The following is a 61574-nucleotide window of genomic DNA, read 5'->3' as shown; positions in this document are numbered from 1 at the left end:
AATAAAGTTCTGATTGGTCGATTCAGAACATGTGACACGTTGTAAATCCAGTAGAACTGACCGCTGTCAAGGACTGTAATGACCGTTGCTAAGGAGGATCAAGAAAGAGAAAGGAAAGGAGGTTTAAATAAAAATAAAATCTTAATAATGAAAATGTTTCCACACAAATCATAATGTTTTGCAAATTATTTGGCGGCAAATATTGAATTTACATTTACACCCTTTAATATTTTATTTGGGCTTTTAGATGAAGACCGCACACAGTTAATAAATACAACTATTCTTCTGGCTAAAATACATATTTTTAAAAGCAAGAGTAATCTTAATTTAAGGTGTTTGAAGAGTAGATTAAAAATACAATTTATTTTGGAAAAAATGATTGCCACAAAAAATCAAAGGGTGGCTCAACACGCCATTGTTTGTGAAATGTTGAAGTGATCCTACTGACTGTATCTTTATCTCTCCTGTTTTTGTTTAGCTTTGGTCTGAGATGGGAATGTCATCTCCTATATGTTATTGTTATGTCCATGTTTGTGTCTTAAGCCTGTACAAAAAAAAATCATACCCATGGTCATATCTCATAAATGAGTTAATCGTGTTAGACAAATATGAAGAAGTTAAACTTTAAACATCAATGACTTAAACACTTAATCCAGGATAAAAGCCACATGCAGGAAGAACAGCTGGTTGTAGAAACCGTGTTTGAATGCGTAAATGAGCAGGTTTATGATATCACTGCCCCATCTAAGACACGAGTGGATCTGACTTTAATTACACTGTTATCCCGCTTATTATTACACGGACACGGCCTCTACTAAACACACTAACGACTTGACTCCCAATATTAATTCTACAATACATATATTCATAGAATAAATGGCAAATACTTTCTTCTTGTAAATCACAAAAAGTACAGGAATATTCAGACATATTCATGTCTAAATCTTTGCAGTACTTCTCTGAACGTTAATCATTTACTTTTAGCCAACCTTTTAAACTGTAAATCCAGAACCTTTAGTTAATAAGGAGCAAACAGTTACGACTGTATTACTTTTACCTAACTTTTAGCAAACTATTACCCAACTGTCTATTACTCTCAGCTTTCACCTGTTTATCCATACCGTTAGCTAATAATGAGCTAACTGTTTCAGGGTGATTCTCTGAATCGGGTGCCTTTTGGGTCTTTACATATTTGAAAAATGAAACTAAATTTTTTGCATTTTTGATCATAACATCTGGTAGTGGACTACTTAAAACTTTGAGAAGAAATTCCTTGAAAAAATGTGACGGGGTTGAAGTTTTTGGCAAAAAGTAGCCATGAGACGTTTAGCTAAGACAGCATCACATGGAATTTAAGGACATCATAAAATTGTAATATTTTGCAAAACTATTGTTTAATTTTTCCTAAATAATTGTTTACTATAAGTAATTCATACAACAGAGTTGAAATGTCGAGCTTGACAATCTCAATCTGACAATAAAAAATGAAATATAGGTAAGAAAAGATACTGACACTTGCCTTTCTTTGCCGCCTTTTCCTCAATAGACTTCTGTGATGTCACTTCCTCAATGCAGATGTCACATGGGGTTGAAACAAACTGGGGGACGTGTGTCAATAGTGCAATTTCATAGATAATTCATGTATTTTTTCAGATTTTTTTTTCTCAGTTAAAGTACACACGCATTATGATTATATTAGCATCAAAATGTTGGTATAATTGGCAATTGTTATTTGTTTAATATTCAATGAATATGTGATGATGCTCAGTGAGGACATGCAAACATGTGTGTTGTCTACTACAAAGACAACTAATTATTATAAAACAAAAACAAAATATATATATTTAGTTTTACATTGTAATGCAAAACACCCTGTTCTTTTAATTCAGTGCTTTAAAATACATTTTGTAGTTTCCTTTCATTTAAAATCTTTGAAGTAAGCTTGGGGGACACAAAGGGCACCCGATTCAGAGAATCACCCTTCAACTGTTTATGATTGATTGATTGAAAAGTTTATTAACAGCTTGTATATTGGGTACAGTACAGTACAGCTCAAAACATACAATTGTTAAGGGGATGCAGACCAGAGAAAGACTTTCGTCTTGTTTACATCAGGGTCCCCCATTTCCAATTCATCATATCATTTAAGACATATAAGACATATATGACATACAGATGGCTTATTTACAATTTACATACAGGTGGTTTTTTACATACAGATGGATTATTTACAATTTTCATTTTAGATTTCGTTCTAATACATCCTAACCGGACATTTAAGACATACCAAGTCTACAGATATACAGTTAGTAACAGAGTCTAAAATGCGAGTATATACATAGATGGGGGGGGGGAAGCTGTCCATTGTACGACAGGTTGAGATTTGTACCATTACCGGGGCCAGTTTTGCAATGCTTTCCCCCGAAGGTGCTCTTTAAGAGAGGTTTTGAAGGTAAGTATAGTTTTACTTTCCTTTACAGTTGTGGGAAGAGCGTTCCACCTTGATGTGGCATAATTGCGAAACGTGTATTCCCCTTTTTTTGTGCCAAATCTGGGTTTTACATGATTTGTGGAGCTCCCTCTGGTGTTATGATCATGGTATTCCTTGACCTTTGGGAAGAATTTGACATGTACATGGGTACCATAGAGGTGTAGTGGATCTTGTAGACCAGGCCCATTGCAAGTAGCTGTACTCTGTCGTCTACTCTAAGCCATCCTAGGTTGTCAAAGTGGGCAGAGGTGAGGTGGGTTCTAGATGAAAGGTCAAGCAGTAGTCTGACCAGTTTATTTTGCGATGTTTGAAGTTTTGTTTTTAGCGCCTTGGAGGTGCTATGGTACCATGACGTGCAAGCATAGTCATAGTACCCTTGAATGAGTGCTCCTGCCAGAGTTTTCAGGGTGTTTTTGTTTACCAGAGAGGAGATCCGGTATAGGAATCTAGTTCTTTGATTGACTTTTTTTATTACATTGGATGCCATTTTGTCACAGGAGAGGTTTGCCTCAAGAATAGATCCTAGGTATGTAATTTCCTTCTTACTTGTGACAATAATGTCACCCACTGCAACTGAGAAGTCGTCGGATTTGCTGAGATTATGTTTCGAACCGAAGAGAATGGACTCTGTTTTACCCAGGTGTAATGATAATTTATTATCGGCGAGCCAGGTGCAGATTCTGCCGAGCTCGGAGCTGAGGGTTTTTTCAACCTGCAATCTGCTCCTGTCAGAGACATTATTTTCTTAGCTAACTACTCTGACTGTGTATCCCTTACTTTAAGCTAACGTTTTGTTGTTTATTATATATGGCTATTATATGCAACCTGTTTGACCTGGCAGGACTGATGTTAAAGCATCTGAAACTGAAGGTAGTTCAATGATTTAGACTTTTGATAAAGAACCTTTTTTGTCCTTGTGGATTTTTTAATCACGTATTGCTTGTACTCGTTGGCTTTGAGTTCTATAAAGAGTACTAAATATTAAAAAAATACATCAGGGGTGATATCGACTCCAGGCCGGTAAATGGCGCTGATGCCCAAACCGCCGAAGGCCCCAAAACCCGAAGAAGAAAAGCCGCGTCCGAAGAGAGCATGACGGGATATGAAAGTCCTCCGGCGGCGCGCTGCCGCCATGTCACCGAGAGAGAAACATATAGCTATTATCTCTGTTTTAGGCGTAGTTAGTCTTGCTCTTTATTATATTCCCAATTTTCTTTGGGTGACTTTATTTCTTTCAGTGTGTTGTATTGTGTGTTACTATCAAAGCGGAGAACCGCTTCCCGCCAGGTTAGGCCTCAATCCTCGGGCTCGCCTGAGAGTTCCAGCCGTGCTCCGGCGCTGGTTTTGGGGCTGGGTATCAACCGGCGTGTCGGTGGCCGCTCGGGGGAAAACGAAGAGCGGCAGAAACAAAACTGAGCACCGGTCCTTTGAGGGACACTTCAGAGAAAGGCCCGTTGAAACTGGGATTTATAGGAGGGATACTTTGCACACTGAGTCGTTTCTTTTCAGTCCTCGGGATTTCCTCATGGGGAGTTACATCGGAAAACCCGAAAGTCCAACTGCCGACTCCGGGAGGCCAAGAGCCGGGAGAAACCCCCGAGAGCAGCTCCGTGAGAGACTGGCCAGACCCAACCATGCTGTCTACACGCCGAACAGGAGGCTCTCATTTGCCGGGTACGTTGATGGCCAAACAACGCTGCATCATACGCAGCTCTCATCCAGGAGACGGTTCAATTTCTTGGCGCGGTTTTAACGTTAATTATTAACTCTTGGATAAATTACCATTGACACATTAAAACAGGCAACAAAGAATAAGGTAGCCGCTTTTTGAGAGATATTTGACTCAGACAAACACACATTATCAAAGCACACGGTCAAGGACTCCTATAGTCAATCCAATATTACTCTTTTTAGTCACTAGAATATATTTTGTGTTACCCAGTGAAGCATTACCTTGTTCTCTTTAATCAGAAATTGCATATGCCATTATAAGTGTGCCTGTATATGGTATAATGATCCCTAAGCCTACTGTTGCTGGAGAAAAACACATTGAGTCACACAAACTGATCATTTAAACACAACCCCATCATTAAACTAAGCTGCAATGTACTCTGTGTTTCGGTCCAAAGCCTTCCCTCCTCAAACCTTAGAGAACAAATCTAATTGAACTTATTTTTTGTTAGAAGTTATCCAGCAACAGATTTTAGCTTTAAACTTTTTTCGGTGTAGTGATGAAATGTTTACTGAATGCACAAACAGGGCTTTCATCCAATATTTTCATAGACTAACATGACCTGACATAGGAAGCAATAGTGGAGGGGAAAGGCACATGTTAAAGTTATAATGTGAGGAGATGGTTCATTTAAATGTGGATTTCAGCACAGGCAAACGTTGTATCTTTCATAGCAGACAGCAGACCACAATAATATATTTGAAGATACTACCAGTGGCTGGATTATAAAAAACAAGTTTGGACTTTTCCCCATAGGCTTCACCAGAGATGGCAAAAGTACACACATCCTTTACTCAAGTAGAATTACAGATACTCGTGTTTAAAAATGTACTTAAGTACAGTAACAAAGTATTTGTACTCCACTACTTCCCACCTCTGAGCTTCACAACTGAATCACTTAGTAATAGACAGAGAGCTAAAGTCACAGTTGATGCTCTGTGAGATGTAGATATGTGTTGTAATTTAAACATTTGTTTCCCCTCAGGGAGCCGCCGGCCACAGCGGGCAGATTCACCATCACCCCCCAGCGTCATTACCCCCTGCAGCAGCCCGGGGTCTCACAAGTGGGAGTCCTACCTCCTGTGAAGTGGGACAGCTTCAGGAAGAAAAACATCCTCAGCCCTCGTAACTGTTCTGCTGTCCTCAGCCCCGTCACCATCAAGATCGCCAGGCCGGACCACCTCAGCTCCCCCAGGTCTCTACGTTCACGCCAATAATCAGTCTGTTTATCATACCAGGGTTATTATGTGTTTGTCCATTTTCTTACAAAAAACACCACTTTGTACTTCATATTACCGTGTATCATCTTCAAAGTGTGCTTTCAGAACATGTTGTACATTTACATATCTTGTAACTCGTGTAACTGCGTCATGATTTCTGGAAAAGGACATTGCTCAGAATTTTTTTTTAATGTATCTTTTGCAGCTTGAGCACCACAAGCAAAGGCCATCATCTAGTTGAACTATAATAGAGAAAGGGCAGACATCTCTAATGCTGATATCTCTAACACAGCAAGAGGACTAATATGTATTTTAGATTTTAAGATGAAATGTCTCATTTTAAGATAAAAACAGTTTGATGACAATTAAAGTATGAAGCAACTGGTGATTACTTGTGCCACAACAGTGATGGTGTATTATCGCACTCCATTATATGGATAGGTATCTCTAAGTCCATTGGTTTGTAAACTGACTGATAACACTGACCATAGTTTCAATTCTAACTTTCTTTTTGTTTTTAGTTTTGACCATCTGAGTTGTGCGGGGCTCCCCAGGGCGCCTGTGGACCCCTGCTCCAGAGAAAGTGTCCTCAAGGTTTTGAAGGAAAGCCGCAAGAGAGTAGTTGAGGAGGAGGACGGAAGCTTCACAGCCGAGCAGAAAAGCAAAAGAAGGTACGCAGAATTCACTGGCACTAATTACTTCCTTACAATATAAGAAATGTTAGTCTGGTGAGCAAGGCTACCAAAAAGTAGCCTGCCCAACGGCTCACCTTTTAGAAGTCGTAGTCGTCTAGAGAGAATCTCCCGCATTGCATGCATGGATAAATCAATGAATATCCAGCAAACTGTTTTACATAAAAAGCATTCTGGTTCTCTCAGTACATCTTTGTCATGTCTGAATTAGGCCTAAGGGAACAGGGCTTTAGCTATTTCTGTGTGAACATTTGTCGATATCTCAAGATTTTAGAAGAACACGTGCTTCTCAGGACCTGGTTTATACATATAGTCAGTTGAAGTGTGTTTGTTTGTAATCCATTTTATTTCCCCAAAGGCGTAATGACAGCAATGGAAGCGCACAATCTGCGTTTGAGCCTCTCCTGCCCAACGGGACACCATCACTGCTGGTCCCTAAGTAAGTTTGACTTTCTGAAGTGACACTTTACTGTCAAATCTTGTCATCTCTGAGGTCTATTGACTGCATATTTGATGCTGTGAAGTATATTGTGTCTGTCTAAACAAATGTGAAAATGCTTTCCGTTCCTTCCTTCCTTCAGGCCTGGAAGCCTGAAAAGAGGGATGACCTCCCTTGCAGAGGATGCCCTCATGAAGAGATCTCGCACCTCCTCCATCAGCTCCGGCAGCGGGGTCCACACCCCCAGAGGAACCCCCGGCAGCAGGAGAAACCCTATCCAGAGCTCCTACAGCTCTTCAAAGGGCCTCAGCCAGGTAGCGCCTATCAGCTAAATTAAAGTGCACATATCGCTGCAATGACATAAAGCTTATTTGTTAAGATGTATTCATGTTTTCCTTCGTAGTGGAAGAAGCGGTCAGCACCCAGCTCCCCTCTCTCCAGCCCCGGGTCATCTCGCTCTCAGACCCCAGAGGCAGCCTCCAAAAGAGCCAAGTACGTCTCAGTCTGTTTCCTCCTAGTCATTTAATGACAATATTTCAGTTTGTAACCTGTGGTTTCATTGCAGGGAGGACGACGGACAGTCTCCCAGCTCAGCATCCTCAGTGAGGTCAGAGAAGACGGCCTCTGAGAAGGTTCCTGTTACATGTAAGTCTCATTTATCTGCAGTGGCTGTACGGTGAAGTCAACTTAGAAGTGCAGCTCTGTGGCCAACAGCACGATACATAAATGGGCAGTTGGATGCAAACTGTGGTTTGTCTGCTTAGAGTTCAATATGGCAACAATAGGTAGGTATGCACTGTCCTGATAAAAAATAAATAATCAGATACATCAACTCGGGGTTTACAGGTTGTCTCCTTTTAACACATTGAGACCTTGTACAGTTTCTTATTTTTATTTAAACAAATGAACAGTCACTGGTTTGATGTAAAACCTGAGATTCATGGTCAGCCCCTCGACCTCCAGGACACCAGTGTGCCTCTGGAACTATGGTTATGTAAGATGACATGAGGACAGGGGTTTGCTGTGACACTAAAACTGTCTGGATTCATTTAGCTGACACTATGGTGACTAGTGAGAAGAAGCGAGAGACTGAGAAATTAACTACTTCACATCTGGGCGAAAAACCAACCCCTAACAGGGTCAGCACAAGAGCAGATAGCGATGCAGAATATCAGATCAGTGCATCCCTACAAAAACATGTTAGTTGGTTGAATCAGTCGGTTTATAATTGTGCATTGCATTCATAAACACACTAGAAGCAGGGTGTCCGCGGGGTCTTAAAAAGTATTAAAAGTTGATAAATAAATGTAGCGAAAATTAAGGGTATTAAAAAGTATTAAACGGAATTTTCCAAGGTATTACATTTTGTAGCTTGTTTTCAATAAGTATATAAATTGTCCAAAGAGGTTGTATTCTACAGTCTGCCTGAATGTAATCATTGCGTAGGTGTGTAGTGTGATTCTGTGTAGTTTATTTATGGCATCCCGTTGGATTTGACGTCATCTGAACAGGTCATCGCACGCTCACTGCTTGATAGCGCGCGACGGTCCGTTTACGACGGTAAACAACATCGTTATGGGGAAATGCAAGTTTGCGTCCAAATGGTTGGAAGATAAGGAGGAAGGACAATCAATACTGTATATAGTACATTTGAGATAAAGTGTGTCGCCAATGTAACCGGTTAAAACTCAAAGTGGCGATGAGGTCTTAAAATGTATGGAAAGGGTCTTAAAAAAGGTCTTAAAAGGTATTACATTTGACTTCAGGATTCCTGCATATACCCGGTCTTAGTGGTTCTTTTTGTTTAAGGGGAAAAACTAAACAAATTAGGAACAGTAAACTTGTAGATGGGGTAACAACAGAGCTACTAGATAGGCACTCTAAAAACTGCTTTGCTCCGTCTGAAAGTTGGGCACTTTTGTCAGATGTTCGACCCTTACATGAAAACACTTGTTGCACTTGTGGCAATGGGTGTTGTCCAAAACGATCTTTGAGAAGTGTAACCACACTTTTGAACTCTCTTTCTCTCCATCATGATCACGAGCAGATCACTCTTGTGTACTGCATGGTGCTGCAGCGTGAAAATGCCCTTTCGGATAAACAAATGCTTTAACCCTATTGCAAATTAGACACAGATTAAGTGAGAGAAAAAGGTGCAAGATAACGTTTGTGTAAAAAAGTATTATACAATCAAATAAAAAGACATATAAATGTAAAAAAACAATAACATTTTATTGTCCATTTTATTATGATGTTGCAGCTAAATGTACTCCAGCTCTCAAGCTGCCAGTCACCCCCTCAGCAGAGTCTACTGGGAGTGGTGGGAAGAGGAAGCGTAAGATCCAGCTGGTGTCGAGCCACCGGGACGATCAGATCTCTCTGGTAAGGAGTGCGTCCTTCTGAATATCGCCGTGTGTTACAGAGACATGGATTTCTCTCTAAACTCTGTGTTTTTATTTTTATTTTTTTAGCCTCCACCTCCAGAGCTGGGCTACACCATCACTGTGAAGGACCTGGATGAGGAGAAGAAGGCTGCGCTCAGCAAAATCCAGAAGGTGCTGGAGACCCCTGGTGAGTGGAAGCAGCAACACTTTCAAACTCTTTATATGCAACATTTTTTTGTGTGTGTGGGGTCATGTAATCGCAAAAAAAGACGGGGTGTCCAACTCAAATAAACAGTGGGCCAAAATTAAAAAATGGGTACTAGTCGAGGGCCGGACTGGTTCAATGTTTATTGCAAAACGTATTGAAATGAACTTATTGCACATATTAAACCTGGAACTAACAAAGCTTAAATTATTGACTATAAAAACAACATTAAACTTTAAATAATCAGTTGCATTCATTTCTTATGGCTCTATTTGCAGCTTTTCCAGAGTCATTTCTTATGATTACATTTTTCCACAGGCCAACAACAGCTTCAAAAAAACAATTCCCCTCAAAGAAAAAAACAAACATGCCCTGTTGTCGCAAGAGAAAAAGTGCAGAAGGAAACATCCATGTAAACTCAGTGTGCTGCTCTGTGATGCTAGTTCAAGCCAGATACTTGGCATCTCATCTTGGGTGCAAGTTCATCAATGTTTGGGCTCAGGCTCTGAGCTGAGGAAACCCTCAGGATTGAGTGAAGGTGTGCGTGCAATATACCGGAGGGCCAGATCTAATAGTAATTAGAAATTATCCTGCCGGCCGAAAGTAAATCCACCAAGGGCCTGATTTGGCCCCCGGGCCTTGAGTTTGACACATGTGGTCTAGACTTCAAGAACCTGGGATGGACATTTTTAAATCATGCTGCACTTTTATCTTCCATTCACACATACAGACTCTTACTATTGAATAATGCCAGGCTGCCATTCATTGTTAATAATATCCTTCTGCCACCCAACGACTCCAGACTCAAAAATACCTAGTATTGCACCAATTTTCAGACTCTCTCTCTTCGGGGACAGTGTCTGCCTTTCTCTTTGAATCCTGTTGAACTAAATACCTTTGGGTTTTTTGCTGAATAAATCAAGACTTCCAATCCCTCACCGTGGAAAAACAGAATTCAAATGTACATGGACTTATAAATAATCATTAGTTGCCCTCATTAGAGCCCTACTCCAAATAGTAAAGCAGCTTTTATTTCTACTTGTTTTGGAGACCATGGTGTGTCAGGACAGTCAGACTTGACCAGACGTTTGAGCCCCCCCCCCCCACCCACCTGACCTATGAGCTTTTGACTTCTCCTTCTTCAGCTCCAGAGCCAGAGAAGTCTGTCGCCCCCGCAGTCTCCACTTCCCTCCATCCTGCCTCCTCCAGCAGCATCACCACCCTGAGCAGCCTCCTGGCTTCTCCTCTGCCCACCGCCTCCTCAACACTCTCAAACACCCCCGTCATCAACCTGGACCCCAGCGTCAGTGTGAGCTCCGCCCCGGCAGCATCCAACCCGCTGCTGGAGGCTCTGAAGATGAAGATCATCATTCCTGCGAGCTCCACCTCTGCTGCCAACACAACTACAGGTAACACACACACACACACACACACACACACACACACACACACACACACACACACACACACACACACACACACACACACACACACGTCGTTTAAGTGTTCCCCAATGTGTCTGGATTTTGAGGGTGGTCCTGTGGCTCAACACAACTACAGGTACCGTCACTGAACTGAAGCTGTTCTTCAGAAAAGTTCTGAAGCCATGTTTGCAATTTGATCTATAACATAAAAATAATAAGTAATTTTCACTTTGCCATGTATCCCTAGACGTAAGTATGATACGATAATACTTTAATGGTCAGATCAAGCCTGAAATAACAGCACGATCACTGAGAGAAAACATGCTCAAAGACCCTTTAGTGTGCATTTGATCTGGGATCAGCTCTGTGAGGGTTGACTGGAGCACAAAGGATGCTTCAGTCTGACTTTATTGAATCGCGGGACCCTGTATCTCCCATTAGATGGTAGCAGTTCATATTCGCTGTTCAGAACATGGTTTGGGTCCCAGATGATGTAGTTGGACAGCTTCAATAGGTTATTATGGTATGCTGAGTCATAAAGTCTCTGACAGGGTTGACCAACAATCGTGGAGCAGTCTTTTTCACAGGTGATCATATACATCTTGTTTGATTCTGACATGTTCTTGTTGTTTTGTCTCCGTAGTGTCTGCATCCTCCACGCCGGTGCAGTCCAGTGGTTTCACCCTGAATGTTTCCACTGCAGGAGTCGCCCCTCCTGCCTCCACCTCTACATCCTCCTCTACAGGTGTGGATCAGCCCTCAGCCTTCACCCAGGTGCTGAGTCAGGTCTCCAAGCCCTCCATCAGTGTTGCTGCTGTAGCAGGACCAACCCTGTTTGGACTGAGCAGTCTGATCAGCATCGCTGCTGCTTCTTCCGCCTCCAACCCGGTCTCTGCTGCTGCCCCTTCCCCCGCCAGCAGCTTAGCTTCACTCAGTAACACCAACCCTCTGCTGGCTTCAGGGTTCAAACCCATTTTTTCCGTCACCACCACCACCACCCCCACAGCTGCATCAACCCCGGAGAGCAAACCTCCTGTCCAAAGTTTCAAGCCCATCTTTGGAGCTGCTACTTCAAGTGCTGGATTCGGACTGCCTCCACCCTACACCACCTCTAACTCAGCCGCCACCGCTTCTCCCAGTATCACATCATCAATGTTTGGTGGATCCACTAGCAGCACCACAGTTACCCCGTCTGTTTTCCCTGGTTTAACCATCACCAACACCCCCTCCTCCACCGGCTCCATCGCTGCCACGCAGCCCGCAGCCCCAGCAGCTGTGAAATCCCTCTTTGGAAACTGGTCAGCACCAACAACAACCTCCACCAGCTCAGCCTCAGCGCAGGCGCCTAACACCGGGAGCTCATTTCAGTTTGGAGCCGCGACCACTACTGCTGCTGCTGCTCCTGTCCTGACCGCTGCTGCCACCACCACCTCCAGCGGGGGCAACTTCGCCTTTGGTGCCACACAGGCAGACCCTCAGGCAGCCAACCAGAAGGCATTCTCCTTCGGTCAGGCCGCTCCCAGCCAGAACACAACCACATCTTCATTTGGAGGCTTTTCAATGGCCACCACGGCCTCCTCCACCACTGCTGCCACCACCACCCAGTCCACCTTCAGCTTTGGGAAGCCGTCCTTTCAAGCACCGGCAGCACAGGCCACATTTGGCTCCTCGGCGGCACCGGCAGCACAGAACACATTTGGCTCCTCTGCGGCACCGGCAGCACAGGCCACATTTGGCTCCTCGGCGGCACCGGCTGCACAGAACACATTTGGCTCCTCGGCAGCACCGGCAGCACAGAACACATTTGGCTCCTCGGCGGCACCGGCAGCACAGAACACATTTGGCTCCTCGGCGGCACCGGCAGCACAGAACACATTTGGTTCTTCAGCGGCACAAACGGCACCGACCACGTTTGGTTCTTCAACGGCAGCACAGGCCACATTTGGTTCTTCAGCGGCAGCACAGACCACCTTTGGCTCCTCGGTGGCAGCGCCTAACTCTTTCAACTTCGGTGGAGGAGCATCATCCACCCCAGCCCCTAACACCGCCCCACCCTCTTTCCCCTTTGGGTCGACTGCCGCCACAACAGCTGCCAGTTTTGGGACGCCTGCTAAACCAGCGTTTGGAAGCAGCTCCACTGGGTTTGCTTTCGGCGGCACCGCTGCTCCCTCTGCTGCCCCCTCGGCTGCTCCGAGCTTCGGTTCAGCCGCACAGACTCAGAGCTCCTCCTCCTCCAACTTCTCTTTTGGAAATGCGGCTCCTCAGCAGGCGGCGCCCGGTCCGGCTCAGCCTGCATCCGGTGGATTTAACTTCGGAGCTGCGATGCCATGCCCCCAGTTTGGAACACCAGCCCCCAGTAACCCTGCACCACAGATGGGAGGCTTCAATTTCGGGGCTGCTGCTACTGACAAACCAGCTTTTGGTAAGAAATAAAACACATTTTATGTTTTATATTTCAGTGAGAAACGCAACTCAAACTTGATAGGGTAAAACCTTGAACTGCTCTATGATATGCATGCAATGGCGCATTTCCACTGCAGGGCCTCGCACAGCTTAGTATGGTATAGTTAGGCCTTGGTAGGCCAGGCTCACTTTATGCTGCGTTTCCATTACAGTTTAGTAGCTGGGGTAGTATCTATAGTAACGCAGTGTAGGCGGAGCCGTGACGTCATCTTCAATGAGAACCACAGAAAACCAACATTAGCTGTTAGCCCTCAGAGCTCACAGCTCCTCATATCTGTTCAGAAACTAGATAAAAGTTAAACAAGTACAAACCACAGACTGCCTGTGTCATGGCGAATACAGTCGCTGGTTTATTTATGTCTGTAGGCCGTTGTTGTGAGTGTGGACGGTCGGAGCATATACTGCGTTAGCTTAGCCAATCTCCATTCAGAAAACACGCATTTTAAAAGGTTTTTCGCCTGCCGTCTGTCTGCAGACTTGTCAAAGCATTTTGTTGTAGTTGCCAGCGATTCTCTCACTAGTTTAGCATACTCAGCCCGGTTGTTGGCCCGGAAAGAACCTCGATTTTGGAGAGCCAGAAAACTGTGAAATAGTACCTGCTAGCCGGAACTACGCCTAGTGAAAACGCAACCAACAACGGGCCGGGCACGGCAAGCTTAAACCGCTCTCCGCGCTGTAGTGGAAATGCGCCATAAATGTATGTAATTGTTTATAGTAAGATAAAGTACAAGCTTTGTGAGAGAATGCAGCTTTAATATTTCAGATCGAAACTACAATATTTTGCAAACATGTCAGTCTTTTGAATGAGAATAATACAATATCTAATTTAAACCCTAAAACGTTCCTACGCAATAGAAAGAAAGAAATGGGAATTTTAGAAACCATTATGTACAATGCTGAATGGGAAAACTGCTATTTTGATGTTGCTCAAAGAGCTGTTTAATAAAGTTGTGCTTCTCTCTGCAGGAACGTCTAACCCATCCTTCGGTCAGAGTGCTCCCGCCGCTGCAGGTCCGATTCCCTTTGGAAGTCCTGCAACTCCAGTCCAAGGCTTCAACTCTGTTCCTTTCGGTATGTCATTTTTGTTTCTGGTGGTAAGGCACTTCCTGCAGAGATCCGCAATTCTGCTTCCCTTCACATCTCCAAGTCATCATTAAAAACTCACCTGTTCACCATGGCCTTTGGACCCCTAACCCACAGTCCCCCTGCTTCCACTCCTACTGCTAATAGCCGCGTTCACACAAAGTACTTTGCCGTACTCAGTGCCCCGGCACTTATTACCCCAGGGCACTTAGTACAGATCGCGTTCACACCGGAATAAATTCCCTGAGGGAAGATTACGCAAATGAGCCGCTGACGTCACTTCGTCTTCTTCTGCTTTGGGTTTACTAGCAGGCCCCAAACAACTTCACGGTGTATACTGCCACCCGGAGTCCCCGGCCGGAAGTCCCCGGAGTTGGGGACTGGCTTCAGTAGAAGCTGCTGGGACTCCCAGCAGCTTCTACTGAAGCCTTCCGAGTAAATCGCCAGAACGCCGACACCTCCTCATCTCCACCGCTCCCATGTTTTATTTTGTGTTGCCATAAGTTAGTCTCTCTGAGTTTGTGCGCTGGGCGAATGCTAATGCCAGGATAATAAAATGGCGGCTCTACAAAACATTTCAGAGTTGTACGGGGCGTGGTTTGCAATTTGCCCAGCCAATCAGAACTGGGGCACTTTTTTCCCCCAGGATAGTACCATCTCTCAGCAGGCACTAAAAATGGGGGTAAAAGTTCCCGGGATTAAGTACTCTTTTTGGTGTGAACGCGACATAAGGGGTACTAACGGAACTAAACGCGAAAAGTACGGTGAAAAGTACTCCGGTGTGAACGCGCCTATTTATTACATTTCTACTTCATTATTTGCCTCTTGTTTGTTTGTTCGTCATGTAAAGCGGCCTTGGGTCCCTTGAAAGGCGCTATACAAATGTAGTCTATTATTATTATTAGTAGAAGGTAGGGCTGCTCAATGAATCGTATTTTAATCGCAATTACGATTTTGGCTTGCAACGATTATGAAAACAACATAATCGAAATAAAACGATTTTTTTATTTTTTATTGTTTTTTTTATTGGTTTTTCAGTTGAATTATACTTAAAGTTCAGGGTAATCAACTGTTAAAAACATACTGTTCAAATATTTTTTTTTATAAATGGATGTTTTCAAAGTAAATGGATAATCGTTTTTAATAATCGTGATATCAATTATTGACCCAAATAATCGAGATTATAATTTTTGCCATAATCGAGCAGCCCTAGTAGAAGGACAAACCTACATTTGATCCTTAGAAATGACAGGTGCTTCTTGTCATTATCCTCAGGGTCCCCAGCCGCTCCCTCCTTCTCCATCGGAGCCGGATCAAAGCCAATTGGAGCTCGTCAGAGGCTTCAGGCGCGGAGGCAGCACAACAGGAAGAAGTAACGTGCTCCGTGTGTCCAGCACCGCCTAAAGAGGACTTCAGCTGCTGCTGCTGCTATCGTTGATCTGGCTTACGTTGCTCTGATCAAACCCCTCAAACCTGGCTGCCACCACGTCCTCTGCTCCCCCTCCTCAGGTGGTTGTGCTTGCCCGAAACATTGTGTTTGTAGAGGAATTGGAAAGAGCACACAGCCTGCTCGCTGCCTGGATGACTACATGTGAGGAGACAGGATCCATAACAACGTACTATACTTGAAGAGAGGGAGAAGACACGTTTGATTTTGAACAAAAGCATATCCAAAGTCCTTTTTTGTTTTCCTTTTACAGTGTGTGGACACTCCCATTGGTTGGTCTTAAGGAGAAGTTGAGACGCCTCGACTCAAACATTTATTTTTTATACGTGAAGAGCTCACTGGTTTGTATGTTACAGAGTATTTGAGTTCGTTATCTGAATGAATGAGTGTGATTAGGATGAAAGGCACAGTTGATTCAGATAAGGTACAAAAACACTGCAGTGTAAATGTAAAGTTATGAGAAGTTTGCATTTTTAAATTATTTTTTTAATTGGCTCTCTGACCCTGTAAATGAATGATGTGTTTCTGCAGTTAAAGGGCGACTTAGTTAATGTCTTAAAGTAGTTACTGCAGACTTTTGTGTTCTTGTTTCATACTTTTTGTCATTTCAAGCATTCCTAGAGCCTTTTTTTGACAGTGATTGCCAACACTGATGTAATTAGCAGGTCAGTATAGGACTAAGATGACTACTCTTATCTTATACTGACCAAACCAAAGCCAACTCATCAACTTCATGCCTGTGAAAAGAATCTGTGAACTCTGTCTCTCTTTATGCTGAGATGTTTGTTTGTGCCAGACTACCTCTCTTTGCTCCAGGCGCTGAATCTGTGTCACTGACAGGATTGAGAAGATCAATAATATTTTAACCACTGTTAACACCTTTTTAATTAATACAGTGAGTGTTTAAATTACATGCTGCAAAACAAACATTAGCCCCTCTGGTATTTCAATGTTTTAATAGATAAATAATATCAGCTTTACTTAGATACAATTTGTCATATTGAAAAGTATTAGTTATCTGCTTAGTAATTGCATAAACTCTCATGATGATGTCGAAGATTTGTCAAACACACGGGACGATAAACACATTTCTGTCTGCGGTCGAGGTTTTTTTTAATTAAAATGATTTCTGTTTTGTGTGATGCATTTTGTGGTTAATTTTGAATGAATAAAAACTGAATTTTGGACTTGAATGTTACAAAAAGAACACATTTCAACCCTTTGAGGTCCCATTCTTCTTTTCTCTTCATGTGATTGTTGACTTTTATATATCAGGGTGTCCGCGGGGTCTTAAAAAGTATTAAAAGGCAATCAATTTAGCGAAAATTAAGGCTATTAAAAAGTAGGCATTACATTTTGTAGCTTGTTTTTAATAAGTATATAAATTGTCCAAAGAGGTTGTATTCTACAGTTTGCCTGAATGTAATCATTGCGTAGGTGTGTAGTGTGATTCTGTGTAGTTTATTTATGGCATCCCGTTGGATTTGACGTCCTCTGAACAGGACATCACACGCTCACTGTTTGTTAGCAACAACGCCGGTTGTTAAACAACATCGTTATGGGGAAATGCAAGTTTGCGTCCAAATGGTTGGAAGATAAGGAGGAAGGACAATCAATACTGTATATAGTAAATTTGAGATAAAGTGTGTCGCCAATGTAACCGGTTAAAACCATAGACTATATATAAAGGTTAAAACTCGAAGTGGCGATGAGGTCTTAAAATGTATGGAAAGGGTCTTAAAAGGTCTTACATTTGACTTCAGGATTCCTGCATATACCCTGGTGTATATTCACTTGACTTTATCTGAGTCCCTACTCCATACTGCTTTCTAATAGGAGTCATTTTTTATGTAAGAATACAAGAGGTCTCCATCCTTTTACGCATTGCCTTATGCCAACCCTCCTGTCCAGTAGTTGGCGGTATTGGCGCTTTTCGTTGTTTGCCAACATTTACATCGACGAAGAACAAGACAAAAACGTACTTTGACGCATGCGCAGTAGCCTCAGGTAGCGAGGTAGTAGCCAAGTAGACGTTAGCAGTGTATTAAAGTACGTGGCACCAAACTTTTGACATGATGGAAGTAGCAGCATTAGTGGCCTTGACCTTATTATTGGGTGCACTAGTTATTCTCGTCGCAATAGCGGTAGGTAAAAGGAAAGAAGAAATAAGGGAGGAAATAGAGCAAGCGGCGGAGTTGACCGGTAAGAGACACACTAAGCTAACGTAACTCTAGTCGAGCAATGAGTCATTAACTGTCACTATCACTGGGGTCTTTGACACATGTCCATTCATTTATTCATGTGTGAGTGTAAGAACTGCACCTCCACGGTTACGTAGACACCTTACGAAGCGAGTAATAGAAACTACAGCAACTTTGAGTGACTGTCACCTGTCTTCATTGACTATAAATTATGCAAACATGAGATCAGAATTCAACCATGATGCTCTTTGACCTCTCAGTGCTTCAGAGCTTCGATTTAGGTTGTAGGAAGGCCTCTTTTAAGGGTTTGTTTTGTACTTGCAGATGATTGAATGTGCACAAAGACAGATCTAAGAATAAGTGCAATAAGGAAAGGAGAAATCAGCAGTCTTCAGTCAAAGATGCTGGAAGCCTAGCATCAAGATGTGTGCAGGTTTAAATAAGAGGCCATTTTGCACTATAATGCCTAAAACAGGCTTCAATTCACAGGCAGCGTGTTGCTTTTGCATAGCTCTGGATCTGGACAGTTTAACCTACTGAGAAGACTATGAGGCTTTATGAGAAATGGACAAACTAAATATTTAAAGCCCAGTTGCACGTTGTGATTAAGGGTCATTTAGGCTTTTCTGGACTGGAAAAACAAAACCATTTTCGTCAGTATATTTTCTACTTTTTGTATTGCTGTTTTATTTCTAAACAATGCCTTGTTTTAAATGCTGCTGCAACGCAAACATTTCTTAAATTGGGATCACTAAAGTACATCTTATCTTATCTTTCATGCAAAACTGTGGAGACAACACTAAAATAGAAGTTTGAATCATTTGTCTTTCCTTCAATTGGGTCAAAAACTTTTGGGTTTCTGAATTATACTGTTGTTATATGTTTTAAATTGACATCATTGAAGGAAGGAAGAAAAACCTCTTTACAACAGATGCTTCCATAGCATAGCATCACGAGATGTTAGGAACTGCTAAATCCATGTCACCCCTTTGTCCACCAGAGACCTTTAATAGTGACAACAGAAATGTGCACAGATTTTAGTTTGTGGTCTCGTAAATTGAAATGTTTTTGAGTCGCCGTCTGTTTTGTTTCTCAGCTGAAGGCAGTGCTGCAAAGGTTCCTGCGTCCAAGAAACCAAAGCAGGAGAAGCTGCGCGTCCGAAAGGATAAAGCCTCACAGCACACGTTCAGCCACCAGCTGCTGGCCGCCTCACTGAAGGTAAACCTGAGCACACGGTGACATTACAACTGCCTCTGGGTAAAGAGAGGGTGCTTGTTCTACGACATGTTCGTAGTTGTCAACTGTTTAGAAGTAAAAAAGCCCCTATTTCTATTTAGTTTGCACTCATTGATGTCGTGTGGTGGCATGGCATTTATCATTATTGATCAGAATAATTGTTAGTTGCAGGGCTAAACAAAAACAACATAAAAACATAATGACCTTCATGGAAATACAATGTATATGTTGAATTCAGAAGTGTTAGTTTTAACTAGAAACTGAAAAACTGTGTACATGTGTAGATATTTGTCATTTCAAACAACGCCCATGTACTTTTTCGTTTTATTTGACCAATTTTGTTCGGTATTTAATTTGTCATTTTCGTGTCTCTAAAAAATATATGATTTGCAAAACTGTACTTTTAATATAACGTGACCCCAAATAAATAAAGAATAAAAAAGAAACTGAAAAACTGGCAACTGTATTTGTGATGTGTTTTTTTGTGTTTGCCTCACTTCAGGCTTTTTCTCCCAAAGCCATTTCTTAAAGCTTTTGTGTCCGTGTTCTTCAGAGCCACAGTGCGAACGTGACGTGTCTGGACTTCAGCAGTAACGGGAAGTATCTGGCGTCCTGCGCTGACGACCGCACCGTCCGGATCTGGAGCACCAAAGACTTCCTGGAGCGGGAACACAAGTGTCTGCGCGCCAACGTGGATCTGGATCACGCCACGCTGGTCCGCTTCAGCCCCGACTCCAGGTCTCCACCTCTCTCTCCTATTGTACTAGAGCAGACCCTCATATATAGATATATATACCCCTAAACAACTCTAAATAATAAAAAAACTATAAGTAAGTAACATTTATTTATAAACGCGCTTTTCACAGACATAGTCACAAAGTGCTTAACAAAGCATTAAAACAAGTGCTAAAAACACAATAGAGAGCCTAAGTCCCACCCATGGGACCTTATTTCGGAAAAAATATGTACTGTAGTCAATGGCGAGAGAGAAATTATTTTTCGATCCTGTTTGAATTGTGCCATGAATTACACATATGATGTTTGTCAATTTAAAAGATAATTTTGCAAGTCAAAAAAATAAAAGTTTGTCGTAAAACTGTGAAGTAACACTTAGTTTTGTGTGAAACCGCTCAATTAACTACATTTCTGGTCTGGCACAATACACGTCACCAACACCAGAATGAGGTGAAAAGTATTAAAGGAGGTGGAAATCATTACACATCTGGGCATGTTGAGAGCTGCTATTACACAAAAGTGGAGTTAGTCGGTTCCGTAAGAGCCAGCATGCGGGAACGGTGTAATGTGTGTAAGGTTTAAAAAATAGTACTGGTTCCTCTTGAGGTGATTTTTGGACGCAGGCTCATACTAATGCACACCTTTCTCCTACAGGGCATTTATCACCTGGCTGGCTAATGGAGACACCATTAGAATATTCAAAATGACCAAAAAGGAGGACGGCACTATGAACTTCAAAGCTGCTCCGGAGGACTTCCCACAGAAACACAAGGCTCCCATCCTAAACATCGGCATTGCAGAGACAGGTACATATAAAACGTCTTAAAGTCATGTTTGGATTTGTAGATACTGTTTGTATTATTATTGTATGTTTAAACTTAATTGAGGTTTTTTTATTTGCACTATGACCTGAAAACAAGCGAGCTAAACAACCAAAAAGAGACACAGAGGACTTCAGAGACACAAATCTATTGTAAAATGACTCAAAAGTGACGCAACCCTCATACAAGTGTTGATAATTGGTACCCAGACTAGTTTACTGTGATTATGAATGAATGCAAGTTAACGTCTAAAAACAAAAATCCCAAAGTGACAACAGTTAAAGCACTTGAATCCTCTAGTTTGTCATCAGATACAAATACTAAGTAATGCCAGGATGAACTGATTCAGTGTTTCATCTCTGCAGGAAAGTTCATCATGAGCGCCTACACGGACACCACCATCCACATCTGGGACCTGAAGGGGGAGATCCTGGCCTCCCTGAACACCAACCAGATGACCAACTCTTACGCTGCCGTCTCCCCCTGCGGCCGGTCAGTCTCTCCTCCCTCGCTGGAAACATTTCACTTAGAACATTGAATAGGGATCCCTCAGATTCACATCGCGCAGAAAACACATTAACCCCCTTTGCAGGTTATTATGTTTAATTGTCTTCCAACATATTAACCCTAGTGAAGAATTGTTTGATTTTATTTTTGTGTATAGCAGTTTACAGCGGCGGACTAAAAATCAGCCCGGGACTCTCGACCGGCCCACTTCGGTACCGCCGGCCCACCTCGGTACCGCAAGTAAATGCCGCTAGTAAATGCCGCTAGTAAATTGTCAACGGGGGGGGTGCTAGTTATCCGACCGGCCCACCTCGGTACCGCAAGTAAATACCGCTAGTAAATTGTCAACGGGGGGGGGGTGCTAGTTATCCAACCGGCCCACCTCGGTACCGCAAGTAAATACCGCTGGTAAAAGGTCGACGGGGGGGGGGGGTGCTAGTGACTTATCCGACCGGCCCACATCGTCCGACCGGCCCACTTCAGTACCGGCCCATCAGGATTCGTCCCGAACGTCCCGATGGCCAGTCCGCCACTGCTACTTCCACAATGAAAGTCATCACCTATGTATATAATGTAATATGTGTGTTTTGTCCATCTCCCAGGTTCGTAGCCTCATGTGGTTTCACTACTGACGTCAAGGTGTGGGAGGTTTGCTTCGGGAAGGGAGGAGAGTTTAAAGAAGTCGCACGAGCTTTCGACCTGAAGGGCCACTCTGCAGGAGTTCATGCTTTCGCCTTTTCCAATGACTCTCACAAGTAAGGAGGCTTTGCTGATAATTGTTTTCTGAACCCATTTCTTGTTGGATGAAAAGATTGATACCACTCTCGTATGAATGCTAAACATGACAAGAAAGTCGAGATTATGTCATGAGACCACATATCATGTTAGATTTTATATCATTTTACAATATGTCAAAAGTAGTGTCTTTCCCTGGTTTTAAAGGCAGTAAAATCAAGTTTTCTGAAACAACCACATTGTTCTGTACTTAGTCATTTGATCTACACATTACTGAGATATTTTATAAAAGCACAAATGGAGAAATCGATGTCAAGATATTTAGTCACATATATTGTATTGTTTTTTTTCTTTCTCCATATCGCCCGAGCGTAGCATTACGTTTAGAAACATAGCCTGGCTCTGTCTAAACAACAACAATGCATCTCCTAGCAACATTAAACATTTTTCATTAATGATTTCACACATTATTTTTTGTAAAGATGGAAATAAGAGAGCTTCAGAGAATCTCTATCCTCAGCATCTTCTCAGTTTAAATATGCAACATGTTTCTTTCCACTTTTTAGAATGGTGACTGTCTCCAAAGACGGCACGTGGAAGCTGTGGAATACAAATGTTGAGTACAAGAAGCAGCAGGACCCCTACCTCCTGAAAACGGTCCCCTGTTCGTCCTCTGAAGGCACTCTGGCGGCGCTGTCTCCGGACGGCCGGGTGGTCGCCATCAGTGACGGCTGCAACGTGGCCATGTTCAACGCCACCACCGGCCAGCTGGAGGAGGAGCTGCACGGCGTCCACAGCGAGGAGATCAACGACCTCAGGTTTGATGTAACCGGACGATTCTTGGCTTGTAGCGGCGACAAAGCCATCCGAGTGTTTCACAACGCCCCCGGCTACCGGGCGGCCATCAGAGACATGCAGGACATGCTGAAGAAGGCCCAGAACGAGGCCATGAAGCAGAGACTGCAGCAGCAGATCTCAGAGGCTCAGAGAGCGCTGGACACTGTGCTCGCTGCTCCCAACGAGTGAACGGGAGGAAACACTGTAATGAAGTCTTAAAGTCTGACTCTTGATGCTAATTTTTTTTTTGCAACTTCAAATCTCCCTCCGCCAATAAATGCTTTGGCCCGGGAATGAAAGAATGTGCATGTAGTTTTAATAAAGAACATCTTTTTATGGAAAAGGGAAATGCTCTGATCTTTTTGTCCAGTTTAAGTGTGATCCTCTGCTGCAACAATTTAAAGTCTTCCTCCTTTAAAAATATGTTTTGCTTGTTGTTCTTTCACTCAGAGGTATGATTTTGTTTTTGCAGAATGATGTTTGTGCATGTACATGTTACATCACAAATAGTGTGGGAGCCCTCTACGGTCCAGTGTGAAACTTTTTGGAAAGAGATGAGATTACTTTAATTTAGATTTGTTTTTATTGAGAAAGCATTTAAATGTACAAGCATTTCAGACATGTCTTGAAAAACTCAGCATAATCATTTTTAAATAAAATCATAGAAATAATAATGAGTAAAAATATGTAATTTATTAAAATCCATAGATTAAATAAGTAAGCATAATTCCCAAAAAAGAGCTTTCTTTATAATACGTTTGACATTTGTATCACTTATTTTAGAATTTAAAAGTGTAATAGTCCTGATATTTTTTTTTTTTACGTTATTGTATCATTAATACTTTATTTATTTTCAACATATTCGACACTGTCCATTTTGTAACACTTCTGTTGTTTTTTCCAATAAAGCTTTTTTCAAAAGTGAAAAAAAAAGCGTTTGACCCGGAAGTAGAATCCGCCGATTTCCACACGTGTTTCCTCCTCTCAGCAGCAGCATGTACTGAGAGACCACAGAGGGAAATGTCTGTAGAGATGGTCGAGCTCTCCGTGAAAACAGCGGAGCCGGTGCGCCCGGCCGGAGTCCTGCAGCAGAACCGGGTCTTCCTCGACTTCTTCTGGGACATCGCCAAGCCCGAGCAGGAGGTCCGGCTGAAGGCCGTGGAAGACCTGATCCAGTACCTGAAGAAAAGCGACCAGGTGAGGGGAGATCTGACACACACACACAAACACACAGCGTGGACACACTGCGAAGTAACGGAACTAGTTAGTGGTTTATGGCATTTAACACTTGTAACGTCAGTAGTGGTGGAAGAAATACATCATTAATGTACTACAATAAAAGTAGTAGTGATGTAACTATAATGTCAAGCATATTCTGTTATGAGCAAAGACTGCATGTGCTGTATAGGGTGACAAATCCAAGTACTGCATTCAAATCAAACTGCAGTGAAAGCGTCAGGAATATATCAAAAATAAACTTAAAGTACCAAAAATAAAAGTATGTATATGTAATTAAAACGTAATCAATCAAAGTGTATTTATATAGCCCAATACCACACATTTTACCATTGTCTCAGTGGACTTCACAGTTTTTATAGAATACAAATACGACACCCTCACATTGGATAAGGAAACACTTCCAAAGAAACCCTCCACAGTTAATGGGGAAACATTGAGGACATCTCGGTGAAAGCAACAGAGGAGGGTCCCTCTCCCAGGACGGACAGACGTGCAATAAGTGTTGTGTGTAAATTAAAAAGATAATACATTAACAACATAGGAAGTCCAAATGCTTGAGAATGCATGTGTCTATAAATAAGAGGAAGATGAATCCAGGTGGATATCAACAATCCTGTGGGTGCCATCAAAGAAGTAGTAAAGTGAACATCAGGCAGGACCACGACTAGTGATCGTGTTAATTGTACAATATTTTGGTTGATACTCTAACTAGGTACTGCTTGCATCATCTGTGTGTGTGTGTGTTTCAGGCAGATGAATTGGACTACACATTTAAAAGGCTGGTGGACGGACTGGCTCACACTCGAGAGGCAGCGAGGCCCGGCTTCAGCCTGGCTCTGGGACAGGTGAGACAACCTCAGAAACATTTCTAAAACACACACACAAGTTTGTAAATAGAATTGTATTTCAGGCTCTCTTGTACTTGTGAATATCAGAAATGTGACTATGGCTGAGCGGTATGACTAAAAACTCATATCATGGCCCTCATGAGTCTTTTGTGGTGAAGGAATCAGAATGCATGAAACGACTGCAAAATGAAAACTATTTTATTGTGCAAACTTTGCGTACCACATAACAACAAAAGTTGCATAGTGCACATTCAAATACTTTTCTTATGATTTAATAAGGGACTCCTTTCTCTCGAGCGCCCTACGCCACATTTTAAACGTTATTGCGGTATGTGAAATATGTATATTATACGGAATAAAGTTCAAGGTATTCGATATGAGACGATTTAAAGCCGAGCACTACATGTGACACAATATATTTACCAACTCAGAACACCGTTTTAAGATGCGTCAATTGATTAACCACACACACTGGAGTAGACAGTTTAGTCATTTAGTTTTAATGAAGTAAAAATAGTTTTCCAGTTGAGTTTCTGAATAGGGATGTGTGTGGGTCATGGCGTTAATGAATTGTGAAGCTTTGGAAACTGAGCTCCAGTAGCAGCGGGTAGAACATAATGAACGTTGTTGGCTTTATTATAACATGAGTTTCTGTTCCCTCAGGTCCTGAGTGCCTTTGAAGATGTTTCTCTACAGACTGTACTCGACAGAATCAAAGAAAAGCACAATTTGCAGACCGTGAAAAAAGTGAGTGTATTTTTCATGTTTTCTTTCTGTTGGCTCCAAAAGTTTCATAACTAAACGTTGACTTTTTTATCTTGTTTGTTTATTTTAGAAACTTTTTAGAAATGCTATGTTTGGGAACTTGTTTGGCGTCCTCGCCATTCATCAGTCCAGCCGCCTCCCTAAAGTAAGTAGTCTCACCACAAAGTACTTTTCCGAATAGGTTGAGATATAAATGGAAACAAACATGTTTTTTGGAACAAAATGAGCAATGAATGGTTGTGTGTGTGTGTGTGTGTGTGTGTGTGTGTGTGTGTGTGTAGGAGCCCCAGGTGGTGTTGGGGTGTGTGAAGCTGCTGCAGAGTCTCAGTCAGCGCAAACAGCACCTGAAGGAACTGCCGACTAAAACCATGATGGACATCCTCAACGAGGTAAACGCTCACAGCTCTACACTAATATAGGGGGGTCTTATCTAATACAGACACATAGGTCATTTACACGTTTTATCTTACTTGAATTCAACTTGTCAGTGTGCCATATCTTCAGGGGAATGGACTTAAAAAAAGAAGTACAAAATAAGATGATCATTTATTTGAGCAGAAGTCATTATGAACAACACATTTACATTTTTTCTGCATTTGTTAAACCAACAACACAAAAGTTTAAACTCCTTTTGTGTTGTTTTTTTCTATCCCTTTAAATGCATCTTGTTGTTTCTTTTTTGTATTATGTGTATATTATTTGTATGCATGTATAACAAATATTTGTATTGTAAAGTTTCTTTGAATACTTATATAAAAGCTTTATAGAAGTTAAACATAATTTCTCCCTGCTGATTGGCTGCCTCAGATCCCAGAGGATGTGTTTGAGGAGGTGCTGCTGAGCGCGCTGCAGACGGAGCTGGAGGCGGCGTTCAGCACCCCGGAGCAGCTGCAGCTGCTGCTGGTTGCTCTGAGGCGTTTCCCCCAGACCCTGAAACCCAAGAAACTGAAGAAGCTGCTGGGCTGCTCCACCATCATCAACGCTGACAACATCCCCAAGTGAGAGGAGTGGGGGCTTTTTAATTTAATTTAACGGTCACCTATTGTGCAAAATCCACTTTTTCATGTCTCTTCTACATCAACATGTGTCCCCTCTTCTTCATGTCTCTTCTACATCAACATGTGTCCCCTCTTCTTCATGTCTCTTCTACATCAACATGTGTCCCCTCTTCTTCATGTCTCTTCTACATCAACATGTGTCCCCTCTTCTTCATGTCTCTTCTACATCAGCATGTGTGTCCCCCTCTGTGAAAAGAGACTCTGAAAGTTTCAGGAAAAAAGATTCTCTTTTTTTGTCCTAATCCATTTATATAAAAACCTTTTGGCCACTTTATGATGTCATAGCAATTGGCTTGTGTAACCATTAGCCAATCACCAACCAAGGTAACCCCCCCCCCCTGAATCTCCTCCTAGAGCACTATTGTGTTCTTTGTAACCAAATATCTCTCAGAGGGGCGTGGGGAGTGGCTCCTTATTTTCATCTAAAGTAACAGACAGAGAATCAGAACTTTTGAAACAGGGCTGAAACAGAGGCGATTATGGGATGCTGCAATGATCTGTTTGGTGTTTCAGCCAATCAGAGACAGGCTCTGTATATATCTGAGACCTGTAATATATTGATGAAAAACAGTATAATAGGGAACCTTTAATTAATCAAGATTTCCCTAAACCAAAGTATATCTACTTCACCTGCTGTTTATGATCGTGTAATAGGGCTTAAAAATAAATGAAATGTGGAGCCATGGGAGGGGGGGATATTCACAGAAAAATGTAGTAAAAAATGTAAAAGGACCTTTTGTGACTTTATATAATGTCAGATAATATCAAGTTGTTTCTCGTTAATGTGAGTTTTTATTCTCATATCTTTACTTAAATGTTGGAAAAAACCCACATCTACAGAATGTATTTTTTTTAAACCTTTTTAAAGAGAATGGTCCTAATACTCGTATCTAGCTATATATATATATATCTATATATATATATATATATATATATACCAATATACCAGCTGCAGTGAGGTGGATCTAATGCCTCGCGGTGATGCCCTGCAGGTTGCTGGACGTGTTAAAGATGGCGGCGCGCTCGGTGAAGAAGGAGTGCGTCCTCCCCTCCGTGGTGCTGGACCTCCTGAAGCTTTCTCTGAAGGAGGACAGCTTCCAGCTCTTCTGGGACAACGCCATCATCAACGGCATGTTGAAGGAGCCGGCAGGCCCCGCGCAGTGAGTACACGGGGGGGGGGGGGGGGGCGGGGGCATCTTAGAGGTGGGGGTGGAAACTTCTGAAGCAATGGAGACTCAGAGAGACACGAGGAGAGCAGGAACTTTGATGGCAAACACTGATGGTTTATTTGGAGCTTCGGCCGGAGAATTCACAAGACATGCTCTGAGCCACGAGGTGTCACAGGGGATGCCAAACCAATTCTGAAGATCTCTCCCCCAGACCCCTAGCTGGTTCTGAGAGAATAATCAACATTGTGCATAACAAGATAAAACACTATAACACCTCTATCGGGACGGCGGCATGGAGGGAGGGGACGGCGGCATGGAGGGAGGGGACGGCATGGAGGGAGGGCAACAAGGGGCTGAGAGACAATGAGCCTCATTCACCAATATCTTACATATTTGTATTTAATGTGGTGTTGAAGGTCAGATTCATGACGTTGTCTTAAACTGCAGAACTGTTCCTACCTGTGTTCTTAGGATGAACCCTATCCTAAGTTTTTCTGTAGAAGTAGCCTTGTATTTGTACCTCGACCTGCAGCATGTGTTCCCTTTTTTAATATCTTTGTGTACTTTTGTGTTATTTGTATTGCATTTTATCTTTATCCTGTTTTACTCTCTGACCCGGTTGCTGTCTTTCCTCTCAGCTACCTGAGCTTCCGGCTGCTGGGCAGTGCGCTGCCTCTCCTGTCTGCAGAGCAGCTGCAGGAGGTGTTATCTGGAGAGGTGATGGTGCAGTACGGAGAGCACGTGGTGGCGGCTCAGGTCAGTCGTCTACCTGCACAATATAGCACTTTTACTTTAACGTCTTCATGCGAGATAAACACGATTGCCTCATTGCACAATAGGTTAGTTGAAAAAAAGTAGAAAACTGCAGTTTATTAGGTAACACTGATTTGCTTTATTTTATTTGTGCCTTTAACTTCAATTTAAATGAATCTTTAAAATACTTTTCTTACATTTTTATGAAAATCAACAAGCAATTTGTTGATTTAAGCAGTGTACTGAAAGCAGTAGAAAGGCAGAACAGGGTCAACTTACATATCTGTTAATCAAGTAATATCGTGATCCTATATATATTTTTTTTTAAAGCATTCCCTTTACCGGATGTCTTTATATGTGAAAAATAGCTTTGTAGATTATAGCTTGAAATTGATCAGAAGTACTTAGGCGCTTTCACACCGGAGTACTTTTCCCAGTATAGTTCCGATAGTTCTTGAAATTTGCGTTCATACCAAAAAAATCCGGAACTAGAACCTTTCCCCCCCCTTTTCCGTCCCTGCTAGAGAGCAGGTACTTTCATGGGAGAAAAAGGTTCCTATGTCTGATTGGCTGGGCGGATTGCAAACCACGCCCCGTAAAACTCCCAAAAAGTTTTGTGAAGCCGCCATTTTATTTTCCTCACATTAGCATTATTAGCATCAGCTTTAGCCCAGCGCACAAACGCAGAGAGACTAACTGATGGCAACACAAAAGAAAACATGGGAGCGGTGGAGATGAGGAGGTGTCGGCATTCTGGCAATTTACTCTGAAGGCTTCAGTAGAAGCTGCTGGGAGTCCCAGCAGCTTCTACTGAAGCCAGTCCCCAACTCCGGGGACTTCGGGTGTCAGTATACGCCGTGAAGTTGTTTGCGGCCTGCCAGTAAACCCAAAGCAGAAGAAGAAGAAGTGACGTGCCTAATCCTCCCCCAGGGATTTATTCCGGTGTGAACGCGATCTGCTCTTTAGTTCATCAGAGCTAAGTACTGGGAACTAAGTACGGCAAAGTACTTGGTGTGAAAGCGCCTCTTGAAAGAGTACACGACTTTAATTAATTATTAAATATATCAATAATTGAAGTATAAATCCATTAATTCTGTTGAATAGAGGAACCCAGAGCAGCAAAGTGGTTAATGGGGAAACGCCAACTTTTAAACAATAAAATATAAACAGCTAATAAAATACAAACTTCCATTATTATTCTCTTACAGAAGCCGGACCGCTTCAAGCTGGCTCCGGAGATGGATGTGTTCGTGTCGGACTTCCTGCAGGAGTGTCAGGACGCAGACAAACAGCTGATCGTGATGGTGCGCTTCTCCGCGTTGACCAACAAGGGCTACCCGGTGGTGCCGTCGGTGTGGAGAGTGGTGCAGCACCTGCAGCCGGCCGCCGTGCAGCAGTACGTCGCCTGGCTGAAGAAAACCTTCCTGCAGCCGCAGATCGACAAACTGCTGGACTTCAGCACGCGCAAGCAGAAGGACAACCCGGCAGCCAAGGAACAGTGAGTTTCAAGATTCAAGGCTTTTATTGTCGGCTGCAGTGTAGATATGACAATGAAAAGCTTAGGTCACAGGCTCCTCCAACAGTGCAATCAGAATCAGTTAACGGCATATATATATTGCACATATAGCACATATTGCACATAGTTGGTTGGTATTTAACAGCAAGAACAACACAATAAAACAGATAGAATAGTTAAAATAGTGCAAGTAATACAAATCGAATAGAATAGTGCAATGAGAGTATATACAAGTAGTTGGAATATGATATATTAGATAAATCACTTGTAAGTTTCAAACGGATGAATGTTATGGATGTTCTTTCAAAAGTTCAGGTGTTTAACAGTCTTATGGCCCGTGGGATGAGACTGTGCTGGTGTCTGTCAGCAGGCCTACCCGTCTAGATGGAAATTGGGTGAATGTAATTGTTCATTTTTTCGTCCTCAGGAAGGATGACTCCGTCTTCCGCCTGAGGAAGTGGATTATCTCTCGGCTCTGTGCGATCATCGATAACCACCTGGTGAAGAAGTCTGAGGATCTGATCATGGACGTGGCCAGGTGAGCTGACTGAAGGTTTATTCTACATGTCAGCGTCTCAGTGTTTGTGTGAAGAGACAGCTGTCAGCCGGTGTCTAATTATTTTTGATCTTCCAGGTTTGTCTTCTTCCACGCGTTCTTCGGCACCAAGAAGGCCTCGGCCGACATCCCCGAGACGAAGGGGAAGCTGTCCGTCCCGCTGGACGATAAAATCAGAGCCGTGCTCGTCAACTCTTTCTTTGGGTGAGCATTAGTACACTGTATTCATTTGGAATAAAACAAAACAATTCTTTCATCATCAGCTTTTATTGAAGAGACTCAAGGTCCATTTTTAAAAGACATACAACACTCAAATATACATTTAAAAAAGGCAGTTATACCAATGTTTCCACAGAGGTGACTGGTATCGTACAGCACTGAGACACGGATTTCACTTGCACTGCACCACCTTTTCAAAGCAGTATATGCAAATAATCATTATAAGCAACCTGGAGCTTCTGGAGGCTCGCCTTCTTAAACTTGAGCCACAAGGGGGCAGTATAGAGTATAGTGTAGTATACAGAGGGGTACAATAAGCTCTCAAGAGGTTCCCCTTAACCTTATCTGAACACCAAGAGAATTTTCTTGCCAACATGTTAGCTTGTGTATATAAGACACGCCGCTGTCTACACATGTCATCATCATCAGCCATTTCCTCTGTGACGATGTGTCCCAGATACTTAGTATTAATAACAGTATTAATATAATTACACTACTGCATATATTGTAATATAAAATGTATTGTTATAAAATGTAGTACAACGTGTGCAGTTTAACACAATCTTCTCTATGTTTGTATAAATCTAAAATTGAGCAAGTGTTACAAAATCCCTGGGATAAAAGTTAAGGGTTTTGATTCTGATACACGGTACAGATTGTTTTAACAGAATAACATCTCTAAGGTGTGTAAAGCGACATTCATTTCAGTCAGGAAAATGTTGACATCCTCCGTAGCAAACCACAAATACAAAAGCGTGCATCGTAACCTCAGAGTTTTGATCAAAAGTTGTCATGCGTGTTTAGTGTCACTGCCTCCTCTCTGACTTCCTGTCTGCCCCCCCCCCAGCCTCCTCCTCTCCATGCACCACCTCCCTCTGGTGGAGGACTCTCCTGAAGGTGTAGCAGTGAGTCAGAAGCGTGCGCTCGGCGTCACGGCCGACGGCACCATGTGGATCTACCACCTGGTGCAGTACGCCCAGAGCCTGCTGAGTCAGCCCAAACACGCCCAGAGCAGCCAGCCCTTCAGCCCCGAGCAGAGCCAGGCCTGGGACAGGTGGGCTTTTGTATATTCACGTATCTGTTTGATGGGTGATACTAAACGAGATAGAATATGTTTCACACCCTGGCTCTACATGTGTGTTTTCGTGCAGCATGCTGGAGTCTGTGGCCAACCTGAAGAAGAAAGCAAAGAAAGGTCCGTCAGCAGAGAGCAGCGCCTTCCAGCAGCTCTTCCTGTTGGTCGGCATGCACCTGTTCAAGGTACTGCACGCCACCAGAGACTTTGTTATAGTAGAATACTGTTGTTATTGCAGCCATTATAATGATCTAATCTCTCCTGAAGGCCCCTGAAGAGCTGCTGGACATCATGAAGGACCTGCAGAGCTGCATGGACAAAGCTCAGGAGAAGAAGGCCAAGAAGAAGAAGAAAGAAGGTGATGCCTCCTACATGCTGCACTTAGTATTTTAACAGTCAATGAAATAACAGTGTGTGTGTGTGTCCCCACCTACCTATGCAACTTCCCCTCAGCTCTGTAGAGCGCTATAACATCTTTTAACTTAAGTTTTACGGCTCCATGCTTTACTGTTCACGAGCATTAATACCGCTAGCTTGTTTCCAGACATGTCAGTTAGCCTCTTTCATCAAAAAATCTGACTTTCCAAAACCGGATCGGCATAAACCTGCAGACAGACCAAGTTAGCGACTAGTGTGGTAAACATTGTTGATCATTCAGAAGCGGATATTTCCCAAAAACAGAGCTTAAAGAAAAGGTAATATCTGACCTAAATATCGCTCCGTGTTTGCAGGATGTGTAAAAAGACAACTGTGTGCCCACGTGTTGGTAATTCCAACTTCAGAAGGATATAATGTGCAAGATGATTTGTCTATCCTGTGCCCCGAAGGGTCCAAAGAACATTTTACCAACAGTGCTTTAGTTTAAAGTGTATACGTGTGTGTGTCCAGCCGTGGAGCAGCAGGAGGAGGAGCCGGAGTGGGTGGAGGTGATGGTGGACATCCTGCTGTCTCTGCTGTCCCAGCCGAGCAGACACATCCGACAGGTCTGCAAGACGGTGTTCTCCTCCATCTGCCCCAACGTCACTGCTGCCGCCCTCACCGCCATCTTAGACGTGAGTAACACACACACACACACACACACACGTGCACACACACACACACACACTCAAAGTCCAGATTTAATTGTATTCAGTCCTGAGTGTTGCACTGGAAGTTGTTTATGAATGTATCGTAATGATGGTCGCTGTGCTGTGTGACGGTCCTAGACCCAGAGAGGGATGATGAGGAAGCACACACACACACACACGCACACAGTCAGTCCATTTCCCCTCTGTTTATGTCTTGAAAACCTGTTTTATTGTAATGATGGTCGCTGTGCGTAGGTCCTGGACCCAGAGAGGGATGGCGAGGACGACGCTGCTGTGGTCGTCACTGATGACAACAAAACCCAGAAGAAAAACTCAAACGAGGAAGATGACGAGGAAGACGAAGACATGGAGGTCAGTTCTTCTTTTGCTTATTCAACAACTTGTGCTGCGGCCTAGCTTTGCCACTACTCTTAAAGAAACTAGCATTACATCTAAAAACCACTTATCCTGCTAAAATCTAATTAGGAGAAAATTAAGATTTTAAATCCTGAAATGCGTTGTGTCCCCGCTAGAAGTCTGATGGATCAGATGATGACTCTGATGAAGGTGAAGATGATGAAGCAATGGAGGAGGACGACGCAGAGGACGATGAGGACGAAGAGGACGATGAAGAGGAAGTGGGGCCAGTGGACCAAAACTTCCGTATTAAGATGATGAAGATCCTGCAGAATCAGAATGCTATGGTGGGTTTTTAGGCATCTCCTTAGTGTACAAACATTAGCTTCATGTAGCTTAGCCCCAGTGTAAACCTGGAACATGTGTGTCAAGCATCACAAGAAGCTTTATTTTATTTTTGTTTGTAGGTCTTCACAGTGCATTTGTTGTTTTCAGCACTGTATGAGGTGGCCATCATATTTAAATATTGTCTTTAAATACTCTCTCCCTTTTGTCTATACCAGTTTTACCTTTTAATTACAAGTTCCATTATATATTTAATGTGGATTCAGAACAACCCTACCCTCTACTACACCTAATAGACAGTTGTAAATTGTGACACTGCTAGATAAAGTTCATATTGTGTGTCAGATCTCAGCTCACGTTGTATCTTGCGTTGTATTTTATTTTCAGACCACAGCAGGGACAGAGGGGGACGGCAGCAGTGATGAAGAAATGGACGATGACGCCATGTTGCAGCTGGATAAAGGTCTGGCGGAGCTTTTCTCAGAGCAGAAGAAAAGAGCCCAGGCCAAGAAGGATGAAAAGACCAAAATGCAAAAAGAGAAATCGCTTGTCCGAGACTTTAAGATCAAGGTACAGTAACCCAAGACCTGTTAACACTTTGGAAAATAAACCAATGAATTGAGTATTTTGATCTGGGTATAAAAGATATACATGTAAAAAATAGGTTTCACCCGAGAGATAGTTTCCACTTTGGAAGATATACTTTCTTCTAGCAGACAGAACCTGTAAAACAGGGAAACTGCTAGCTCAGCTCCGTTAAAAGTCAAACATAAAATGTATCCCTGAATCTCCCCTCTTCTGTGTCTTGTTGCAGGTCCTGGATCTGCTGGAGGTGTTTGTGGCGCGGCAGGCCGGCAGTCCTCTGGTTCTGGGTCTGGTGGAGCCGCTGCTCACCATCATCGACCGAGGGATGAGTTCTGACAGCGACCAGCAGGAGCAGGACTTCCTCCGCAGAGCCGCAGATATCTTCAGGTAACACAGAGGGGTTCATAGAAACTGTGTTTGTTACTGAGTCCATTTAGTTTTTCATTTTTTTACCTAACATGATTTGTGTTGAGCATGATTCTATATGTGGTTTGAAAAACACATTCGGTGCTTTCACACGAAGTACTTTGCCGTACTTAGTTCATCAGAACTAAAGAGTTCTGATGAACTAAGTACAGATCGCGTTCATACCGGAATAAGTCCATGGGGAAGGATTAGGCAAATGAAGCCGCTGACGTCACTTCTTCTTCTTCTGCTTTGGGTTTACTGGCAGGCCGCAAACAACTTCACGGCGTATACTGCCACCCGAAGTCCCCGGAGTTGGGGACTGGCTTCAGTAGAAGCTGCTGGGACTCCCAGCAGCTTCTACTGAAGCATTCCGAGTAAATCGCCAGAACGCCGACACCTCCTCATCTCCACCGCTCCCACGTTTTCTTTTGTGTTGCCATAAGTTAGTCTCTCTGCGTTTGTGCGCTAGGCTAATGCTAATGCTAATGCGAGGATAATAAAATGGCGGCTTCACAAAACTTTTTGGGAGTTTTACGGGGCGTGGTTTGCAATCCGCCCAGCCAATCAGACATAGGACCTTTTTCTCCCACGAAAGTACCTGCTCTCTAGCAGGGACGGAAAAGGGGGGGGGAAAGGTTCTAGTTCCGGATTTCTTTGGTGTGAACGCACATTTTCTGAACTATATCGGAACTATACTGGGAAAAGTACTAGTATTTTGTTGTGTTTCATGATCTACTCGTACTGGGATGTCCCCTGCTCATATTTTACACATAACATTAGATGAAAAAAACAAACAGATAATAAGCAAAGCTGCAAAGCCCTCATCTCTGGAGTTATATTTAAATAAAATCCAATGGTGCCACAGCGAGGGTTTCAAACCATTAGTTCTTTTTTTATTTAGTGATATAGGAGTTACAAGACAAGTGCATACAAGTACAGTGTCACATATACACAGAAGACAGTAAGGTGCATTTACAAGTAAAGACAAATAACAAATGACAAAATATACACGGAGACTAACAAAACTAAAAACTGTGTGCGTTTGAGGGATTAGACAAAGAGAGTAATAAATGACTAAATTAAAATTATACGAGTAACAATATAATAGTCATGTATCCTAGGCATGTAAATAGTAGCAGGACCTTAAAGACCTTAAAGGAGTAGAGAGGAGAAACCATTAGTTCTTTATTTTGTAAGATGTCTCATCCACTGATTCTCACCGAGTGAATGCATGTCTTTCAGGAACCAGCTGTGCAGGTCGAAGGTTTACTGCAAGACTGTCGGAGACAGAGAGGGGGAGCTGCACGACCTGCTGGAGAAACTGATGACAAAGAGCCAGAAGCTGTCCGACTCCTCCGTCTGCCTCTACTACTTCAGGTACTCAAGGTTTCAATGACTGGGCTGAGGGGAATAGATGTTACTTAAGTCAGTTGATGCCATGTTAGCAAAAGAACATGATGTCTGAACATTCTAGTAATAAAATATGTGGATTAGGGAAGTATAGAAATACATGATTGTGAGATGCATTTTAAATCAATATAAGGATTTGTAAATGTTCGGTAACACTTTATATTAAGGTACACAAATTAACCATCAACTAGTTGTTAATTAACATGCATGTTAGCAGTATATTGGCTTTTTATTAGTCATTATAAAACACTTATTAATGCCTTATTCTACATGACCATATTCTCCCAGTACTAGGTCATTAGTTAAGAGTTTGTCCTCAATAACCCTCTAATTAGTGCTTGTTTATTGTACGTAAGGAAGTTGTTGTACATGAGTTTGGGTCTTAATAAGCTCAATATGGGCATACTGAGGCATTCTCTCATAACTCCTAACAAATATGATCCATTCTTATGTAACAAGGTATGAAACTACAAGTGTTAATTGTGTCAAAATGTGGTATTTCTAACTCAGAATATGTTCCCTATTTTAAAGTGAAGTCTTGTTCATAACCAATAAGCTAGTAGTTTGACTCTAATATGTTAATGAACAACTAGTTGATGGTGAATATGTGTACCTTAATCTAAAGTGTTATCAAATGTTCTTTTGTGTATTATTTTTGTGCCGCTTTAGTATTTGAAAACACTACACATGTTTTGATTTCTTAATATTAACTCCTCATCCGTGTTATTCTGAGTTTACGGCTGCATCACACCGTCCTCATGAGCAGGATGGTGTTGTGTCATAGACCTTTTTTAGCGGTTTCATCTTTGAGTTGTTACGGGACATCTACATAGACCTTAGAAGTGAAGAACTAAATATCAGGTCATAGTTCCAGTCTCCTGTAGTTTGCTGATGTCTATCTGTCCCTGCAGTGCGTCTCTGTACGTGGTGAAGGTGCTGCGAGGAGCTCCAGCTGCTGAAGCCAAAGAGGAGGCGACGGCTGACGGAGCTGCAGGAAGTGACGTACGTTTACACAGATTCATTTGATTTAGTTCAGTAAGGCTCGATGTCACTCGTAAACACCTTCCTGAGGTCGGTTCTGCGGGGTTTAGATCACTCGCCAATAGTTGCAACTGTGAAAATTACATGTTTTTCATATTATGTCCAGCTGGAAAAATCAGTGTCCTTCCCTGAATTGTATTGAGTCAGGAAGTCACCGATAGCCTCTATTATCCAGAGAGTCTTCCTCACTCATTTAAAGGGGACCTATCATGCAAAATGCACTTTTGTACGTCTTTTATACATGAATATGTGTCCCCGGTGTTCCAGGGAACTCACCAAGTGTCAGAAAACACAACCCTCTCTATTTTCCTCCATACCCAAATCTCTAAAAAAGGGGCTGCAATGGATCTGATAAAAACTGATCCAGATTTGAACACTGTCCTGACGTCAGGACGGTGGCGCTACGGCTATTGGGCCAACTCCACCAATCAGGAGGAGACAGCCACGGCCATTGCCGTCCGAAAGCGCTGGAGACGCTGTAGTACATATGCCAGGCCTGTAGGTGGTGCTGTTCTCACATAATCAGCCCTTGCAAAAAGAGAGCTAACATTTTTCAAATTGAGCGAAATGAGGCATGGCTAAAATGCATGATCTGTTTGGTATTTTGAAAAAAATAAATATGCCTTGTATAGGTATGGTCCTACACTATATTATTCAAATATAGCATGATAGGTCCACTTTAAGTAATGATTTTAGTTTCAGTGTCTTAAATGTGATCATGTACTGGTTTCTGTAATAGTGAATTGGAATTCGTACAAAATGAGACATTTGAAGATGTTGGTTTTTGGGAAACTCAATAGTGATTGTTGGGGAGAAAGTGTTTTTTTTTTACTAATACTAAATATTAGATAACAACAGAACTAAGCCTACATTGTGCACAGCGCCCATAAACTGCACATTCATCTCACTCCTGATGTTTTTCTGCTCCTTCATGGTGTGTGTTTGTGTGTAGTTGAAGTTCATGGGCAGCCTGGATGTGGACCGGGTCTCCAAGATCTTCATAGAAGCTCTGAACTCCTTCATGGGCCGCAGGAAGAGCCCGCTCAGCGCTCAGATGTTCACAGATCTGTTCACCAGATTCCCCGTGAGTACAGCGGCACATCAGAGTTTATTTCTTCTTTCTAAGCTGTTCTGTTGGCTAATGCTTCAAGTGTGAATGTATACAAAATCTATGTACAGACAACTTGTAATTGTAACAGAACACATTTTTAAAGTTACCTTATGTGATATTTCCAGGGTTTGTGTGTGAAGATGTTGGATGCCGCCGTGCAGCACATCAACTCGGGGGTCAGAGTGCACCAGCAGGTAAGAGAGATGTTCTTTTAAAGGTCACCTATTATGCAAAGTCCACTTCTTCACATCTCTTCTACATCAACATGTGTCCCCTCTGTGGAAAGAGACTCTGAAAGTTTCAGGAACAAAGATTCTCTCTCTTTTTGTCCTGATCCATTTATATAAAAACCTGTCTGAAAATGAGCTGATCAGATTTTGGCCACTTTATGATGTCATAACGATGTTTTGTCTTGTGTAACCATTAGCCAATCACAAACCAAGGTAACCCCCCCCCCCCCCCCCCCACCTTATCACCTAAATCTCCTCCTAGAGCACCATTGTGTTCTTTTTAACCAAATATCTCTCAGAGGGGCGTGGGGAGGGGCTCCTTATTTTTCATCTAAAGTAACAGACAGAGAATCAGCACTTTTGAAACAGGGCTGAAACAGAGGGGGTTATGGGATGCTGCAATGATCTGTTTGGTGTTTCAGCCAATCAGAGACAGGCTCTGGATATATCTGAGACCTGTGATATATTGATGAAAAACAGTATAATAGGGGACCTTTAAGTAAAGCTCTTTGTTCATGTGTACGTTCCTGTTGATGCATGCTTAGGTAACATTAAGCTGTCTTTGGCTCTTTTCTGCTGTAACAATGTACATTTCCCCTCTGGGACTAATATAGGTTTTCTGATTCTGATTCTGATGGACGTTATTGTGTGTGTGTGTGTTCAGGGCCAGGCGTGTGTGTTGGTGCTGCGGGCGATGCAGAGCCGGGAGGTCCAGCAGCTGCTGAGCGGCGCTGCGTGGACCGAGCTCTGTGGGCAGGTCTCAGGTCAGCTGACAGCGGTAGGTCAACACAACTTTTTTTTTTGTAAACTTTTTAAAACTTTTTTTTAAACAACACATACAGCGTCAAGACAAAAAAATACAGGTGTGCAGGTTGTCTTTTTTTTTTATCCCTCCCCCCACCCCACAGAATAAGACGAGATTAATAGTACAAAAACATTTAAAATGATAAGTATAAGTAATAATCACAGGCATGAGCTGCATGTATGAACACTGGGATGACTTAAAGCAAAAGTTCGCTAAAGGAAGTGGTATATTGTTCTTAGATCGCAGCTATGGGATGTTGTCTGGCACTATATAGTCAATAAAAAATGTTCCTGGGGCTGTAACTACACGTCATTTATTCTCTAGAAGACGACACGTTTCTACAACAACATCCTTTAATTATATGTCTCGAAGGTTTATGAAATTGCATCTTGCTCTGATGAATGATGATTAGAGCCACACTGACTGCCCTCTGTGTGTCCTCAAGATGGCTGATGGGGAAACACTCATTATAACATTTGTCACAAAAAACACTCGGCCCCTGCATTGTGCCGTCTTTGTAGTCCGAGCAAAAACAAACCCGCAAAACATCATCAGTCCGAATAGTTTTTTACATTAAACCCTCCCTTATGAACTCGGAGACACTTACTTATATTATTATCTGGACAGCATTGACTGTATGAAGATATATATGTAATGCCAGCAGTGTAACCTGAGTGTCTTCTGCTCTCAGAGTCTGGAGAAGGTCGGGGAGACTGAGAGCAAAGTGGTGAAGGAGAAGGTGGTGAAGACCCTGGAGCTCTGTCAGTTCCTGGTGAAGAACGTCAAACAGCAGGTATGTGTTGGCTGCAGGTGTGAGGGGGGGGTTCAATGTGTTGAAGTGTTTCTTCTGAAGACCAGAGGTGGGAAGTAGTGTAGTACAAATACTTTGTTACTGTACTTAAGTACATTTTTCTGGTATCAGTACTTTACTCCACTACTTAGTGATCTGACGACTTTTTACTTTGACTTCTTACATTTTGAACACAAATACCTGTACTTTCTACTTCTTACATGTTGAACACAAATACCTGTACTTTCTACTTCTTACATGTTGAACACAGATACCTGTACTTTCTACTTCTTACATGTTGAACACAGATACCTGTACTTTCTACTTCTTACATTTTGAACACAAATACCTGTACTTTCTACTTCTTACATTTTGAACACAGACACCTGTACTTTCTACTTCTTACATGTTGAACACAAATACCTGAACTTTCTACTTCTTACATGTTGAACACAAATACCTGAACTTTCTACTTCTTACATTTTCCAAACTGGTTCCTTTAGTTTGAATGTGTGTTTGGTGGCGTGATCATTATTATTTAGAGTCATTGCGTGCCTATTGATTTGAACACGATCTGTGTATCCATAATTTCCTGGTCTTCTCTAAAGAAGAGGGACCAATGAAAACGTTGCCGTTGTTCAGCATGGAAACATTCATTAGCTAACAATGACATTATTGTTCTATTAATATAAAGGGAGGTCAGTTACTCTTTAAAACAGCTGCTAGTTATGGGTACTTTTTACTTAAGTACATTTAGAAGCCCATACTTATTTACTTTTACTTGAGTAAAGAAGTTTAGTCGGTACTTCTACTTTTACCAGAGTATTTTTAAACACGAGTATCTGTACTTCTACTTGAGTAAAGGATGTGTGTACTTCTCTGCTGAAGACTAAAGGCTCTGCTCCTCATGTGTAGAAGCTGTCAGTGGACCTGGAGCCTCTGCAGACCGTCCTGCAGTCTCTGACCAGCTCCATCGCGTTCAAGAAGACTGGAAAGCTGGAGGACACGTACTGGGCCGTGGTGAAGCACTTTGGAGTCATGTGAGTTATTGTGTCAGCGTCTCAAGAGAGAGGTCATTCTCATGCAGCTACTCGCATGCATATTAGAAACCAGTATAGAGGGGAACAAACCATGTTATGGAGGGTATAACCATATATAATGTTGACTTTGTCTCTGTGACATCAGTTCTCTAGAGCAGCGTGAAGTGGGCGACTGGAAGAGTGAATATCATTTCAATGGAGGAGCTGTATAAAAAAACACCCCCTGTTGTACAATTGGCTTTCCCTCTCCTGTAGTGTGTTATATAGGTTTCTGTTATTTATATAGAATCCCTGTGTTCCCTCCAGAATGAGTTTCTCTCCCCCTTGCCGAAACATTGGACTCCTTTGTTTACTTTGAGAAAATTAAAGAACCTTCTAAACATTCAAGCTTCACAGTAAAGGCACATAATACAAATATGAACCTGGAAATGAGCATCAGATGTCCTCTTTAAAAACCCAAACTAAGCTGTAAACAGGTTTATTTCTGCTGTAAAGTGGTGCTTTTTGACATGGAGATCGAGGGAGATTGCTCCCTTTGGGTCCAGCCTTAAGTCGTTATTTGATGAAGTTCAGGTTTTGGCACTTCCATCTCTGCGCCTCGGAGGTTGTCCCTTGGGTAAAAAAAAAGATTTCTGTAAAAGTCTACAAATACATGCTGCAAGTCACTGGCCTGATTTACCTCCTACCTCCCCTCATGAGTTAGTACTACTATAACTCACTTACCGTACCCTTCAAATCCACAGTTTGGCTCAGATCAAAATGTGTTTTTTGGCGTGAATTAGGAAAAACACTAAGCAACACTGATGTAGATTAACTATATAAATTCACTTCACATTAAGTTAATTAGGAGCATGATTGACTCTATTAGTTCACTTACTAATTGACCTGCAATCTAAGGTTCATTAGCAGCCATCTGCCACCTGAGATCTGAACAGGAAACTCTCCCGGTGGCAAGAACGGTGTTTGCTCTCTGTTTCAGAATAACGAATCATGACTGTAAAGATCCTCAACTGAACTTCAAATGCATAAGACATGACTGAAAGGTCTGCACACTGTGACAAATGCAGAAAATAAGCCTCACAATTTGCTCTCCGAGGAAGAGCTCGACCCTTAACATCTGTGCATAAAATCATATTTCTCGCATAATTCACAGTGTGCAAGCTCATTAAAACAAGTCAATTCAAAGTGCCTTACAACAAACACAAAAAGCATTACGAAATGGCAACTAAAAACATTACAAAATTGTATTTAAATGCATGCACGAGAATATAAATAAACACATGCTAAATATAGAAAAAGACTGGTTTAAATTAATAAATTAAAGGGCAGAATCAGAATTCCTTTAACCGTCCCACAGCGGGGAAATGTGAAGCGTTACAGCAGCAACAGTACAGATAAAAGGGAAAGCGTTTACTTGTATATAGCAGTATTTAAAAACGTATGGGATTCTAAAAACGTGTTGATGGAGTCTGTAACGTTAACAAAATGAACAACAATGTTAAAGTAATAAAAAGTTAATTGTATATAAGTGTATATTGCAAAAGAGCACTGGTATTGCACAGCAGGTTTTATATTTACAGGCAGTGTTATTGCACATCAGTGACAGTCTTTGTTGGGGTGGTGGTCTGCCAGGGAAAGATACATGCCGTGTAAGATAATATTTAGAAAACAGAAAAGTCTTCATCTTTGATTTGAACGTCGTTACCATGAAGTGTGTGTTGTTGCATTTACAAGACAGCTCTGTACTGAGGCCACAGTTTGTCCTTGGGTCTGAATTTTACAAGTCAAATGTCAGTTTGGGTTTTAATCAGACTTTGAATCTAATTATGCTGAATACACAGACGGGAGAACCTCTATGTGTAATGGCTTTTCCGCTCTGCTGTCAGAGCCGTTCTCCTCCTGTACGGACAGGCAGGATTGTTGTAGAAATAAGAAACCCAGTTACCGACTCACGGCCAGGAAATCGCACTTTACTGGGAGGAATCTAGCTCGGGGAATCGCGTATCTCTTACCTCCTTAACCCGATAACAAAAACCAGGTTTCCTGTTTAAATTGCGTTTAAGAAATCAGATTACTGCAGGAGTAAACTGATTACTTAAGTGCAGGTAAATGTTCCCACTGTCTCTATGTAACAGCAGCAGTACTGTACAGATTATGATCTGAACTAAAAACATGATGTATCCTCATCGTACAGCAGATTCTCCAGCATTACATATAATGTATTTTAAATCACTATCATTTACTCAAAAGGCCCTATTATAGTTTGGGGGGTTTTCCCTTTCCTGTAGTGTTATATAGGTTTTTAGTGCATGTTAATGGTCTGTATAGGTTCTCTCTCACACAGTCCCCTCGGACGTAAACACCTTCATTTGACTCCTTTGTTTACTTCTGTGACATCACTATGTAACTTATAAGGGGTGGGACATCTCTAAGCGGTTGACCAATCAAAACAGAGACAGCCAGCTAACCAATCAGAGCAGACTGGGCTCTGGTTTCAGACAGAGGGTGAAAAGAGGTGCTGCAGCACAGGCAGTAAGAGAAAAATAAAGAGCTTTTTGAACATTAAAGCATGGAGACATGTCACAGGAGAGACACTACATACAGATATGAACCCTAGGGCTCCTTTAACGATATCTGGTTATGGCTCTGTGTACGTCCTGGTTGAAGCAGATGGTTTATTATGTGTTGGTGCCCAAATAAGTGGTTCAATTCAAAAGCATTTTATACTGACACTTGCTGAAACAAGATACATTTAATCAACTTATATATTTATTAGTATTTTTGATTTAATTAATAACTTATTTGTTTTAAGAAATGAATACATGTTCCATACAAACATGCACTTCACTGTGTTTTCTTTACCACATAACACCTGTATTGCAGTTTGTATTCTTTCAGTGTGTTGTGATGTTTTGCATCTCAGTGTATTCTTTTGGTAAAGCACTTGACTCCTTGCCTTGTCTCAATCCATCATGATGACCTTGCATGTGTTCCTCTTCACATTTACAGAAAACCCAAAGTTGAAAAGATAAAGCCCGAGAAGAAAGCCGACCCAAAGGAACTTCTGAAGAAGAAGAAAGGTTTCCTGCCAGAGTCAAAGAAGCGTAGGAAGCGAGACATTCCCATCTTAGAGCCGGCGGCCGCGGCAGCCGCAGCGGAGCAGGCGACCCTCAGAGGGGGGAAACCTGCAGCAGGCACAGGTCACTGGAAAAAGAAACATGACAAGAAACCTAAACAGAAACGACCGGCCGACGGAGCAGCAGCCGCAGCAGCTTCTCCAAGCCCAGCCAAGAAGAGCAAGACAACGACGACATCTGAGAGCAACTCAGCCAAGAAGAAGAAACCCAAACAGAAGAAATAGGGAGCAGAAGTGAAGTGGACAATGTTTTTTAGAGGCTGTGCTTTTTTGTTTCTGTTTCTGTTTCTGTATTTCCTTGGCTGCGATTTTGTTTCAGACATGTTCGTTTCAATATGAGATGTTGTAATACATATTGAGACTTCGGATGTGTGGGACATGAATTTAGATGGATTATTTTTCTAACGTTTGACTAGAAGTAATAATGTCTACAACAATAAATGTATTTCTCTTCCTGGAGATTCATGATAACTCTGCTCCCACTGCAGTTCCTTTTGTGCTTTATTAATATGAAACATTTGTAATATGTAAAAAGCAACTAAACCTTGTTATACATTACCAATTATAAATATGTTCTGAGTCTAAGTTACATCTTTGTTTCATTTTTTCCAGGATATTTTATATTTTGCAATCAGTACAGTATTCTCAAATTGACATGGTTGATAAGATAACCCCTAAAAGTGGTCAAGAGGTTTATTTATTTAGTCAAAAAATACCAAAACCAACCTCCAGTTTGCTTAAAAAGGTGACTTACTGTTAGGTAAACAAAGGTCAAATGTACAGCTTAGCTTTTTAATATCAGTATCTTAAAGGTGAGGTAGGTAATTCACTTCAGAAACACTTTTTGTTATATTCCCATCCCGATAGCAATGAATACATGAAATGCTTTGACAATAAATACATAAAAAAATTTCATCTGTGGAAGCCGTGGCGCTGTAAAAAGCACGACCAATCTGAGCCGGCTAAAATAACTGGATGGCCTACCTGCCTGTCAGCCTTCCATCTGTGCACAAACTTATCTCGTACCCTCATTGGTCATGTGCGCGTTCGTGTGTGTTGGAGGAGGGGCTCTGTAAGGAAGTCTGAAGGAAGGGGCAGATTTCTTTTGGTTACGTACTTTCAAATTCTGGCGCACTCGAGCTGGTTTCTCCATTCTTACCTACCCTACCTTTAAACCAAGGGGTAAAATAAATCGTTACCAGATCTATAATATGTCACCCTATACAACACAGTCCAAAAAGCTTTAGTTATCGATGATAATGATCGTGCTTTCTTTAAGTTTCATTAGCATTTTCTTTTTTCTAGCGTATTGAAATCAAAGCTTAGGTTTCACCTTGGTGGCATTTAGTACTGGGCGCATAACATTTTACCTTTCTTCTTAAAACAGCAATAACCCATTTTCCCGTGCAGCAGCAGACGAGTCACCTTTAAAATGTAAAACATACATTTGTTGACATTTTATCCACATCCAGCAGATACGTGACAACAACCACTGATAAGGAGTCTTGTCTGTGTCCACCTGATGAATGCAAGTACAAATGTGTATCCTTTAAGCTCTGTTTTTGGGTCTCCACCACCCCCTGAGGGAAGTATCTGTCTCTTTAGCTGCTAAATGTTCCGCTATGTTCACCAGCTAGTCTCTAACTGTGCGTTTCTGCTGTTAGCCGATGAGCAGGTAATGTTTAGTGACAAATGAAAATGATTCTGAGAGGTCGAACAGATAAAAATGATAGAAATTTCACTGTGAGGCTCCAGAAGGTGGGCGCTAAAGCCAATAATATAATGTAGGTGATTAAAAACGACTGCTCTACGTTGTAATTTGATACCTTGTTACCATACAAATCTAGATTATAGCACATAGAAACAACTGAATGTAATTTATACATCTGTGTTTTATGATAGTCAGTAACATGTTTAGTCTGTGGCACACTTTTCCTTTAGAGAAGTGTTTCCTTTGTAATTGGCTTGTAATTTGTCACTGACCAAAATCCAGTTTCTAGCACTGCCAAGGTTAATCTCCATTACGACTGAACAAATATTTCTGAATGATTTGTCACGTTATGGCAATGTAACTTAATTATGTAACAATCTTATTAGTAAAAACATACTAAAACACCACTGGCTTCTGCACAGGGTTTGATGTTGCAAGCCTTTATGTCATAAACAAAGGTGAGCACTCCCACAGAACCCTAATTCAGCTGTCAGAAAATGATGCAGTGTCCCACAAATGGATTACTATACAGGACATGGAGCTGTGCCGCCATAAATCTACAGAGAGCCAGGCAGGTAGCAGCCTCATCCATCAGCTTATCTCATCTCAAAGCCCCTCTCCACTTCAGTGGTGGGTCCCAACAGGAGCCATCTTACTTTGTGTTGTTCACTGCTATACTCACAGTTCATAGCACTGAGCTATAAGTCCCGGTGATTTTAAATGCATGGTGGTGTGTGTGTCCTAACACAATATCAGTTAGAATCATTAGACGTAAACCACTGGTCTCAAATCAATACAATCTTAAAGGTAAGTATGTTTAGTCATTGAAATGTCTAAAAGCAACAAGAACTATTTTATATATTTTGTTGAGTTGTGTTCTTGCAATAAAAAACATTACCTTTTAATTTAAAGCACAATTTTAATTGTAATCAAGGTAATTACGAGTCGTAACCATGTTGAGCATGAATCTCTGTTTTGGTGTTGCCAGAAACATCCTGGCAGTTTTGAAGTCATGACGTGACTTTATTCACTTTCAAGCAACATTTGAAGGATATGTATTTGAGATCTTTTTAGTTTTCTTTATGTACTATGAGAGAAACAAGTAAAGGCAACTGGAGCAGCAACATCATAGGAGAACACTTTGTTTTTGTGAAACTGCTTTATATATTTTATTACAGGTCAGCATGTCTGTTTGTTTTTAGGAAGGAAGAAACACTCCTGAACGTTGAATTGAAGAAGATTGAAGATTCAACTTATTGTCATTACGTAGTACTGGTACTATGTAACAAAACGGTTTCTCTGCATTTGACCCATCCTAGTGCTAGGAGCAGTGGGCTGCCATTTTGTACGGCGCCTGGGGAGCAGTGTAGGGAACGGTGCCTTGCTCAGGGACACCTCGGTAGCACTTGGTCTTGAATGAATGAATCCCAACTGGGAAAAGCTGACAGAAATGACGGCAATGGTGATGAAGACAATAACTCCCATGATGCCACGGTACTTTTTCTTGTTGTTTGATAGACCTCAGGCATTTAAATCTGCTTTGACAAATATTAAGTAATTTTAATTTTATATAATATCTTCTATTTGAAAGGGGTGCCTATAGAGACAAACCCAAATCTGCAGTTTCACTCACGCCTAAATATCATTTTAGCCTTCAAACAGCAAAGTTAGTGAATATCTGGGGAAAACAGTGGAGCTTTTTAGCAGCTAAAAGCCAGATATTCATCACAGCAGCTGTGAAGACCAGAAACAGCCAGAAGAGAGAGACTATTGGATCAATTCACAGGCTAGCAGGAAACATGACTGCAAAGGATGCTTCAGATATAGATGTGTAATTTAAGCATCAGCTTGCCAGCAAGTGCACCAGGGCAACTTTTTATAGTGATAATATGTCAGTGTTTCCATTGCCCCATTTGAATAAATCAGTTCAAATGAACATTTAGGTTAAGGATCAGATTCTAATTGAATTTGAGATGAGTCTATGGAAAGTAATTAGGCCATTCCTTGATGTCTCTCATTCTACCTGTCTCTGTCCAGTGCAGCTCTTTATGTGTGACGATAAGTATAATCAGACCTTCTTTATCTATCTCTGACGATCCTCCATTATCTCATCCATTCCCAACCACTGAGCTCTGGTCTTCATCATTTCAAACTGTGTCAGTAATGGTTCCAGTCAAAGGTCTCTAAAAAGTACATGAGTATGAAGGGCAGAAATGCTGTGTATGTATGAGACTATGTTAAAAGAAAACTTCAGCAATAAGTTCAAAGTTAATATTGCACAATAGAGAAATCACAGGAGATTGTTCCTGATCTACAAAGCAGAGCAAATACTCTTAGTTTCTGGAACTGTACCTCCCAGCCACAGCTTGAACCTGCCGTAATGAAGCAACAGACACTGGTGACAAATCATCCACCTCGAACCCTGACAGCACGGGTGAAAAGAGGAGCAGCGGTGTCCTCTCCTCCTGACAGTGAACTGTCACTTGTCATCGCTGTGACTTCAGATTTAGAGAGCAGAACCAATCTGCTAATGCAGCTCAGAGGATTAATAAGAGTGGGCTGTAAAGTTGAGGACAAAGTCTCATCAATATGGGTAAGCTGTAACTGAATGCAATCTTGATGCAGCCACTCACCTTGTGAAATGTTGCTTTTGTTAAAGTGTGGGCCTTTGGAGTCTGAGGCTCCTCAGCAGGCTGTTGGCAGGGTGTTAGTTCTATATCGAGTGCAAACTGAAACCTACTAATTAGTGCACCCAGTAGTTTACTTGCCAGGCCTTGTAGGAAGGAACAATGGTTGAGTTGAGTCGTACTGTTTTCTTTAAACAGCTTCTTGGCCCAAATCTGCAAGCCTCCCACGGTCTCCTCTTCCCCGCCTGCTGTGCAGAAATCTTCCTTTTTCCAATTGAAATCATTTAAAAGACCCGTCTTCCTTTATGTCTATAAATCACACTGTATATTTTACAATAATGCTGACTATATCCAAAGCAAGCCAGAACAAGTTTGAGTGTGAATCCAACCCAGGATTGCAGACTCGACTGTATTTCAAGTGTCTGCAAGTTGATCTTTCAAGAAATGAAAGGAAATCGATGTCTCGAGGATTTAAAAAATATTCAATACTGTGTGTTCAACATATTAGTTTCAAAATGTGTTAAAGAGCTGAGACCATTTTTTTTAAAGCAGAGGTATAGCCAATAAATGTAACACACATTCTTACCAAAAGTGGGCCTAAAAATGTAAAATGTGTCCTTGGGCACTATAGGAGCAAGGTCCTGTTGGCCAGTGAAAAAAAGTGAAAGTATGTAATAAACTTTATTTATATAGCACTTACACTTAAGCTTCAGAGGACACTGCCTATCAGAACAATCAGCCCAACAACCCTTATAACTCGGACCATGGTTCAACCATTACACCAATCTGCAACAATGAACATTGGCACTGCACCATTTCACAGTAAATCACCCATTTAGATTAAACCGGCCAACCTTTAACAGAGCATATGCTCAGTGTGAATCTGGGTTGTATTCACTTGGGGGCACATGTGCTCATTAAATCTCCAGATTAGATTATGTTGTACTATTTAAATGCTGATAACTGAAGACCAGTTGCCTGAGGCGCCAAACACATTACACGCGACCATAATAAGGCTGTAATAAAGGTCTCAGAGGACCTAATCCACTCACTGGCCAACTAACGTCCCTTGCAAAGTTTATCTGCAGCACTGAGGAGCAGAACCCTGTGGGAAGACAAAACCCTGCAAACTGGCCTCATTAACTCTAAATGAGGCTATACACAATAACTAGGCTATTCCCAAAGCAAAGTTATGTGACACAAAAGTCTCTCGCTCTGCCTCTCTTTCTCAAGGAGCTCCATATGTGAGACAATAACTAAAGGCAGACCTACTTCATCTCTCCCTGACTAATGACCTCTATTTCATACATTCCCAACAAGTGACCTCTCGTCTTCAATCCTTCATAGCCAGGACCCTTCATCCACTTTCTAAGAACTTCCCTTCATCATTCCCAGCCACTAACCTCTACTGACTATAGGCCACCACCCCACATTGATTAATAACCACTGACCTTAGTTTGCACTAGTCACTGACCTTTTTCAATCCCAAGCAACTGACCGCCGCCAACATCCATCCATCCATCACAGAAAGCAATTATAGCCACTGACCTCTATTGATTCGTAGCCACTGACCTTCATTAGTTTCTAACAACTGACCTTCATTGAATCCTAGCCACTGACATCCTTTCATTGCTAGAAACCAACCACCACTGACTTACATCCTTCAAAGCCACGGAAGACGACTCAAAGCCACCGACCTCTATCGATTCATAGCCACTGACCTTGAACAATTCCTAGCAACTGACCACCATTGACCAATGTTCATTCTCAGCCATGGATCTATTGATTCCCTACCACTGACCTTCATTTTTTCTCAAGCCTCTGATATCCATTGAGACACAGCAACTGACGACCACTGACCTTCATCCATTCCTCGATCAACTCACAGCCTCTGACATTCATTGATGCCTAGCCACTGACCTCTACTGACTCCACGTTTCCTTACCACTGACCTTATTTTCTTTCTCAAGCCACTGATATTGTTTCCTACACACCAACTGACCACCACTGACCTTCATCTATGTGCAGCCATGGATTGCTTCATATCGACCATCCTTCATGTATTCCTAGTGAACTACCATCTCCTTCTGTTCTTCCATCCATTCCTACTCACTGACCTCCATTGATCGCTAGCCACTGTCCTTCATCATTGTCCAACAACTGACCTCCATTGATTCCTAGCCACCAACTGTTAGCACAGACACTGTAACAGATGTGGAGGAAGTCACCTCTATGCCACCCATTGATTTGTTAACTACGATTTATTTGAAGCCTCAGTTTGCCAATTTGGTCTTCGGTCGTCGTCATCTTGTTTTTTTGGAGCCAAGCCAAAAACAAACTGAAAAATCTAATCCCTGAACAAGATGATTGTCCAAAATGTTCCAATAAACTTCCATGCACATTCCAATTCCATACATTGAGAAAAGGTTGGAAAAAGTCTAAAGCAAAAACACAGAGCACCTAGAGTGGAGAACGCCATGGTAGGGACTATAATCATAGCAACACCCTAAAATGTACCTTGTTTAATTGTCTACTCTAGTTATCACTCAATAGGACCATCATTAAATGGAAAATCATGCTGTATTGAAGAAGAGCTGAAATTTGCAAGTGAGACCCTAAACAAATTAGGAAAAGTTGAATTGACACAATAAATCAAATCAGATGTAGGATCATTTTTTTTTTACATACAACCTGACTTTCTCTTGCAACCAATTAAGCCCCCCCCCTGCTGGATCTTAGAGAGAATACAGGTTAACTTTTCTGATCTTAGTTCATTCCCAGCCACTAACCTTTGTCCTAGCTTCTGACTTTTATTCATTCTTAACAACTAACCTCCATTGATTCCTAGTAGCCATCTCTTCTTATATGATTGCAAGACTCTGACCATCCCTAGACCCCCTGACCTCCTTCCATCGCTTGCTTTCTGAACTCCTTGACCCCATCATTTACCAGCAATGTACCTCCACTCATTCCTGGCGACTGACCTCTCTCCACTCGTATATGTCTTTCTGCCAACATCGATCTATTCCCCTCTTTGACCTCCATCCATCCCTGGTCTCTCCAATCCATTCTTTGCTACTGACGTCCAGCCAGCTTCATAACTTACCAGCAAGAGGTGTTGCCACCCTGCACAATAGATGACAATTTAACAGCTTTTAGCAGATGGAAAAGTGTACAACAGCCAGGCAATACGGAGAGATGCACATTTCCAGAAGATGGTTGAAAGACACGAATATAGTTATATCTATGACGACTTCATACTACCTGGTTTTAGTTACTTGGACTTACATAATAGTCAAGAAATCCATGTCTCGAGTGCCATGTAATTCCTATTTTGTCCATCCCAAAAATATGTTTGGTATTCCAGCTCCCAATCTATAAATTGGTCTGAGGGGAACATACGTTTGAATGTAGAAAGCATTAGTCATCTTTCGTTGACTTACTTCCAATTTCCCTGCTAAGATAAATGGTTTCATTCTGTTGCACTTATGCCAATGAGATAGGATCGACGGGCAGTCTGTCAGTGCATCTTCCAGGACTGGAGCTTTGCCAAAGAATACTTCATATTCCCAGGCCTTTTTCCGATTGGGGACAATTAGGAACATGCTGTCCTGGTACCTGGCCAACACTGAATGATGCTGATTCACTTCCACTGACCTCCAATACGACATGCTGTAGCGCCATTATGGAGATGTTGAGATTAAGGGTGGTACTTCTATGGATAACCTTCATGTTCATAAATCCCATTGAAAGATTGATGGGGTCTTTACAGTGCACTAGTTCTATATGCACTGGGTCTAAATGTGTAGTAACAGTATTTGACGTGGTCGTTTATACCATAGGAATTGTATAAGCAGTAATACTTTGATAGCTACAGAGGTTTAATGCAGGGGACCCAGTGCAAATGGATCTCCCCTAGGAAGGTCATTCGCCTACTGGGTGATGTAATGAAAACCCATCTTCAATTTGCATATTATCTAATGGCATGTACATTTTCACCAGTCCATTCAATATACTGAGAAGTAGCAATCTGATTTTTTAAAGAATCCCAAACAGTCTTCAAGCATGTAAGGTAACTGACACATTACAAGGATTAACATAATGTAAGTATTTATTTATAAACTTAGAATATTACATATTTTCCTTGATAAGGCAGATTATATGAACTCCAGAAAGATGATGTTACTGTAAAACATTCCAGCTCTCATAATGGCATACATTTACAGTGATTTCATATAATAAATGACACAGAATTGATATTAAGCCCACTATAATACAATATGAAGGATTAAAAAAGGAGAAAAAAGAACATGGGCTTAAACTCAAACCCTCTGTTGGATTCTAAACGTATTACATGTCAGAGAATACATTATAAATACTCAAAAAGGAAAGTACTGTATTAGCGCTAAAACTTACTATCTGACACATTAAAAAAAACATTATGTGCATTACTACAGCAAAAAGTCTGTCAGGCTAACTAGAGCTAGATGTCTAACAGACATTGGAGGACAGTACTTTAGGCAAATAAGCTAAGTCACTTAATTGAAGGAAAAAATACTACGCAAACAAATAAGCCATTTTCTACAGCCTATATGCAGCTTTGCACTGCCTAACAGCACCACAACATCCATTATAGTCTAACTACATACTGGTAGTGTGTCAGAGAGACATGCCAAGGAAGATCAGCGAGCCATTAAGGTCTGTGTTGTGTCACTAAACTCTTAATAATTCAACACAACCTCGTGTCACATCCCAGGGAAGATTTAAAGTTTAAACATCTTTGAGGGTTTCAAAAGAAGAGGAGGAGGTCCAAAAGTCAAAGCAGGCAAATACTTTATACAGTCTCATAAGTAATTACCGGTTGGCTAAATACTATTGTGTTAAGGAAGGTGTGAAGCTATCCTATGTGTCACTGTAGTTTTACCTCTATGCCGACTATTCTGCTCAGTATTCTGCGTTAATGTTTCTAATCTACAAGCAGCAGAGATGGGGAGCTCTTTGTGCCTTATTGCTTTTCCTGTTTATTCCACAGTCCCTGAAGTTAACAGTCAATGTGAACTGTCTCGTGCAGCACCTCGGTGGCGTCCTGGCTCTCTGCACTCTGGGGGCACGACAGCCTCTCCTCCTCACATCTCACGGATCGGACGATGACGCACGGCCTCGCGGGCTCTCCGCGCGTCCCTGCGCCGCGCGCGGGGCTGCGACTGTCGCGCTCATATTCCTCCTGCGCGCGCTGGATCTTCTTGTTCCGGAGCTTCCTCTTGTGGAAGTGGAAGGTTGCCAGGGAAACGAGGACGATCCCCACGAGCACGGCCACCAGTACGAGGAGCGCGAGGGTGGAGGAGAGGGGTGGAAAGAAGTGGAGCTGCTCCGCGCACGTGCCGTTACCGGCCTGGAGACCCCCGTGACAGCGGTGCGGCGGCACCGACAGCCCCGAGGCCTCAGAGGTTCTGGCCGTCATCCGGTCCACCTTTCCCGGCCACTCGTGTTTCTCTGACCCCGGTACCCTTCGTGCTCTCCGGGCTCAGCGCGGTGACACTGGCCCGCGCATGTGGTTACCTGCACCGAAGAGAAGACACATGAGAGCGAGCTCAGAGGACACTGTATCAGAACCACCAGAACCCGCCCCCCAACCCTCATTAACTGGATCCATTTGTAACACCATTTCACATTGGCAGTGCGCACCAGTTCACGCTAAACCACAATGAAAAAGCTGCCTACCTTTAGAGTAAATGTACAAAAAAAGATGCTGCCATGAATATAAGATGGGGTAGAAGTCGGGACAATACATCATCTATTGTAATAATAGGCCTACAATATTTAGCCAAACAGGATCCATCCTCTCCTGCACTCACGCAGCATCTTTGTCAGAAGATAATGTCTGCATTTGTTGCATCTTGAGCTAAAAATAAATTCAAATAAAGGGAATCCTTACCTGATGAAACAGTCAGTTCGGGGAACAGTCCGTGAGTGGAGAGCCGATGTGTGTGAATGGAAGAACAGGATCACGGTGACGCATTTCATACAATGAGATGCTGCTGCTGAGCTCCGATCAGTCAGGACGCTTTAAATTGCCGCAATCCGCTCAGTCTGCATCCAGGAAACCACTTCCCCCGCTAATCAGTAACGGGAGGGAATTCCCTCTCTATGCATTAAAGTGGGTTTTAAAAACGCGATATCAAAAAGAGCTGTGGTGATTTCCCCCTGAAAAGCGTCTCCCTCCTCCGCTCTTCCGCTGCTCCGCTCAGCATCTGAATGAAGAGCTGCAGCTGCATTACAGGTTCCTTATAGTCAGCTGGCACGGCTGGTTTTTTTCTTTCTTCAAACAGTCTACCAACCCCAGCGTGCATATGCTCCCCTGTGCTTATTGACGTTTCACTTGAATCAAACAATGAATAAATTAGTTATAATTTTAGAACTTGATCTGTAGCCATATCCACTGACATTCCGGAGGGTGTGGTCAGTCAAATGCTGCATAATTTGTAGCGTTTAAGCCTCATAATGAGGGGTGTAAATAATGTCCAGCTGTCATGCATTCCTTTGTTGCAAGAGCAAGTATAGGAAGGTGCCAATTATTAGCTTTCCCCCAGAATCTAGAGAGAGAACGTTGGCTGAAAGCCCATATTGTATAGTTTCAGATACGAAATATGCAATTAGTAAACACTGCACTTACATCTTTGATTAAACCAGTGTATCTCGTTAAAATACTGCCACTATCATTAAACACCCCTGAAAGCTTTATCTGTCCTATGGAAAGGATGTGGATACATTTGTATTATTGTATTTTATATAATTAAGGTTATACTCTCATTCTCAGCAATTTAAACCCATTCAAAAAGTCCCCATTTATTAAGATTTTTTGAAAATCCTAAAATTAATTCCTTAAAACAATAATTAAGGCTGAAGGTTTTAATGTATGTTAATACAAATATTAATTACAACATTATGTTGACAGCAAGAGCCCACAGAGAGCACACTTTAATAATATGCTAATAAGGCCAGATAATAACTCCCAATTTAATATAAAAGTAAAAACAATCATTAGAGTCTTAAAAGTAATCTGTGATGTTCGCCGCCTTCTCATCCCCCGCCAGACTTCCTTGGAGACCAAATATTCTGGCAGAATGATGAGTGATGAATCCAATCGATGGACTGACTCATCACTTGGATAACCGGTCTTTACAGACTAAGTGCAGTTATGCCATTGGTTTTAAATGAAGGAAGTGCTCTTAATAATAGCCCAATATAAGCAGTTTGACATTAGCTGTGAATAATACACCCCCGCTTTTACTTTCGCCGAAGAGATAAGTTAGAAAACCACTCATTTAGACACCCACCAAATCAAGCTCAGTTCCCCCCCGACTTGAAGAGTGCTGCAGGCGGTGTGACGAGCACTCCAAATATAGTGTGTGCAGTGAGGAGACACATTTACAATGAGGCTGCACCTTGACCTACCCTAAAGCAGTGTGAACTCAGACAAAAAACATCATTCTCCATTTTGTGTTTTTATGTCTGATTGTGTCTACAGTGCCAGAGTCTCTTGGTGTGAGACAGAAGAGAATCTGCATTTCACACATACTGATTCTAAGCAGGTTAGTAAGTGTGTGTTCACACTGGAAAAGTGGTAAAGTATGCATACTCCAATTGGCTGATTGATTGTGGTGTTGATTGATGACAACATTTTCCCAGGACGCATTGCACTAATTAATAGGATGGCATGCTCACATCTGTGAAACAAAAGCCCATAAATTGGACTGAAGGTAGAATAGCTTTGAGAACAAAGCAAAAAACAATCAAAGCAATTATGAAATCTGATTATATGAAACGTGAACAACTTCATCCTGAAAGACAAAATTATTCCTGTAACAGTCTAAGACTTTTGCATCACTTTGACTGTATATTATTTATGCACCAAACACCAAGTCAGATTCCAGAACCTATAACTGAATCTGATCCTGAGGAAGTTTAATCTTTCCTTATGATTGATATTATAAATTGCTATGTAGCAGTTTTTTGGCATCTAATATTAATTCAAACTCACAAATGTGTCACTCATGCTGGACTTTCAGGATCATCATGTTTTGGTTCCTAAAGCCATGCTTCCACCAACACAGCCTCTTGCAGAGTTAAACAACCAGGGCATCACCAAACTCAGCATGATTCATCGTCTGGGGATATTTAATAAAGGCACCAATGTTAAAGCGATCAAATACAGTAGTTGCTGAGATATTATCGTCTTGTTGCCTTGGAGTGTGTTTCACCCAGAAAGAAGTTATGATTGCAAGATATATTGTTCAGCAGAGATTCAGGCTGCACCTTCTCCCCCCAGTTCACACAAAGCTTTCCTGATGTTGCTGTTTCTTGTTTTTCTTTCTGTTAGTGTCAGCTGCTCTCAGTCTGCTGCCACAGCACATGGAAGAAGACACTGACCACCAACAAATAATCAACCTCATTGACAAACAAAACGGTCAATATGTCACGACTCTGCGAAACTACGTTCAATAATGACGCTTTTTCAAATCCTCTCTTTATCCCTGCGCTTGGCAACTACAGCATGGTTAAGGTCAGTTACATTTTATGGAAACTATTGGATTAGGTAGCTACGAAACTTGGTCAAACCTGCATGACAGATGTTTTGTTAACTGGGGGAAACGGCCACAGGGTTCACTAAGTAATGTTTATGATATATGTTCAATATATACTCTCTTAGCTCTGTGTTGGTCTGCACCGACTACTGAGGGAAAGGTTTCTCTCTTTGAAATAAATAAAAAGTCTGGTGACATATGTGCATCATTTGAGTAACGTAATACTTATTTTAATCTAAACCATTATCTTTTTCCTAAAATACCTAGTAGGTTTGGCTCCAAACACATCTTCAATCTTGCAGCTCTTCATAGATATGCATCTTCTGGTTTACTGGTGGGAGTAATTGGCCCCTTCTGAGTGGAATTGAAAATAATTGATAAAGGCCATTTCATGACGTGATAACATCAGTAGAACAATCAGAGCCTCAACAGGATGTGGTTCACTGAGTAGCTCTTATTGTCCAGGGCCACTTTAAGGAACAGCTGCATTGAAGGGGAACAGGGGAGTCTTCTCTCCTTGATCTTATCCGAGCCGCAGGTGGTTCATCCCACACCATTCCACAATCCGGTCCACAACACTTTTATATTCAGCCTCTTCGTCCCTGATGACAAACAGCAGAGTCATCCGAGATCTGAGAAAACAGTGTGTGGCTTCTGAAGTCTGACGAGAGAAAGCACGACTGAGAACAAAAGGGAAAATCCTCTCATTTTCAAAATCTCTAAAATGTTCTCATTATTACGAATCATTATTATTTTATGCTTTGATTTAAAATGTTCTTTAAATGTGTCTTTATATTACTCATCTATTGGTAGATAGATAATCTTACTCTAATTAAATCATAATTCACACATTTGTGATTCTTTTAGAGGGGCCCAACGGATTTTGGTTTTTATTACATTTCTTGTAATGTGTTGTATAGGTTTGTGTGCATGTAAATGGGCTGCAAAGACTCAACTCCCTGTGTTCCCTCCAGAGGGACTTTCTCTCCCAAACATGCCTGAAACACCTCCATTGGAATCCTTTGTTTACTTCAGTAACACAATGACATCACTATGTAACACTCGTGCTTCTATTAGCTAGCACAACACATTGTACGTGATAGGCTAAGGGTCGGGACATCTCTAAGCGGTTCACCAATCACAACAGAGCCGGCCAGCTGACCAATCAGAGCAGACTGGGCTCTGGTTTCGGACAGAGGGTGAAAAGATAGGCAGTATGAGAAAAATAAAGAGCTTTTTGAACATTAAAGCTAGGAAACATGTCACAGTAGAGACACTACATACTGATATGAACATTAAAACAAGCATGATAGAGCCCCTTTCAAACTTTTCACTGTTTTCGATTAATAAGCTGCAAGCAGATTTTAGGATTTGAAGGCATTGTTTGATGAAATATTTAATAATGGACACTATTGTTACCTAAATGTTGGACTTAAATCTTAGAAAAATGTGATAAAAGTCATATATCCGAGTAATTGACAAAGTCTATTTTGCATAATTGTGCAGTGAAAAGTAGATGAAAGCCTGCCGAAGAAAAGGGCAACACTTGATCAGATAAAAGTCTCTGTGTTGGTACCACAAAGCGTTTTTTTACAGTATTATCCCAGTCCTACTTGTGGACATGTTTCCCACCAGCGGGGCTCCATGAAAAATGAATGTCCTCGGAGGGAGAGAGGGTCCCTGAATGATGAACTCGCTGAAGATGAGTGCATGCTAAAAGATTTATACAACTATTCATGCACAGTTTAAAGCCTGGCATATGTTTTAGGGCTGTTAAATGGAGAGTGATTATAGCACTTGTTTTAATATTCATACAGGTCCGCTCAGTTTTCCAGGTCAACTGGCTCGCATTAGATCCACCTGACCTAACTCCAACCACAGAGGACACACTTAACCTTCAAATAAATGGCATACTTGTATAAAAAACTCTCAAGATACAGCCTCTTTGGGGCCTTGAAGGTCGACAAGACGCTGCATTTAGTGGTGACTCTGCAGCTGTGGCAGGAAATCCTGTCGTATTAACGTAGATGGAGTTTGTCTTTGAAAGCCTCTAACAGATTAAATTGCACAAAGTGTGTATCTTTGATGAATTGTACAAATGGAGATAATGGTACACACGTTCAGACAAGTCTCTCTTTGAAGGCTTTCATGAGAGAAAAAGAGCTTGAGAGAAGTTTAAACCCTGTCCAATTTCACACTGCTGCACACTGTGTGCTACCCGCCCATCAACAAACAGCAGTGGGTTTATTGGAGCTCGCTGAGGCTGGAAACGAGGTTTGAGAAAGAGTGAACCACAGCGGTGAAAACCAAAACAATGGGCTGAAAGATGTGGAAACACTCAGCAGAGCTGCGGGGAAACTGAAGAATTGGAGGATACTTCTCTATGGGTTACAAAAGACATTTCTTATACGTCATTTCATCAAGCGGTAATATAAATATGTTTATTTTAGCAGTTTAACATGTTTTTATGCATCTCAACAAAAATAAATAGTTCCCAGTGGTGAGGAAGTATAAGCATAAGTAAAAGTACTAAGTAATACCTTAGTGTATTGTCTGAAACCAGAGCCCAGTCTGCTCTGATTGGTTAGCTGGCCAGCTCTGTTGTGATTGGTCAACCGCTTAGAGATGTCCCGCCCCTTAGCCTATCACGTATATTGTGTTGTAGCGTTAGCCAAAAGAAGAGCGATTGTTACTTAAACATTTCTTTTTGGTGTCTATCTACGCCGGGATCCTGAGTCGTGGCTGATCCTGTTGCTGCGGTCCTGGATCCTGAGTCCTGCATCCTGAGTCCTGCATCCTGAGTCCTGCATCCTGAGTCCTGGATCCTGAGTCCTGCATCCTGAGTCCTGCATCCTAAGTCCTGCATCCTGAGTCCTGCATCCTGAGTCCTGGATCCTGAGTCATGGCTGAACCTGTCTCTGCGGTCCTGCCTGACTCTCATCATACTTACTTCCCTGATGGCTCCCACAGGATTGTTGACATCCTCGTGGATTCATCTTCTTATTATAGACACATGCATTTCCAAACATTTGGTCTACCTGTGTTGTAAATGTATTATCTTTTCAATTTACACACGGCATCTATTGCACGTCTGTCCGTCCTGGGAGAGGGATCCCTCCTCTGTTGCTCTCCCTGAGGTTTCTCCCATGTTCCCCTTTAAACTGTGGGTTTTCTCTGGAAGTGTTTCCTTGTACGATGTGAGGGTCTAAGGACAGAGGGTGTCGTATTGTCATACTGATGTTCTGTACAAACTGTGGCGTCCACTGAGACTAATGTAACATTTCTGATATTGGGCTATATAAATAAACATTGATTGATTGATTGATTGACTTAGTGATGTCATTATGTTAGAAACTCTGGGATTTTAGCCTTTGTAGACCATTTACATGCACTAACACCTGAATAACAGACTACAGGAAGAGGATAACCACGAAAAGCAGAATAGGGCCTCTTTAAATGTTGCAGCTGGTATATAGCTGATTTTAATTTATTTATGTGCTGCTGTGAATTCCCTTCTGGTCTCAAATGAGTCATATTATAACCCTTACTTATAATAATAATAATAATAATAATAATAGTCATATTTTATTACTTTTATTATATTCTGTATAATAAATCTCCATCAGGGTTAACAACAGTTTTAAAATAAATGTGGCGATATGTCTTCAATTGCAGTTTATTATAGTAGTTGTACCTGAGAATTGTGCTTTAGTGCAGACCAGGAGTAAATGTATTCAATGACTGTCCGCCTTACTGTCAGTTTCATTAAAAACCCAAACTATTCTCTTTCTCAATGACACATTATGTTTCTGCCTGTTATTGAGGCACCTTTTCCTCTTCCAGCCTCTGTGACTGCAGCTTGTGTTAATCAGGATTATTAACTGTGATGAGAAAGCTTTGTGGGTCTGAATCATAGGTCTGAATGCTAAACGTATATCGATGTACACGCTGCTGTCCACTCAGAGTGTGTGTCTGGGTGTGTGTGTGTGTGTGACGTCGTGCTTCTTTATATGAATGAGCTGATATCTTTAAAGCTGCAGGCCATCTCCAGGCAGGAGCATCCTCTTGATATTCCTTCCACGCTCACGCCACTGCTTCCCCTGCAAGTCTCTGTCAGCAGAATTTCGAATGAACTGCACAAAAGCCCGTTTACCATGTATGCACTCATGCATGCACACACACACACACACACACACACACACACACACACACACACACACACACACACACACACACACACACACACACACACACACACACACACACACACACACACACACACACACACACACACACACACACCATGTATACATCACTTCAGGGGACATTACATTAACTTACATGCATTTCCTGGAGACTTATCCTAACCTTAACCATAACCAACACATGCCTAACCCTAACCCTTACCCTTACCCTAACTAAGTCTTCACCCTAAAATGAATGATTCCCCTTATGGGGACCTCCATTATGTCCCCA

At 41.9% G+C, this 61574-nt stretch overlaps 4 protein-coding genes across 4 annotated transcripts; 3 read left to right on the top strand and 1 right to left on the bottom strand.

The window, feature by feature from the left end:
* Positions 1 to 3563: 3563 nt before the first annotated feature.
* pom121 (POM121 transmembrane nucleoporin) lies at positions 3564 to 16791 on the top strand. The gene is made up of 13 exons (XM_034140087.1): positions 3564 to 4165; positions 5209 to 5418; positions 5965 to 6114; positions 6494 to 6574; positions 6717 to 6888; positions 6978 to 7066; positions 7140 to 7219; positions 8835 to 8956; positions 9046 to 9145; positions 10309 to 10572; positions 11231 to 13009; positions 14017 to 14121; positions 15409 to 16791. Exons 1-13 carry the CDS (start codon positions 3594 to 3596, stop codon positions 15507 to 15509), a joined length of 3825 nt encoding a protein of 1274 aa, XP_033995978.1. The 5' UTR covers positions 3564 to 3593; the 3' UTR covers positions 15510 to 16791.
* A 773-nt stretch (positions 16792 to 17564) lies between these two features.
* On the top strand, positions 17565 to 23075 carry tbl2 (transducin beta like 2). Its single transcript, XM_034140617.1, has 7 exons — positions 17565 to 17782; positions 18878 to 18999; positions 19571 to 19755; positions 20407 to 20558; positions 20939 to 21065; positions 21683 to 21835; positions 22382 to 23075. The coding sequence occupies exons 1-7, from the start codon at positions 17653 to 17655 to the stop codon at positions 22839 to 22841; spliced, it is 1329 nt and encodes a 442-aa protein (XP_033996508.1). The 5' UTR covers positions 17565 to 17652; the 3' UTR covers positions 22842 to 23075.
* A 541-nt stretch (positions 23076 to 23616) lies between these two features.
* On the top strand, positions 23617 to 44760 carry mybbp1a (MYB binding protein (P160) 1a). The gene is made up of 27 exons (XM_034139952.1): positions 23617 to 23849; positions 24641 to 24736; positions 25403 to 25486; positions 25575 to 25649; positions 25786 to 25893; positions 26312 to 26502; positions 27555 to 27722; positions 28370 to 28487; positions 29693 to 29982; positions 30428 to 30538; positions 30635 to 30760; positions 31623 to 31829; positions 31927 to 32035; positions 32118 to 32208; positions 32739 to 32902; positions 33173 to 33289; positions 33451 to 33621; positions 34007 to 34189; positions 34434 to 34591; positions 35855 to 35989; positions 36934 to 37024; positions 38016 to 38147; positions 38300 to 38368; positions 39069 to 39182; positions 39901 to 40002; positions 40915 to 41039; positions 44049 to 44760. Exons 1-27 carry the CDS (start codon positions 23673 to 23675, stop codon positions 44398 to 44400), a joined length of 3864 nt encoding a protein of 1287 aa, XP_033995843.1. The 5' UTR covers positions 23617 to 23672; the 3' UTR covers positions 44401 to 44760.
* Positions 44761 to 52606: 7846 nt separating this feature from the next.
* Positions 52607 to 54768, bottom strand: LOC117490284 (uncharacterized protein C11orf87 homolog). The gene is made up of 2 exons (XM_034139951.1): positions 54449 to 54768; positions 52607 to 54072 (listed from the first exon to the last, which is right to left on the bottom strand). Exon 2 carries the CDS (start codon positions 53972 to 53974, stop codon positions 53555 to 53557), a length of 420 nt encoding a protein of 139 aa, XP_033995842.1. The 5' UTR covers positions 53975 to 54072; positions 54449 to 54768; the 3' UTR covers positions 52607 to 53554.
* Between the last annotated feature and the right edge of the window lie 6806 nt (positions 54769 to 61574).

The sequence above is a fragment of the Trematomus bernacchii genome, unplaced genomic scaffold, assembly GCF_902827165.1.
Source record: "Trematomus bernacchii unplaced genomic scaffold, fTreBer1.1, whole genome shotgun sequence".
NCBI classification, from domain to species: domain Eukaryota; kingdom Metazoa; phylum Chordata; class Actinopteri; order Perciformes; family Nototheniidae; genus Trematomus; species Trematomus bernacchii.
The sequence above is the reverse complement of the archived record's forward strand: the minus strand, read 5'-3'. Positions and strand labels throughout refer to the sequence as shown.

Coding starts and splice junctions, on each gene's coding strand:
- mybbp1a (XM_034139952.1), top strand. CDS start 23,673: ATGTCTGTAGAGATGGTCGAGCTCTCCGTGAAAACAGCGGAGCCGGTG. Junction 30,539..30,634: donor CTGATCATGGACGTGGCCAG/GTGAGCTGACTG, acceptor TTGATCTTCCAG/GTTTGTCTTCTTCCACGCGT. Junction 41,040..44,048: donor GTGAAGCACTTTGGAGTCAT/GTGAGTTATTGT, acceptor TCACATTTACAG/AAAACCCAAAGTTGAAAAGA.
- LOC117490284 (XM_034139951.1), bottom strand. CDS start 53,974: ATGACGGCCAGAACCTCTGAGGCCTCGGGGCTGTCGGTGCCGCCGCAC.
- pom121 (XM_034140087.1), top strand. CDS start 3,594: ATGAAAGTCCTCCGGCGGCGCGCTGCCGCCATGTCACCGAGAGAGAAA. Junction 5,419..5,964: donor GACCACCTCAGCTCCCCCAG/GTCTCTACGTTC, acceptor TTTTGTTTTTAG/TTTTGACCATCTGAGTTGTG. Junction 10,573..11,230: donor TGCTGCCAACACAACTACAG/GTAACACACACA, acceptor TTGTCTCCGTAG/TGTCTGCATCCTCCACGCCG.
- tbl2 (XM_034140617.1), top strand. CDS start 17,653: ATGATGGAAGTAGCAGCATTAGTGGCCTTGACCTTATTATTGGGTGCA. Junction 19,756..20,406: donor CGCTTCAGCCCCGACTCCAG/GTCTCCACCTCT, acceptor TTTCTCCTACAG/GGCATTTATCACCTGGCTGG. Junction 21,836..22,381: donor TTTTCCAATGACTCTCACAA/GTAAGGAGGCTT, acceptor TCCACTTTTTAG/AATGGTGACTGTCTCCAAAG.